The sequence below is a fragment of the Zingiber officinale genome, chromosome 11B, assembly GCF_018446385.1.
Source record: "Zingiber officinale cultivar Zhangliang chromosome 11B, Zo_v1.1, whole genome shotgun sequence".
Lineage (NCBI taxonomy): Eukaryota > Viridiplantae > Streptophyta > Magnoliopsida > Zingiberales > Zingiberaceae > Zingiber > Zingiber officinale.
In genome coordinates this window covers 59,262,674-59,334,762 of record NC_056007.1, presented here as the reverse complement: position 1 = coordinate 59,334,762, position 72,089 = coordinate 59,262,674, and the positions used below count along the sequence as shown (strand labels likewise).

At 39.9% G+C, this 72,089-nt stretch overlaps 1 protein-coding gene and 1 pseudogene across 1 annotated transcript; one reads left to right on the top strand and one right to left on the bottom strand.

Annotated features, from left to right (window-relative positions):
• Positions 1-5,678: 5,678 nt before the first annotated feature.
• Positions 5,679-7,074, bottom strand: LOC122034739. The gene is made up of 3 exons (XM_042594078.1): positions 6,479-7,074; positions 6,173-6,358; positions 5,679-6,086 (listed from the first exon to the last, which is right to left on the bottom strand). Exons 1-3 carry the CDS (start codon positions 7,010-7,012, stop codon positions 5,784-5,786), a joined length of 1,023 nt encoding a protein of 340 aa, XP_042450012.1. The 5' UTR covers positions 7,013-7,074; the 3' UTR covers positions 5,679-5,783.
• A 13,984-nt stretch (positions 7,075-21,058) lies between these two features.
• LOC122033947 lies at positions 21,059-68,473 on the top strand (annotated as a pseudogene).
• The last annotated feature ends 3,616 nt before the right edge of the window (positions 68,474-72,089 follow it).

Genomic DNA, 72,089 nt, shown 5'->3' with positions numbered 1-72,089 from the left:
AAGTTTAGTTCCTGCAACATCTATAGTGTCAAGTTATTGTGTGACCAAAGAAAGTAATTTTTGGGGCATTATTTCTATAGCACAAGTCCCTATACTCCCATCCACAACGTTATCATAAGAAAGACAAACTGCACTAAGATTAACATCAACAACAAGAGTAATAACATGGGTAGATACAACTGAATCTATTTCTTCAAGTGCTTTCTTCATGACTTTATTCACTTTGTTTTGAGTTGCAATAAAATTTTCACCTTGATTCGTAAGTTGTGAAACCTAATGCAATTATCGGTTGTATATCCTATTGTTTTACACATCTCACAATATAGCTATTATTGCAGCCAATCATTATAGTCGAGAAAAACAACCCATTTTCTCCACCTACTCTATATGTAGGGCCAATTAGTAGTAGATAATTATCAATCACATCTCATGTTGCACCACAGATCTCACAACAATAAGAAGAAAAATTCACAGCATCAGATTGAATGAACCATTCATTTTGAGCATCCATTTTGCTTATCAAAATAAGAAAAGAAAATGTGAAAAAAAAGAGAAGAAAACGAAGTCTAGATTAACCACATTGCTATCCAATTAATTATTGGTGCAATTGACCTTCAGAATTTTGATGTTTAACAATATATTTAATGGAGCTAGGTCAAGGTTGATCTAGTCTAGTGAGAAGTCTAGTCAGGTCAAGATTGACCAAATGACTGGCAAATAGTGAGTAATCTACCGAGTGACTGCAAGTGGTGAGTAATTTATCGAGTGAATGCAATGGTGAGTAGTCTACCGAGTGACTAGAAAACCCAAGCATGTCAAGATGACCTAATGCTTGACAAGAGAAAAATCTTAGGAGGAGGTAATCCTAGGTCTTGAAGGAGTGAATTCCAAGTAAAAGTTCTAGTAAGTTAAACTAGGACCTAGTGAGTGAAGTTAGGTGGTGAAAATCCTAGTGAGTGAAACCAAGCAATAAAAATCCTAGGGGGAGGTAACCCTAGGTAATGAGAATCCTTGGAGGAGTGAACTCCAAGCATGTATGACCGAATGGTTTCTGATCAACCGCGTGTGGTTGACTAGACCAGTAATTTTGGTAAACCAAAGTATAGTTTTACCAATACTATTTTACATTACTATTATTTGCTATTGTGCTAATTTAGTATTGTAGAAAAAGTCTTAGTGGATCAAGCGATCATACATTGAGCAGAGAAAGTCCAAACAGATCTAAAAGACTTGATGTTTGATAGGTGAGTGAGGTAAGTTCCTGGAGAGAGTACAGTAAGGTCGTGTCTTGGTAGAGACAAATCTTAGGAGTTGATCCAACCAAAGAAACCAATGGAGGTTTCTAATTTGAGATTAGGACAGTCAATGTTATATTATTCATGCATATATATATCTCTGTCTAACTTTTTTTTGCAGGAGTACTATTATTATTACTGTGGTAACTCTATTTTACAAATAAATTAAGGTTCTAGGTTGATCAAGGGTTCGGTCGACTCAATAGGAGGTTCAGTCAACCAATTATGCCAGAATGGAACAAATCACAATGAAGTGAACAAACTTGGTATCACAGAGTGATCAGTCAACTGATAAAGTTTAGAGAAATGATATTTGCCGTGATAACTCGCCGCGATACATATTCGCGACACTGTTGGCAGCCCTCGTGGCCACCTCCACCTCAGCGCTCTCTCTCCGCGACGTGAATGATCGGTCTGTGGACCGATCAGGAGGCAACGAGAATTATTGATCGGTCCACAGACCGATCCCCTATCCTTTCTCCCGAACGCTGAGGGAGACGAGCCTCGCTGAGGAAGAACAGTTGTTGCTTCAGCGAAGGCGAAGAAGGGGCTGCGACACTTTAGAAGAAGTTAGGGCAGGGGAGGGAGAAGAGAAAACGGCAGGGGAGGGTGCCGTTGCTGCTTCAGCGAGGGGGAAGAAGGGGCAAAACTTGTTCGAAGGAGTTGGGGCTCGGGAGGGTGCCGTTGCTGCTTCAGCGAGGGGGAAGAAGTGGCTGCAACGCTTTCGAAGGAGTTGGGGATGGGGAGGGTGCCGTTGCTGCTTCAGCGAGGAGGGAGAATGGGCTGCGGCGATTTCGAAGAAGTTAGGCCTGGGGAGGGAGAAGAGAAAACGGCAGGGGAGAGCTTGATAGGGCACGCGAGGAACAAGTTTTGGCCCGAGTGGATTTCATTCACGTCGCGGAGAGAGAGCGCTGAGGTGGAGGTGGCCACGAGGGCTGCCAACAGTTTCGCGGATATGTATCGCGGCGAGTTGTCGCGGCAAATATCATTCCTCTAAAGTTTATTAGTCGACCGAACCATATAAGGAAACAATAGACAATCAAATTGAATCATTGCGTGAATGGAAACTTAGAGGTTTGGTCGATTGATAAGCATGATCAGTTGATCGAACACCGAAAATCATGGTATTGCCTGGATCAAATTGGGGCAAACAAGGAAGAGAGCAGAGTTCAGTCAACCGATTGGAGGTTCAATCGACTAATAGGTTCAGTCGACCTAATGGTGTTTTAGTCGACCGAACAATGTCTATAAAAGAAGGCCTCGAGGTTCGAGCCAGAGACAACTTCTGCTTTTCAATTTTCTATTGGGCTCATTCACTACTCGTGCAAGCTACAATTACTACGATGTCAGTAGGCTTCCAACAACCTACTCTTCATCTTACATATGTTGTTGTCAGTATCTTTATTTTACTAGCACATTGTATTCATACTTGCACTATTTATCATTTAGTGAATTACCCAATTAAAGTGATCAAAGATCAAGCGCCTTGGAGTAGGAATGACTGGGCTCTGAACCAAGTAAAAAAAAGGAGACTTATCTTTTGTTTTTATCTGTTTTTGTTCCAATGCAAACTATACTTTGATTCATTTCTATTATGAAAAGAAAAAATTTTGAATGAACAAAATTCACCCTTCCCTCTCTCGTCTATCATGATCTAACACTAATATCAATTGCATAGTTCCCATTAATGGTGCCAAAAACTTCATGGGATAAATCTGTAAGTGCACGGAAATATTGTCAAGTAATAAAAAAATATCGATCCCATGAGTCCTGTGAATTAAGTACTAGTCAAAATTGTAAAATAGGTTATCTAGAGAATAAGGGGTTGTTGAGTTCTTAAACAAACTTAGGACAACTAAAAAGAGTTGAGAGAATTGAGAGAGAGAGAGAGAGTGGAAGAGCTAAGGATGAGAGAATTGAGGAAAAGGCAGAGAAGAGAGCTAAGTTAGGAAAGTAAGTGAAGGGGGAAATGATTCTAGGATTTAAATTTCATCCAAATAATTGTAAACCTTAATCTATGTTTGGTTTCCTACCCTCAATGGATATTTATGTAGGTAGACTAACATAGGGTATCCAATGTGAACTTTTAGAACTACACCGGTGTATCAATTTAAATTATCGCTACTTTCAGAATGGTCAAAAGTAGAGATCGCTTCCTAAGAGGACCCTGTCACGAGATTCCACAACCTCTAAATGACCACTCTCCTATTATGTGACAATGAATTAGGATTGATCCATTATGCTCTATGTTAGCCTAGGGTTCCTTGCGACATACTAATCTACCCTCGTAGCTGACTCTCTATGTCTCAGTTGTCTACGTGTCAAAAGATTGAGTTATTCTCTCAGTCTATCTTTGAATCCTAGTGGGATACATATCTCATACCTCTTGGCATCAAGATCATGTTTACATAGTAAATCCAGACTATAAACATGTATTTCTTCAAACAAGAAACATACAAACTCAATAAATTAGGCAGAATAGGGTTTGCATATCAAACAGGCTAATTCCTACTCCTAAAATTAAGATAACTACTACATTACAAGCGAATTACAAACCAAAGACACTAAAGAAGTATTCATATAATTCAAATAAGAGAATAGAGATAAAGAAATGCTTATGGAGAAGATTCCCGGTGTCTTCGGAATGATTCCTTGCTCCGGAGATGGACAGATTGTCGAAGTGGAAGAAGATGATTAATCTAGAGTTTCTCCAAGAGGGAAAAACCCTCTCCCAAGAAGGGGAATGAAGTCCCCAGGTCTAATCTGAGTCAAGCAAGGGTTTACTTCACCCTTTTATACCTCCCCCAAAGCTGTCCAAATTTACATATTTACATGACCACCAAAATAGATTTTTCACCCCTTAGACTTAGTTTTCTCAAGTTGGATCCTAAATCAAAGTTATATATCTTGAAATTATCTACATTTTGATCGGTGGTATGATGAATGGGTCAAACCGATCCAAAAGTTATGGTCATTCAAAGTTTGGTCAACAATTTGGGCCAGAAGCTAACATGACCCTTGTCTGCCAACACGAGCACCCGTGTTTATCTCTAGAAAATGGGTAAATTTGACACGGCCATGCCTAGCAACACAGGTGGCCATGGTGGAAGCTGTTTGGGGTCATTTTAGCACTATTATGCCCCTAATTTCTTCTGTATAAACACACTCGTGTCATGGGATATTATTGCATCGTATTCCATGCTTAAAACTTCATTTTGATGGTCGTTTTAATCCTTTTTATTTGTGAACGTTTCATATGTTTGGCTCAATAATGAAGCTCAATGATGAAGCATGGTTAGCCCTTGTTAAGCATTTTCTACTCTATTCTTTGTCTTTCTTGGCCGTAGGAGCACTCCCGTGTAATCGGACACGGCCAGAGCATGCTCCTTACTCCAACCTCACGTTTGATGCTCCATTTTAGCTCCAAATTCATATCTTATTAATAAAAACAATCAAAGAGTAGTTCTCCTAACTAAAAGAGTAAAAATAACGAAATCTAAAAATAAAAATAGGATGTGCGAATGTAAATTATGCTCATGAAATGCAACAAGATATATAATAAATGATGCTTCAATATATACATAATTTACACTAGTCAATCACGTAGCTAGAAAAGTCAACGGTCTTGTCAAGGTAGCAGTCAAAAGTCAAAAGTGATATTCTCCGACTCCTAACTTCCTAAACTCAACTCCCTGACTCCTAACTCACGACTCAAGTTCTGAGTACCCTCTGGCCAAACTAAAACGATCCTAATTTTCCATAATTAAAGCAACGAGTCATTATTCATCGAACGCATAGATAATGTGGTCGTTATTACAAGAAAGATAGAAAACACAGCTATTTACTCCAAAATAAATGGACAATAATTTATCATTTATTTCAAGAAAAAGTGGCAACAATCGCGGGGAGCGAGGGGGCATAAGGAGAACATTGTGGACAATCATGACCCTATAAAATATAGCCAACCTTCATGAGAAAAGGTACATGCGCACATGATGCATTAAATCCTAATTCTTCTACAACTTCTCCTTCTTCTCTAAGGAGTTACTTGAGCGTTAGAGTGACTATGTCGGGGAACCCCTGACTATCATTGTAACCTTTTCTTCTTGACGTGTTTTTCATCCTACTTCTTGAAAAAGGTTCGCAAGATTGCGTGGCGAGGTGATCGTAGTCAACCCCAGTATACAATCACCAACGAGTCAACCATCGGCATTCTTAGACAAGATCATCATTATTGGGTATTTTGAAAATGTATTTGAGCCATTTGAATAGAGGAAGATAACCCATGGTTAAAGGGTGATATTCTTGATTAAGGGTTGTTGAACTTTCAGTCGATCGGAATATTGATTCTTTTTTCCTTTCACTTTTTGATTTCATGCTCCATTTCTTATGAACATTAATTAATCATATTACTTCATACAAATTGGTGTATACATATAAACCAATGTCCTTGCATCTTCACAAAATTCATGAAACTAACACAAATCCTCAAGCATGAGAAGTAGAGATGAAGCAAGTGCTATTGTAGATCGTCCCGTTGCCGTGCTCATCATATGCACCATTTAGTAGGAGGCGGCACTCCGCGTGGTGCTGATAATTTGATCGAACCAGACCCAAAATCACCCGGTAGCTCGACCTCAACTTGACTCGAACCAGCAATGGCAAGCCTTCCCCGGACTCCAACATGTCCTGCATGCTCCGTCCTGCTCCGTACATTGGCTTGCTCTTGGTCCCCAAAAACAATACAGAGGTCGAGGATGAGCCACTCTCCGCGCACAATGTTCCATCACTCTGGAAGCATGTAGAAATTAAGAATTATAGATGTCATGCTGTCTGCGTCACAAAATCTATCAAACTAATATAGTTAATTAATCTACCTGAGAAGATGCGAATACGAGGCTCTCGAAAGCTATGTCCATGGTGTATGGTTGGATGTGCAACCTAAAGACTTTTGAGTGGTTTTCTACCACCACCTCCATGGAGCAGTTGCAGGTCAGGAGTTTAGTGACGACGCCGGTGCTGTCCAGGCCTTCCCTGAGGCTGAATTGCTTGATCGTTGCGATCTGTGATCATGCGATCGAGTAGTTTAGCTAGTTGTAGGATATATTTAAAATGAATCTATTGAGTGAATCTATATTATGAGAATTAACAAGATCTAGCTAGATTCGTTAATAATGTAAAACCTCTAGCGAGACGTTGGGTTGTGGGGGTTTAGTGGCCAAGAAGAAGACGAGGAAGGAGAAGGCCAAGCTGAGGGCGAGTCGCCACGCCACCTGAAATCCGAGGCAGCAGCAAGAGGAAGATGGGTCGAGGGAGAGGAAGCGCCACAATCCGCTGGAGTTCCTCCCGCCCTCGGTCCCTTCGTCGGCGTCGTCGTCGTTGACGCCGACGATCCGGAGGCGCTGCCGGCCTGCAGTCTTATTGGCGGCGCCCGCGGCCTTCTTGGGTTGGTGGTGGAGGAAAGACGCGGAGTTGTTGGACCCGCGGGAGGAGGAGTAGCGGGAGAGGGCGAAGCGGGAGTCGGCGACGGCGTCGGTGGCTCGGACGGCGTCGACGTCGTTGTCGTGCGCGCTAAAAGAGGGAGAGAGGTGGAAGGCGGAGGAGGAGGTGGCGGGGTGGGTGCTGCTGTTGGTGTGGGAGGCGGAGGAGGGGCTCTGCACGTAGTAGAGGACGCAGGGGGAGGCAGCCTGGAACAGGGCTTCTTGCTCTTCCGCCATGGTCGATCGATGTCATAGCTCGCTCGTTTGCGCGCTTAATTTAATGGCGCGAACGAAGGGCAGGCACGGGGGAGAAGTGGGTTGAGTGATTAATTAAATGGGGCCAATAACATGAGTAGCCATCATGGATTCATGCGATTTACGGGGAGGAGGAATGGAGGTTCTACATGAACACTTGAAGCACTTTTAAATAAAATAAATATTTTAATGGTTAGTTTTTAAGTGTGTGAATTAAGGCAAGATTATCTACCTTTCAGAATTAATCGATTGAATCTATACAATCAAATTATATATATATAAAAAATTGAGTTACTTGAGAATCATTAATGTTGGTAGACAAAGCATTGTTTAAAGAGCACGCGAGACAGAGAGGTGAGTAACTTAAAGCACAAGTCATGAGGAGGCAAATGAAGATGGCGTGAAATCATAACTCTCCTTCTTTTCTTTTCAACAAAAACTAGTGGAGTATTTGTTTTGTCCCTCGATTATGGTGCGGTGGTCACGTAATTTTTTAAATATTTACCGTCCGAATTTCAATTAGGAAAATCTGGGATATTAATTGACTTGGTGACCAATCTATGAGATGAATTAGTTGGACCCAAGACTCAAATACCTAAATTATCAAAAAAAAAAAAAAAAACCACACAAAAGCTAGTGGAGTAAATGAAAGCTACCACAATCAGTGCCTATATAGAAATCTAAGCAAGTGTACAACATAATCTAATATTTTTCACTGTGCAATATTGCAGTGATCAGTCTGACAGCAAAAAGACTGCTAGCACCATGGAAGAGAACCAGCTTTCAGCCTATTCCATTCAGCAGTGATTGCCTGATTGAGAGTTTGTTTTTCTTTTATGAAGTATGAGACTTTTGTGAATTTCCGCTGTTCTTTAAATAATGAGTTAATTGGTAAAAGGAACATCAGGTTTAGTAATAAAAATTGGTATTAAGAAGAATTAGATCCAGATCTCCTTTTTCCTCATGCTCAAGGACAATTTTTATAAATCTCAAGAGTTTACTTTTATGCTGGCACCAGATCTCTTTTGGCATGGCTTTCAATATGTCCTTCAAGTTCAATATCAATGGAAGCAGCTGGTAAGGAACTGAGGATTTAATTCACACTGTAAAAAAGTTTAAATAGAGCTTTTAAATATTTAAACAAGCTTAGAAAAACTTGGACAGTCAATTCCTCTTTATCTCCTTTAATAGCTAGATAGTTGAATTTTGTAATATATTACAGGAAAGTAAACAAATATAATAATAACAATAAATAAGGAAAAGGGCTATCTCCAACATTTTTTCCCATTTCTACGTTCTATGGCTATAGATTGGTTATACTAGTGTTTTGCATTAGCAAACTCACAACCATAATCTTCACTAAGATGTAATAAATTAATTTGATTGATATCATCTGGTTAATGATAGCAAGTTGTTCATATCCGATATATAGGTCTAACTTTTATGCTGAAGTGGAGATTATCCTCTACAAAATTATAAATATCTTGTATAAATATGAGAGATTATATAATTCTATACACAAGATTATTCATCATAATATTATTTGGAAAAAAACAATTCTACTTGGGAACAAAGAAAAAAAAACATATTATTATAAATTGACAAATTGATGCAAATCAAGTTTCAATGGATCATAATTTTTTATTCAGGTATTGATTATCGGGTGAAACTCATAACAAGTCAGTTTTGGATTAAAAAAAATATCATCTAAGGTCTTTTTGAAGGCTCTGGACATTTTTAAAATTTTTTTTAGTAATTTTTTATTTTAAGATTCAAGAGTAATTTTGTCTTTTGCTAGTTAGGATGGGTCTATTTAAATATATATTTAGTTATTTCAGACATTATCTTTTGTTATTGAATCAAACTCTTTTTCGGTAAAACTATAAATGATGATTTCTCTTCATTTATCGATTTCTCATGTTATTCTGCGAGAGTCAGAACATGATCTAAAAATTAAGGATCATGCAGTTTTCACAACTTTCAACAGTAAAGTCCTATCTTTCACGAGAGAGTTTTGGGCTTGAGGAGGTCCCTTCGAGTAGCGCCTTGTTGCTTTCCTCCAACTAATTCTTTTATCTTAAAATTTAGGAAAAATAAAATATAGAATATATATAGAGAGAGGAATAATATGTTGTCCATTTTATATTACACACTCCATGCACACTTAGTGTATTTTTTCACTCTTAAACCTCAAATACTATACCATAAACCTAAAACCCTAATACCTAAACTCTAAACAATCAAGCCTAAGCTTTAAAAAAAACTTACACTAGGTGTACACAGGGTGTGCAGCGTGAGATGGGCAGACGCGCATGAGCGCACACACACACACATTCACGTTTTGTTGCCCCCCTATTGCTACGTCAATTGCCTCCTCATGCACACAATGAAGGAGCAGATGGGGGCGCAACATAAAAGCCATATAGATATACACACACAATCCCCAGTTAGAAAGATCATAACTTCATATAACTTTAAGCATAGTTGATATAACTTTAAGCATAGTTGTTATATTAGATCATGGACCTTTAATCACTACCTATGTTAAATACGATAGGTAAATAGCAATTAAATAATTATGATTAATTAAGAAATTACCTCATATGATTTTTGAATATTTTTAGAAATTTTTTAAGATTTTAAATGAGCCCTTTTATAATTTATGGGGATAAACAAATAAGAGGAAAGCATGTTTTTGTGAAGCTATTTAAATGAGGAAACGTTAATATTTCTAAATGGATTTTATTTCCTTTTTCCTAAACCCTAAACCTCCACAGCAATCTCTCACTCTCGCATCCCCCTCTTGCTCTCATGACCTCGACGCGTCGTTAACGTCGCTGCTCTCTGCAGAAGACGTCGGTATCCTGAGTCCTAGTCCCCGTGCGCCATCGCCTCGATTGCCCCAACGTCGCTGCATTTATCCACGTGAAGTCGTAGGCAACGTCGCAATCGCTACCCTCGCATCGCCCCATTGCATCTTTAAAGTCGTCGCCGCCCAATCGTCCCAACGTCGTGCATCTCCACAGTATGGCCCTCTCCTCCTCTCCTCTTCGATGGGAGCTCACGACAGTGGTTTTGCCGCATGATCCAAGCCGACATCGCTGTTCGTGAGCAGCCAACACGATGTCGTCGTTACCCGATGCTGATCATCATCCTGGACAAGCAAGTTAAATTAAATTAAACTAAACTAAATTAAATTCAATTCAATTAAATTAAATAAATTAAAATTAAATTAAATTAAATTCAAATAAATTAAATTAAATTAACATAAAATTGTTGGACCTCATGGTTATTTTGATGTGATCAACCAAATTAGGTTAAGTCTTATTTAGTTTTGATCTCTGTATCTAAGTATGCAGGAGCTTAGGAGCGCAGGAAGTCGAGCGGAAGATGCAGCTAGCGAGAAGGATGGCACAGGAAGGGAGTCGATGGGCTCGGTGCGTTCGAAGGATGAAAGAGCTGCGGAAGAGTACTCCGGTGGACAAGAAGAACGTGTGCGACGTTCGAGGGACGAGAAGCCGGGATGAAAGCCTGCTCAAGAAGGCTAGAAATTGAGTTTGGATGAGTTCTATTTTGGTTGGCCACAACCCAAGTAATCAGAACTTTGAAAGCTGAAAAGAAGAAAAAAGAAGCCTGGAAAGATAGCTGGAGGCGCCCTCAATGGCATTGAGGGCGCCCTCAACAACTTTGGAGGCGCCCTCAATGCCCTTGGAGGTGCCTTCAACTGGGTCAACATGACCGTTTTGAATTTGGATAAAGTTTTATCCAATGCCTTGACTGGAGGCGCCCTCAACCCCTTTGGAGGCGCCCTCAAGACTCGAGATAGAGTTTCTAGGAGCTATATAAAGGCCCCTGAACTTAGGAAATATTCAATCAACTCAGTATTCAATTCCTAGCAATATCTGAGCTTCCTTAGTGTGTAAAAAGGCTTCTCTACCTACAGTGAAGGAGATTTCTAGTAGAGTTGTTCAACAGCCTTGGATTAATAATCACCTAGGTTGTAACCAAGTTAATTTCCTGAGTCTCTTATTTTCTATTTCTTTTATTTTTATTATTGTTGCTATTTTTAAAGTTGAAAGGACGAGGAGGGTAGTTTTCATTTGCAAGCAATTCACCCCTCCCCTCTTGTTGACCCCGTTGCACCTACAAGTGGTATTAGAGCTAGACCACCTCAGAAGGACTAACCGCCGTCTGAAGCAACAAAGATCAAGATGATGGCCGGAACAAGTAATCATCCCTCGAAATTTGACGGAGACTTTGTGACATGAAAGCGCCGAATGGAGGTATTCTTCAAAACAGATTTCGATATTTCATTAACTATGAAATATGGTTTTTCAACCCCAAAAGATAAGGAAGAATTCCAGTGGACGAAGAAGGAGCAAGCCGATTTCGTGGCTAACGGAAAGGCAGAATTTCATCTGCTCAGCGTCCTGCCGCCCCAGGAGGTAAGTCAGATCAGAAGCTACGACTCTGCCAAAGACCTCTGGGAAAAATTACTGGAGCTCCACGAAGGCACCTTAGAAGCGAAGTTAGCAAAGCGTCGACATCCTCCGGACTCAGCTAACAAATCTCCGGATGAACAATGGCGAAAAGGTGGTGCAACTCCAAGCGACAATTAAGGAGCTAATAACTCAACTGACCAATCTCGAAGAATCGGTAACGAACCAAGATTCTATCCGGTATGCGCTCAACACTTTCCCAAGAACTTCAGAATGAGCGTCCTTAGTAGATGCATACTACATCTCTAAGGACTTTGAGGTAAGTATGCTAGAAAATTTATTTTCTATATTTGAACTTCATGAATCTCGAATTACAAAACCTAAAGAGAAGCCAAATCGCAACGTTGCCCAACAAGCCGAGATGGACGATCCCTACTCTGAAGCGTCGATCGATAAAATTGAAGCGGCGCTATTGGTAAGGAAGTTAAATAAGTTTATTAAGACTAATAAATTTAGATCGCAATCGAGAAAGCATCAACGCAATAGAAGGACGATCCGATGCTACAACTGCAACGAAGAAGGGCAAATCAAGGATGACTGCCCAAAGTTGAAGAAAAGGGGCAGGGAGAAGTCCCAAAGACCGACGTCCTCTAAACGCAAGAGTCTGAAGGCTACATGGGATGAATCACCATCCTTCGAATCTGAAGTCGAATCCTTCTCGGGATTAGCACTGATGGCCAACCATCAAGTAGAAGAAGATGAGACTAGCTCAGAAATGAGCATAGATGAAGGGGGAGGATCAGAAAAAGAAAGCTACGATGAAGGGGGAGTTTCAAAGATAGAGATAAGTAAGGTACGTGCGCTAACACCTAAACAGTCTTTTCGCTTTATCAAAGTGCTTACTAAAGATTTAATTAAGTTAGAAAAGGAAAATGCTGAATTAAAATTAAATTTAGCAAAAGCATGTCCTCTACAATTATATAATAATTTAAAATTAGGAAATGAAAAATTAAAGATAGAAATTGATAAATTGAAAAATAACCATGTATGCTTGAATACATTTCAAAAATCAAAACTGAGAATTTATGGTAAATTAAATTGGTATATCAAACATCACCAAGGTTAACTTAGAAAAATACCTAAAGGATATGTACCTACTAAGTTTTTAACTAACACAGTAGGTAGGAACCTCTATTGGGTTCCAAAATCTTTACTATATTAAATTTTTAAGTTAGCGCTTTCAGCAAGAAAAATTAAACAGTTAATTTCTTTATGAGACTTTGTTTAAGAAAGTGGTTGTTGCTCCAATAACCAAAAAGGCCTAGTGCTTCGCCACTGCTTGGAAGCCAAAGTACTGAAATAAAATGTTTAATTAACTTACTGATAAAGCATGAAAATAAGAAATTAGATAATGCTTTAAAAAGTTTTTAAATAGTTTTTAGAAATTTCTCAAAATTGCCCAAGTTAGAATGTAACGACCCGGCTCCTCGGCCCCTTGGGCTGTAACGACCCGGCCCCTTAGGCGGCCACACTGGCGGCTCAACCTTGGTCCCTTGGGCGGCCACAATGACGGCCCGACCGGCGACCCCTTATGTCGTCAACTGACGACCCTCGGCCGTGTCATTACTCACAAGGACTTCCCACACCTGGGCAGTGGATTTTTTCCTTTCCCAGGATTCGAACTCTAGATCGCGCCCACACTAGCAGCCCAAGCTTGGTCCCTTGGGTAGCCACAATGGCGGCTCAACTGGCGACCCCTTATGTCGTCAACCGACGACCCTTCGGCCGTGCCGTTACTCACAAGGTCTTCCCATCCCTGGCCAGTGAATTTTTGCCTTTCCCAGGATTCGAACTCTAGATCTCCAAGTTAAATACTAGAGTTTATGAATCCTGGTAGCCAAGTGAGCGGATAAATTATCACACCCCAGAGGAGTCCCTGCCAGAGGAAATTCCGACAGCATCTCCCCTGTACGGGTGATAATCTGAACCATTTCTACAGACACAATATACCTCAACCACAAGCGGCTGGAATATACACACAACCACGCAGTTTAAATCCAGCCTACACGGCTGATACAATAAAAACACAACAACGCAATTATATGTAAAACTAACAGCCCACTCGGTTGTACCAGAATCAAACACAGCGAAAATACAATGGACAACACATACAAACTAAAAACTGCTAGCCGGCTAGACTTACACCACACAACAAAACAACACTCCAGAAACAAAACCAGAACACAAAGCTAAATACACTGATACATAAAACAAATAAAACATAAATGAAAACGGTAAGTCTTCTGATGTGACATGGGGACCGACAGACAGGATACTCCAAGCGACTCCATAAACAACCTGATACCTGAAAAAGATAGTGTCCACGGGGGTGAGTTCAACAACTCAACAGATACCTAGTTGACATATATAGTAAACTATAACAAATAGCAATAACTATGAAGTACAATCTCCTCGACAAAAGCTGGAAATGCACAATAGAAAAGGATGAAGAGAAATGTACTCACCATGACCTCCTATCAGAATAGTCAGGTCGTCAGACCGAGAGTGTCATAAATCCTGTATGCATGTCAATCATATGCATCCATCCAAATGAAGCAAATAAATGCAACAAACACAAGCAATAAATGCATCATGCATATGATGCCAATGTCATGGTCACCCCTGACGCCAGTCAGCCATCTCACACATGATGGTGAGAACGAGTGGGTAGGGCTGTGACAACCGTGCACTTTGCCATCACTGCTCCTGATAAGTGACCGAGTGGACGGGATGCTGTCGGAGTACACCTATCCTCCTACCCCAAATCATAAGTGGGGGAGCACAATGCTCTCATCTCCCGGTACACGATGACGGGGAGGGATCCCGACGTGCTACCACGCTGCAGTCACACTACCCATGAGCGTCCCAGCGGAGCACCACCGAGTAAAACTGACGTGCTACCACGCTGCGTCACTCTACCCATGAGCGGACCAGTGGAGCACCGATAGAGATGAAACTGGCGATATGCTCAACAATAATGGAGTCGACTATCGCACAGCATGCAATCATGCAAGATGGTGCATGACACTAAGCATAGAAAATATCCAGAACCTATCCATATATATATAATGAGTACCCTAAAACAAATTGACCAAAACAATGGTCAAGGTACACAGGTCAGATAAGGTATCAAAACCTAAGTCCTGAACATAATAAAAACATAGTTGTGTCACTACCCCTATAAGCATGTATAATCAGGTAGGTACTAACATGAAGTGTGTAACAAATAAACAAAATAAGCATGTAACAGATCGGGTAGTGACCAACCGAAACAGATAAGAAACATAATCATTGCTATTTGTTAAAAACACTACTATGCATATCAAATGACATAAAGGCAAAGTACCCGCCTCTAATAGAAAGGTCTAATCCGATCCAAATCTGATGTCGAGATGCTCGTCTCGCGTCAAAGTCTTGTGTTACCAATATAAATATATTTTATTTAGCTACAATTCTTATAAATAGCTAAATAAAATCTCTAACCCTAAATTAGGGCAAAACCCTAATCATATTACCATCATCCTTCCTATAAGAATTAATCTACACAAGGTCAACTAATCAGGCAGTCCATAACCTACCACAAAGATCCATTATCTAAATTCCACTAATTAGGAATCCTTACAGTAATATACCAAAATCTACATCTACATAAATGTTGTAGTTAAAAGGATCCTTACCTGACCTTCTTCTCCGGCGATGACAACAAACAACAGTGGTTGGAGCAAGCTACTGTCCACCAAACCATATACACTAAATTAGCAATCCCACACCCAACTAGGTACCCCAAATCAACCATTCCACATCCACTTACCTAATCAGTAGTCAGGACTAGTGATTACCTCAAAATTGGCCGCAAAGAAGGAATTTGCAACCGGATAATCTGTCCAACAACTCCCACAGGCGGTGGTGGAAGTCTAGGGCATAGACACGAGGGGAAAGGAAGAAGTAGGGACCTCGGCTAGCGACGGTTGCTCGGTGTCTGCAACCGGAAGAGGGTCGACGATGTCGGGTAGTAGCGGTGTCGCGATTGAAAGGCGATCAGCTCTAGGGTTCCTGGGGCCGGCGGTGTCTCGGGAGAGTGAGGGAGTCGTGGGTTGGCGGTGGCTAGGGCAGAGGAAGCCGCGGCGGCGTAGGTTGTGGCGACGACAGCAGCGCTAGGGCTCGGATGTCGGCGTCGTGTCGGCCAGAGGAGAGGAGGAGAGGCGAGTGAAAATCGGGTTCGGCCTTAAATCGCGAGGAAGGGGAAGAAACCGTCGCCGGTTAGGGCACGGGAGGAGATGGCGTCGATCGCGCGGGGGAAAGGGGAGAGTTTGGCGAAGACAAAGAAAAATAGAAAAAAAGAAAATAGATAAATAAATTCAACTTTTCCTCGCTGAAATTGGGTAGCATAAACAGGCTTTCCCGGGCCCCATATTTATCCCCGTGAGCTCGTACATACAAGCTTCGAAAAATTTCCAAAAATTTCAAACAATTCCCTTATTATTATTAACCATTTTTTGGTATTTTACATTCTCCCCCACTAATAAAAATTTGGTCCCCCAAATTTCGTTATCTGCCATCAGTAAATACTAACAACATGTAAAGAGTATAAATGCTGAACGGTAAATAAAATCACATACCTCAAGTGAAAAGATGGGGGTATCGAGCTCGGATAGTATCCTCGAGCTCCCAGATAGCCGGTCCAGAATCAGTACCAGAACCTCCTCATAAGTGACGTCAGGTTGAACAGGAGCTGAAATATCTGTCAGCACATGTGTCGGGTCGGGTACGTATCTCCTCAGCATAGATACGTGGAATACGTCGTGAATGCCTGCCAGGGACAGTGGTAGTGCCAGCCGATAAGCTACTGCTCCAATCCTCTCCAGGATCTGGAAAGGGCCAATGTACCGCAGAGCTAGCTTACCTTTGAGTCCAAATCTCTTCACCCCTTTCATGGGTGAAACTCGTAGAAATACATGGTCGCCAGTAGAGAACTCCAGGGGTCTGCGTCTCCGATCTGCATAACTCTTCTGGCAGTCCTGCGCCTCTGACATCTTCCGTCTGATAGTACGGACCAACTCTGTCTCATGCTGAGCTCTATGAGGTCCCAACAGCTAGGCCTCCCCAACCTCATCCCAGAGGGTGGGTGTCCGACAAGGCCTATCATACAACGCTTCAAACGGTGTCATCTGGATAGCCGAATGAAAGATGTTGTTGTAGGAGAACTCTACCAATGGCAAATGGTCCTCCCAACTGCCTCCAAAATCCAATACACATGACCTCAGCAAGTCCTCTAGAGTCTGAATGGTCTGCTCTGACTGTCCATCTATCTGCGGATGGAAAGCTGTACTGAAACGGAGCTGAGTACCCAAGGCCTGCTGCAGACTCTGCTAGAACCAAGACGTGAACCGGGGTCTCTATCTGAAATAATAGTCAAAGGGACACCATGTAATCTGATGATCTCCCGACAATACAGATCTGCCAATCGATCCAGGGAATCAGTCTTCTAGATCACTAAGAAGTGTGCGGATTTGGTTAATCGATCAACGATTACCCAAATCGCATCATGGCCTCGTCGTATCCTCGACAAACCCACCACAAAGTCCATGGTAATATGTTCCCATTTCCACTCAGGAATAGGAATCCGCTGAAGTAATCCGGCAGGTCTCTGATGCTCGGCCTTCACCTGTTGACAGACAAGACATCTTGCTACAAATTCCGCGATATCTTTCTTCATACCATTCCACCAGTAGGAACGTCTCAAATCTGGATACATGCGGGTCCCACCTGGATGGATCACAAATCGAGAGCGATGAGCCTCCTGAAGTAGCTCTTGTAAGACCGAGTGAGACTGAGGTACGCATAATCTGCCTCGGAAGTATATAATACCCTCCTCATCTCGTGTGAACTCGGTCTGTCGCCCGGAAGCTATCTGGCTGCCAATAAACTGCAAATGCTGATCACCGGCCTGGGCCTCTCGGATCCTCATCCTGATCGACGATTGAGCAACCATGGTAACCAAAATACCCTGCTCTGTCTGTCCCTGCTCCTGAAGGCCCAACTCGGAGAAACCCTGAACCAAGTCTGTAACTGAAACTCGGTGGCAAGCCAAAGTCCCTCTGGACTTCCTGTTGAGTGCATCGGCAACCACATTAGCTTTCCCCGGGTGATAGCTAATGGTACAATCATAATCCTTCAGGAACTCCATCCATCTCCTCTGTCGGAGATTAAGTTCCTTCTGGGTGAAAATATATTTGAGACTCTTATGATCTGTAAGAATCTCAAAGGTAATGTCATACATATGATGTCGTCAAATCTTCAAAGTAAAGATGATGGCAGCAAGCTCCAGATCATGTACTGGGTAGTTCTTCTCATGCTCCTTCAACTGTCGAGAAGCATAGGAGACTACCCTGCCGTGCTGCATCAGAACAGCGCCCAAACCCTGTAGAGAAGCATCGGTGTAGAGTACAAATCCATCCTCTCCAGCGGGCAAAACCAAGACTGGAGCAGACACTAATCTCCGCTTTAGCTCCTGGAATCTGGTCTCGCAGTCCTCAGTCCAAGTGAACTTCATGCCTTTTCTGGTCAGGCGTGTCAGTGGCATAGCAATACACGAGAAACCCTCGACGAACCGTCTGTAATATCCAGCTAGTCCCAGAAAACTACGGATCTCCTGAACTGACTTCAGCTACTTCCAAATGGTGACAGCCTCGATCTTCTGAGGGTCTACTGAAATACCTCTGCTCGAGACCACATGCCCCAGAAAACCGATTGAGGATAGCCAGAAAGCACACTTGCTGAACTTCGCGTATAGTTGATGTCGTCGAAGAGTCTCTAAGACCGTGCGAAGATGCTGCGCATGTTCCTCCTCGGAACACGAGTAGACCAATATGTCATCGATGAAAATGATAACAAACTAATCAAGATACTCTAATAAGACGTGGTTCATCAAATCCATAAACACTGCTGGAGCATTGGTAAGCCCAAATGGCATTACCAAAAGCTCATAATGACCGTATTTGGTACGGAATGCTATCTTCTGAATATCAGATTCTCTGACTCTCAGCTGATGATATCCAGACCACAGATCAAACTTAGAATACACTGATGTACCTCTGAGCTGATCAAACAAATCCTCGATCCGTGGTAAGGGGTACTTATTTCTGACGGTCACTGCATTCAGCTGTCTGTAGTCAATGCACAACCTCAGTGTACCATCCTTTTTCTTGACAAATAATACCGGAGAACCCATGGAGAAGCACTAGGGCGTATAAATCCCCTGTCCAAAAGCTCCTGGAGTTGAACCTTCAGTTCATTCAACTCTTTTGGTGTCATACAGTAAGGAGCTTTCGATGTCGGCACGGTTCCCGGAATCAACTCAATAGCAAACTCTACTTGCCTTCTGGGAGGCAAACCTGGTAGCTCCTCTGGAAATACATCCGGATACTCTCGGACTACTGGAACGTCGGAGAGTTGAGAACTACTGCCGTCTTCTGTATAAATCAAGGATAGCAGAAAACCCTGACAACCATGTGACAGTAGCTTTTAAGCCTGAATCGCTGAAATGATCGATATGCTGTCGTCTCTGATGCCAGTGAAATCCCACGAGGGTTAGTTCGGAGGCCGGAATGTGACCACCCTCGTCTGGCAATCAGCAGTGGCATGATATGCTGACAAACAGTCCATGCCAAGAATAATATCAAAGTCGAATATTTCTAATACTAAAAGATCTACCGTAAGTATCATGTTGCCAAAATCTAACGGGCAACCTCTGACCTCCTGAGTGACGTCCAAGGTATCACCGGACGGTAGAGAGAGAGTCAGTCGCTGCGGTCTGAAAGTGGATAATCTACCAATCTCCTGCATAAAGGTACGGGATATAAATGAATGCGAGCTACCAGTATCTATCAGCATATCAGCAGAAAATGCATAAATAGAAATCGTACCGCGAAAAATAGATCCATCGGCTCACTGCGCATCCTCTCTGGTCACCGCATTAATACGCCCAGTCTCTGGCGGAGGTGGAGGTGGTAGCACTAGTAGCGGTTGCTGCATCTGGGCAGGAGCCTACCACTGAGGTGGTGCTGGATACTGTGCCAGAGAAGCCTGAGAGGGCTGCGACTGATACTGTACCGATGGCTGCAATTGCGTCTGATACTGAATCAGAGGCTGAGGCTGCAACTGATACTGAGGTACTACGCCAGAACTCTGGGGTACTAATAGGGCACTGTGATGCTCCTGACCATGCATGCCATATGCAGCTGCTGCAGGGGAAGCTGTCCCCGGCTGACGATGTGAGGGTTGGAATCTCCGCCCTCCTCGTCGAGTCCCTGACTGACTGTGCTGTCCTCCATGAGTAGTGACTCCGGAGGCAATATGCTGAGTCTTCAGCGAACAATCTCGGCTCTGGTGCCCAAGCAGTTTGCAATAATAGCAAACTGACTGTCCCAGAGAGCAGGCTGAGGTAATGTGGTCTCTAGACCCACATCAGAAATACTAAATATCGCTGGCAGATTGTTTCCGGATCTACTGAGGAGACCGGAAACGTCTTGAGGATGATAGCCCTGACATCTGAGGCCGACCAGATGCCCCAAAGGTACCCTGTCCTGGCCGACTGCGACCAATCTGCTGTTGTGTAGCCTTTGTCAGCTGGATATGTCTTGATGTCCGCTCAGTCTGCTTCCTTTTCTTATCTGGATACACTCTTTGTGAGCTGACTCAATCATAAGAGCTCTGTCCAAAGTCTCCAGGTAAGACGAATTCCCAAAATCGGCAAGCTTTACTTGCAGGTGTCCATCCAATCCCTGAATAAACTGCTGCATACGGAAACTGTCTTCAGCAACCAGTTCTGGACAAAATTTGGCCAACCGATTGAACTCAGCATTGTACTCTGTCACTGATTGGTTGTTCTGTCGCAGACTCAGAAAATCTTGCCAGCGAGTCATCTGATAGGCCCGTGGAAAATAACGGCTCTCAAATGCCTCTCTGAATCTGACCCAAGTGATGTTCTGCTCGCCTATGACAGAACGCTGCGTAGCCCACTAGGTGTCGGCCTCATCCTGTAAGTGAAAAGTAGCCAACTCTGCTTTCTCCCACTCGGAGCAAGCTATGTAGAAAAATGTCCGCTCCATAGTCTCTAACCAGGGCTGGGCCACACTCAGATTAGTCTCTCCTCGGAAGAGTGTGAATCGACTCTTCATCGACATTGCCAATGCTGGGATCCGAGCTCGTGCCGCAACAATATATAGGAGGTGGGTAGGGACAGCTGCTGGAACTGGCGGAAACACTGGAGCTGGTGCTACAGGTGGGACCGATGCATAGACCGGGGGAGGTACTCCCGATGCTGCTGTATAAGCTGGAGCATATACCGCTGGTGGTACTGCGGGGTCAGCATAGGCGGCCGCGGCTGGATGTACGGTAGGTAGTGGCATCGGATGTGGAGCAACCGGTATCGCTGGTGCAGGTGCTGCTGGATACACTATAGGCACTGGGGGCACAGGTGCCGCTGGTGCCGGGTACATGGTAGGCCCATGTGGTGGTGGTGCCGGGTATGCCGCAGGCTCAATCGGAACATGTGTGGGGTATGCCGGTAGTACCCCTGATGGTACCGTAAATACGGTAGGGGTGGGTACAGCCGGTGCAGCCGAGGTAGGTACCCCTAAAGGAGCCATCGGAGTCTGAGAGCTCGACGGGCCCACAATATCCTGAGTCTGTCCCTGACTGACAGGCTCAACCTCAGTAGGCATTTCTGGCAAGTCCAGAGATTCCAAAGTCCCCGTACGTGGCCGTCCAACACCACGTCTCGCAGCTATACGTGTAGATCTCCTCATATCTATTAGTTATAACACAAATATCACTACAAGTATAAAAATTATAAAATTACCTTTATACCTATTTGTCGTCTGGAGATGTTCCGTCATTGTCGAGTCCCCATTTTACCTCAGAATTCAGTACGAGAAAACCAACGGAAATCCATACAAAAATCGAAAATAAATACCCAAGTTAACTAGCAAACTTGAGCTAACCCAAAAATCTAGAACACCAAAAGTAAGTATCGTAACCTGCTCTGATACCAATAAATTGATATCAGATAAATCTCGAAAATCCGTAACATGAAAAACAAACTAGTATCACCAACTTAGCTCTGATACCAAATAAATTATCAGGCCCCAGAGGAGTCCCTGCCAGAGGAAATTCTGACAGCATCTCCCTTGTACGGGTGATAATCTGAACCATTTCTACAGACACAGTATACCTCAGCCACAGGCGGCTAGAATATACACACAACCACGCAGTTTAAATGCAGCCTACACGGCTGATACAATAAAAACACAACCACGTAATTATATGTAAAACTAACAACCCACTCGGCTGTACTAGAGCCAAACACAACAGAAATATAATGGACAACACATACAAACTAAAAACGAAGACTGCTAGCCAGCTATGCTTACACCACACAACAAAACAAGACTCCAAAAACAAAACCAAAACACAAAGCTAAATACACTGATACATAAAACAAATAAAACATAAATGGAAATGGTAAGTCTTCTGATGTGACGTGGGGACCGGCAGGCAGGATACTCCAAGCGACTCCATAAATAATCTAGTACCTGAAAAAGATAGTGTCCACGGGGGTGAGTTCAACAACTCAGCAGATACCTAGTTGACATGTATAGTAAACTATAACAAATAGTAATAACTATGGAGTACAGTCTCCTCGACAAAAGCTGGAAATGCACAATAGAAAAGGCTGAAGAGAAATCTACTCACCATGGCCTCCATCAGAATAGTCAGGTCGTCAGACCGAGAGTGTCATAAATCCTGTATGCATGTCAATCATATGCATCCATCCAAATGCAGCAAACACAAGCAATAAATGCATCATGCATATGATGCCAATGTCATGGTCACCCCTGACGCCAGTCAGCCATCTCACATACGATGGTGAGACCGAGTGGGTAGGGCTGTGACAACCGTGCACTCTGCCATCACTGCTCCTGATAAGTGACCGAGTGGACGGGATGCTGTCGGAGTACATATATCCTCCTACCCCAAATCATAAGTGGGGGAGCACAATGCTCTCATCTCCCGGTACACGATGACGGGGAGGGATCCTGGCGTGCTACCACGCTGCAGTCACACTACCCATGAGCGTCCCAGCGGAGCACCACTGAGCAAAACTGATGTGCTACCACGCTGCATCATGCTACCCATGAGCGGACTAGCGGAGCACCGACAAAGATGAAACTGGCGATGTGCTCAACAATAATGGAGTCGACTATCGCACAACATGTAATCATGCGAGATGGTGCATGACACTAAGCATAGAAAATATCCAGAACCTATCCATATATATATAATGTGTACCTAAAACAAATTGAGCAAAACAATGGTCAAGGTACACAGGTCAGATAAGGTATCAAAACCTAAGTCCTGAACATAATAAAAACATGGTTGTGTCACTACCTCTATAAGCATGTATAATCAGGTAGGTACTAACATGAAGTGCGTAACAAATAAACAAAACAAGCATGTAACAGATCAGGTAGTGACCAACCGAAGCAGATAAGAAACATAATCATTGCTATTTGTTAAAAACATTACTATGCATATCAAATGACTTAAAGTCAAAGTACCCGCCTCCAATAGAAAGGTCCAATCCGATCCAAATCCGACGTAGAGATTGTTGGAGTGTATACTAAAAGCCTAAGCTTTTGTAAACATTTATTTTCAATAAAGAATCACATTTGGTTAAATTGTCTACATTTATTTATAGTTGTTCAATTAATTTATATTGTGGATAACATAGTATGTGGTGCCACATACAGAAGATGATGTTATCAATACCTTATAAATTATAAACAGTAGCTCATGACCAAAATGGAACGGAACAAACCATTGGAAGGTCATAGTGTAATTAGGAATTAGTTTATCTTGACTATATAATTACACTAGTACACTTAGAGTGTATTGAGTAGGACCATTTGAGGTCGTTTCTTTTATACTGACTTTATAAAGGAACAAATACCTCAGTTATTATGGAAGCATGTGCTCTTAATCCTAATATAATAACAAGCACATATATTTGATATTTATTTCTTTAATTTATCAATGGGTGAGATTTAGTTCGATGAATCAATAAGCCCGATAAGTTGGGAAATGATATCACTTATAGTATGTGTTGTTGATTATAGAAGGAAACTGTGTCCTAGTAATCTAGGTTGATAATGTCCCCAAGATGAGCTCATAAAGATTGTCATGTTAAACCCTGCAGGTGGACCTAGTCCGACATGACGATGAGGTTGAGTGGTACTATTCTTGGATGAAGATATTAATTAAATGAGTTGTCAGTAACTCACTTAATTAGTGGACATTTGACATCTTAAACATAGGGAGACTAACACACTCATAATAAGAAGGAGCCCATAAAATATAATTTGGGATTGATGCGGTAGTTCAATAATAGTTCTAGAGTGGAATGAATTATTATTGATAAAATTAAGTTGTGTGTTCGGGGCGAACACGGGAAGCTTAATTTTATCGGGAGACCAAAACCAATTCCTCCTCTCAGTCCCTATCGTAGCCTCTTATTTATAGAGTAATATACCCACCTATACCCACCTTCGTACCCATGATATAGGGGCCGACCAAGCTAGCTTGTGGTTCAAGCTAGGGCCGGCCAAGCCTTGGTTCATGGGTGGTTGGCCCTAGCTTGAACCCAAGCTTAGGTGGCCGGCCCCCATTAAATTAAAAAGAATTTTAATTTTTAATTTTTATTATGTGGAAGATATAATTTATTACAGAGAATTAAAATTAAAATATCTCTCTTTAAAGGATCTACAAAAGATTAAAAGAAAGAGATTAGATCTCTTTCCTTATTTGTAGATTGGAAAGATATTTTATTTTTTTTCTTTGAAAATTATTCACATGTTGAAAATTAAAATTATAGAAATTTCTTTTTATCAACCATGAAGGGATTTTAAAGGGAAATTTTATTTTTTTTTAAAAATTTTCCAAAGATAAATAAGGAAGTTTTAATTGTTGATTAAAAATTATCTTATTTGCTCTACATGAGGTGGCCGGCCATATACAATTAATTAGGAAATTTTATTTAATTTTTCTTAATTAATTGTTGTCAAGGAAAGTTAAGGAAATTTTATTATAAATAAATTTCCTTATTTGCCAAAGCCAAGGAATATAAAAGAAGGGGTTGGGGTGCCTTCATGGGTGACAACTTCTATTATTTTCTCCCTCTTTTCCTTGGTGTTGTGGCTGGCCATCCTCCCTCCCTCTCTTCCTCTTTGTGGTGGCCGAAATCTATCTCTTGCTTGGAGCTCTTATGGTGGCCGGATACTACTTGGAGAAGAAGAAGAAGAAGGAGAGAAAGCTTGCATCCCTTGGAGCTTGGTTGGTGGTTTTCTTCATCCTTGGTGAAGCTTTTGTTTTGGCCGAACCTAGCAAGGAGGAGAAGAAGGTGTGTTGGTGGTTTCTCATCTAGGAAGATCGTTGCCCACACAACGTCCGAGGTTAGAAGAGGAATACGGTGGAAGATCAAGAGGTCTTTCTAAAAGGTATAACTAGTAATTTTTCCTTTCCGCATCATACTAGTTATTTTTGGAAATAAATACCAAATACAAGAGGCTTACGATTCTAGTATTTCGAATATATTTTTCGATGTTGTGTTCTTTTGTTTTTTCTTTTCCTTGTGATTTGATTGTTCTTTTCGGTTAACCTAAAGTTATTTTAGGAAATTAAATATTAGCTTTCCTTAAAAGGTTTTGTCTAGTCGGTGATGGTTGTTCCCATATCCAAGAAGGCCATGTGCCTCGCCACGTCAGTACTAGGAACCAATTATGGAAATTAATATTTAATGGAATTAATAACTTAGGTGATTTGGATCAAACGTGTAAAGTTCCGCAGGAGATCCAAGTTAAAACCTAAAAGAACAAATAGATTAAGTTTTGGATCAAATGTGTTAAGTTCCGCAGGCGATCCAAAATTTAATTTAAAAGAACACATGGTAGCTAGGAAAATGTTCAGACCTTTGTACAAAATTTTGGTACAGTGGAACCTCTAGGTTTTCCGAGTAGCAACCAACAATTGGTATCAGAGCTAGGGTTTTGCCTCTGTTTATTTGGTATTAGTTTAATCATGCACATGTCATACATAATTTAGGCAGGAAAATAGTAGGATGTGCTAACTTTGTGGATGCAGGATCCAACTATTATGGCTTATAGTTTTCTTTATGTGTGTGATTGGACCCTTGGACATGTCAAGGGAAATTATATGTGTGTGCATGATTGTATTATAAAATACAGCAGGAGCTGTATTTAGTTTTTATTAGGATTTTATTTTTGATCTAGTTACATGTACATTCCTTTTATGGAATATAGGATCGATGGATGTAAATTTTTATTTATGTTCGATCTAGTTTACATGTACATTCCTTCGAGGAATATAGGATCGGAAAAATGTAAAATTCTATTTATGTCGCGGATCAAATCTTGCAAGGCGTGGAACCTTTTTGAGGACCAGAGGCGCAGCGGAACAAGGAGCAAGATGGATGCGACATCTAGACCTAGTGGCGGTGGCCAAATATTGCAGCAGCTTGGGATGACAACACACGGAGGATAACCATAGATAAAAGCCATAATAGTTGAAAATTAGATTTTCTATTTATTGCTTTTATATTGTGCTATGTGTGTATGTTAGTATACAGCTTTAGTAGGCTAGCATAGTTAAAATTCCTCATTTATAAATAACTAAGTGGGAGAGGGATTTTAAATAAATTCCACGGTCTCCATTACTGATTTGTAAGTGATGCAAACAAGCTTGCGCGTTGGCTCTGAGTGCCTTCCTCCATATCGGATGAGCTTGTTTGTGGATCACTAGAACAAACTTCCATTTTGGATGACTATAGGAAGTTAATTAAGAGCGTGTGATCTTCCCCATCGGAAGGGACACAATCTTATTAATGGACTTAGTGTCAAGTAATGGTATACACTTAGGCATGTTTAATAGTATCCTCCCCATCGGAGTCACTGCTATTATTCGTGTGACCAAAGGATACCAACTATTAATTTTATTTGTCAAAAAGTTAGGTTGACAAGATAATAAAATTAATGGGTTGAAACCCTCCTTTTACAAATATTGAATTTGTATACGTCCACACTCTCGTGGCATACAAAATTCACGGTGTTTCGAGATGTTGGTTAATTTAAAATAGTATTGTTTGAGGAATCAATATTATTCTAAATTTAGAGTTCTGACCAAAAGTTATTTGTGATTCTTAGGATGACTTTCAACCCACTGTCCATCATACTACAACAGAATAGATTTACTGGTCCTAATTATATAGATTGGAAAAGGAACCTGGACATTATTCTTACTGCTGAAAGCTATAAGTTTGTACTGACTGAACCTTGTCTTGATGCACCCACTGGTGAATCTACCCAAGAGGAGATTGAATATCATAAGAGATGGTTAAAGCCAGATGAGATGGCGCGGTGTTACATTTTGACTTCAATGTCAAATGTATTGCAACATTAGCATCAAGATTTACCAACAGCTTATGATATTATGAACAATCTCAAAGAACTCTTTGGTCATCAGGATCGGGCTTCTAGACAAGAAGCCATGAGAAAGATAATGACAGCCACCATGCAAGAGGGTACTCCTGTGAGGGATCATATCCTAAAGATGATGGCTTATCTGAACGAGATACAGATCCTTGGAGGAGAAATTGATGGGGAAACCCAGATCGATATGATCCTCCAAACACTACCTAGAAGTTTTGAGCAATTCTGCCTGAATTACAATATGAACAAAAGGGTATGTTCTTTGGCGGAACTACTGACAGAACTTCAGGCAGCAGAAGGTTTGTTTCATCACAATTCTCATATTCACTATGCTGAAAATGGTTCTACTTCTAAACCGAAAGGAAAGAAGAAGAAGAAACAAGTTGGTTCAGTAAAGAAAGTGAATAAATCTCAGAGTACAGGACCTAAAGCTGGAATGAAGAAGCCGAAGGGCAAGTGCTTCATCTGCAAGCAGTCAGGGCATTGGAAGGCGGACTGTCCTCGTAGGAATCAGAACAACAAAGGTATATCTCATGCTCTAGTTGTTGAAACATGTTTAGCGGTGTTATCTACCAGCACCTGGTGTGTAGATACGGGAGCCACTGATCATGTCTACAATTCCTTGCAGGGGTTCCAGGAAACACCCGACGACTAACTGAAGGAGAGATTACCGTCTACATGGGCAATGCTATTAAGGTGGCGGCTGTTGCAGTAGGAAACGTCTACTTATCTTTTAATAGAAATAGGAATTTGGTTTTAAGAAATTATCTTTATGTACCCAGTTTTAGAAAGAATTTAATTTCAGTTTCTAAACTATTTTTGGATGGATATTCAGTTTCTTTTAGTAATGATGTAATTATTAAGAGAAATAAAGTGATTATCTGTTCTGGTGCATTAGTAGGCAATTTGTATACTTTAAATCCAATTTCTCCCACAAAGCAAAACAAGGAAATTTATAACTCATCTTCTAACTCTAATAAGAGAAAAGAACCTTCGAAAATGAACCAAGCATATCTTTGGCATCTAAGGCTTGGTCATATTAACTTAAGTAGGATTCAGAGGCTTATGGCCGATGGACTTTTGGGTTCATTAGAGTTGGAAAATTTTCCAACTTGTGAATCTTGCTTAGAAGGTAAAATGACCAAGAGGCCTTTTAAGGCCAAGGGGTATAGAGCCAAAGAAGTGTTAGAATTGGTTCACTCTGATTTATGTGGTCCTATGTCTATCCAGGCAAGAGGAGGTTTTGAATATTTTATCTCTTTCATAGACGATTATTCAAGATACGGATATATTTACCTAATGCGCCGCAAGTCTGAGTGCTTTGATAAGTTCAAAGAGTACAAGGCTGATGTGGAGAAACGACTAGGTAAAAGTATCAAGACACTACGGTCTGATTGTGGTGGCGAATACCTCTTAGGAGAGTTTAGGAATTACTTATCAGAGGCCGGGATTCAATCCCAACTGTGTGCACCTGGTACACCTCAACAGAATGGTGTGGCAGAACGAAGGAATAGGACTCTTATGGAGATGGTTAGATTGATGATGAGTTATTCGGAATTACCAAATTCGTTTTGGGGATACGCTCTGGAAATAGCAGTGTACATTCTGAACTTAGTACCTTCTAAATCAGTTTCTTCTACTCCCACAGAATTTTGGAATGGGCAAAAGCCCAGTCTAAGACATATTCGGATTTGGGGTAGTCCAGCATATGTGCTGAAACCAGATGCTGATAAGTTAGAATCTCGTACAGAAGTTCGCGTGTTTGTGGGGTATCCCAAAGGAACGAAAGGTGGTTTATTTTATAGTCCTAAAGACCAGAAGGTCATTGTTAGCACCAATGCCCAGTTTTTAGAAGAAGACTATATAATGGATCACAAGTCCAGTAGCAAAGTTGTTTTAGAAGAACTTAGAGAGGACACGTCTACTTCAGTACCAACAGTACAAGATGAAGTACCACAAGAGACTGCAACACGTGTCACACATGATACACAACCACAGACTGTGCCCCGTCGTAGTGGGAGGGTTGTAAGGCAGCCTGAAAGATTCATGTTTTTGGGAGAGTCTTCGGACTTGATCCTGGGTAAACATGAACCTGATCCCCGAACATATGACGAAGCACTCCAAGATATAGATGCAGCATCTTGGCAAAAGACAATGAATTCTGAAATAGAGTCTATGTACTCTAATAAGGTCTGGGAGCTCGTAGAACCACCTGATGGTGTAAAAGCCGTTGGATGCAAGTGGATCTACAAAAGGAAAAGAGGGACAGACGGGAAGGTAGAAACCTTCAAAGCTAAGCTTGTTGCGAAAGGGTACACTCAGAAAGAGGGAATCAATTATGAGGAGACCTTTTCACCGGTAGCCATGCTTAAGTCTATCCGAATACTCTTATCCATTGCTGCTCATATGGATTATGAGTTTTGGCAAATGGATGTTAAGACAGCTTTCCTTAATGGAAGTCTTGAAGAGAACATCCATATGAAGCAACCAGAAGGATACATTGAAAAAGGCAAAGAGCATCTAGTGTGCAAGCTCAATCGGTCCATTTATGGACTGAAGCAAGCTTCAAGGTCTTGGAACATCCGGTTTAATGAAGTAATCCAGTCATATGGATTTATTCAGTGTCTGGATGAGTCTTGTGTATACAAGAAGTGTAACGGAAACGCGGTGGTATTTCTTGTACTATACATAGATGATATTTTGTTAATTGGCAACAATGTCAAGGTATTATCAGACGTAAGGGTATGGTTGTCCAAACAATTTGATATGAAGGACTTAGGAGATTGTGCACACATTCTTAGGATCAAAGTTATAAGGGATCGTAAGAAAAGAATGTTGTGTCTGTCCCAAGCTTCATATATAGATACTATCCTTGCTCGTTTTAGCATGCAGGATTCCAAGAAAGGTTTCTTACCTTTTAGGCATGGAGTAGCTCTATCTAAAGAGATGTCTCCGAAGACATCAAAGGAGATAGAGGACATGAAAGCAGTTCCTTATGCCTCGGCTGTAGGAAGCTTAATGTATGCAATGCTATGTACGAGACCTGATATCTGTTTTGCCGTGGGCATGGTTAGCAGATATCAGAGTAACCCTGGACAAGGACATTGGACTACGGTAAAGCATATATTAAAGTACCTGATAAGGACTAGAGATTATATGCTAGTTTACCAAGCAGATGATTTGCTCCCTGTGGGATACACGGATTCAGATTTCCAATCAGATAGGGACAACAGTAAGTCTACATCAAGCTATGTGTTTACTTTAGGAGGTGGAGCCATTGCATGGAGGAGTGTTAAGCAGAAATGCGTTTCGGACTCAACCATGGAAGCTGAGTATGTAGCAGCCTCTGAGGCAGCTAAAGAAGCAGTATGGCTCAGGAATTTTCTAATGGACTTAGATGTGATTCCTGGTTTTCCCAAAATCATCACAATTTATTGTAATAATAGTGGTGCAGTTGCAAACTCGAAGGAACCACTAGTCCATAAGGCAAGTAAACATATAGAGCGCAAGTACCACCTGATACGAGATATCGTCAAGCGAGAAGAAGTTGTCATCGCCAAGATTGCATCAGCAGATAACCTGGCAGATATGCTCCTTTCACTAAGGCCCTTCCAACTAAAGCTTTCGATCGGCATGTGGAGGGAATGGGAATCAGATGTATGGCAGAAGATATGGCAGCTTAGTCGTTAGTATAAGTGGGAGATTGTTGGAGTGTATACTAAAAGCCTAAGCTTTTGTAAACATTTATTTTGAATAAAGAATCACATTTGGTTAAATTGTCTACATTTATTTGTAGTTGTTCAATTAATTTATATTGTGGATAACATAGTATGTGGTGCCATATACAGAAGATGATGTTATCAATACCTTATAAATTATAAACAGTAGCTCATGACCAAAATGGAACGGAACAAACCATTGGAAGGTCATAGTGTAATTAGGAATTAGTTTATCTTGACTATATAATTACACTAGTACACTTAGAGTGTATTGAGTAGGACCATTTGAGGTCGTTTCTTTTATACTGACTTTATAAAGGAACAAATACCTCAGTTATTATGGAAGCATGTGCTCTTAATCCTAATATAATAACAAGCACATATATTTGATATTTATTTCTTTAATTTATCAATGGGTGAGATTTAGTTCGATGAATCAATAAGCCCGATAAGTTGGGAAATGATATCACTTATAGTATGTGTTGTTGATTATAGAAGGAAACTGTGTCCTAGTAATCTAGGTTGATAATGTCCCCAAGATGAGCTCATAAAGATTGTCATGTTAAACCCTGCAGGTGGACTTAGTCCGACATGACGATGAGGTTGAGTGGTACTATTCTTGGATGAAGATATTAATTAAATGAGTTGTCAGTAACTCACTTAATTAGTGGACATTTGACATCTTAAACACAGGGAGACTAACACACTCATAATAAGAAGGAGTCCAAAAAATGTAATTTGAGATTGGTGCGGTAGTTCAATAATAGTTCTATAGTGGAATGAATTATTATTGATAAAATTAAGTTGTGTGTTCGGGGCGAACACGGGAAGCTTAATTTTATCGGAAGACCAAAACCAATTCCTCCTCTCGGTCCCTATCGTAGCCTCTTATTTATAGAGTAATATACCCACCTATACCCACCTTCGTACCCATGATATAGGGGTCGGCCAAGCTAGCTTGTGGTTCAAGCTAGGGCCGGCCAAGCCTTGGTTCATGGGTGGCCGGCCCTAGCTTGAACCCAAGCTTAGGTGACCGGCCCCCATTAAATTAAAAAGAATTTTAATTTTTAATTTTTATTATGTGGAAGATATAATTTATTACAGAGAATTAAAATTAAAATATCTCTCTTTAAAGGATCTACAAAAGATTAAAAGAAAGAGATTAGATCTCTTTCCTTATTTGTAGATTGGAAAGATATTTTATTTTTTTTCTTTGAAAATTATTCACATGTTGAAAATTAAAATTATAGAAATTTCTTTTTATCAACCATGAAGGGATTTTAAAGGGAAATTTTATTTTTTTTAAAATTTCCAAAGACAAATAAGGAAGTTTTAATTGTTGATTAAAAATTATCTTATTTGCTCTACATGAGGTGGCCGGCCATATACAATTAATTAGGAAATTTTATTTAATTTTTCTTAATTAATTGTTGTCAAGGAAAGTTAATGAAATTTTATTATAAATAAATTTCCTTATTTGCCAAACCAAGGAATATAAAAGAAGGGGTTGGGGTGCCTTCATGGGTGACAACTTCTATTATTTTCTCCCTCTTTTCCTTGGTGTTGTGGCCGGCCATCCTCCCTCCCTCTCTTCCTCTTTGTGGTGGCCGAAATCTATCTCTTGCTTGGAGCTCTTGTGGTGGCCGGATAATACTTGGAGAAGAAGAAGAAGAAGGAGAGAAAGCTTGCATCCCTTGGAGCTTGGTTGGTGGTTTTCTTTATCCTTGGTGAAGCTTTTGTTTTGGCCGAACCTAGCAAGGAGGAGAAGAAGGTGTGTTGGTGGTTTCTCATCTCGGAAGATCGTTGCCGACACAACGCCCGAGGTTAGAAGAGGAATACGGTAGAAGATCAAGAGGTCTTTCTAAAAGGTATAACTAGTAATTTTTCCTTTCCGCATCATACTAGTTATTTTTGGAAATAAATACCAAATACAAGAGGCTTACGATTCTAGTATTTCGAATATGTTTTTCGATGTTGTGTTCTTTTGTTTTTTCTTTTCCTTGTGATTTGATTGTTCTTTTCGGTTAACCTAAAGTTATTTTAGGAAATTAAATATTAGCTTTCCTTAAAAGGTTTTGTCTAGTCGGTGGTGGTTGTTCCCATATCCAAGAAGGCCATGTGCCTCACCATGTCAGTACTGGGAACCAATTATGGAAATTAATATTTAATGGAATTAATAACTTAGGTGATTTGGATCAAATGTGTAAAGTTTCGCAGGAGATCCAAGTCAAAATCTAAAAGAACAAATAGATTTAGTTTTGGATCAAACGTGTTAAGTTCCGCAGGCGATCCAAAATTTAATTTAAAAGAAAACATGGTAGCTAGGAAAAGGTTCAGACCTTTGTACAAAATTTTTGTACAGTGGAACCTCTAGGTTTTCTGAGTAGCAACCAACAGAGATGCTCGTCTCACGTCAAAGTCCTGTGTTACCAATATAAATATATTTTATTTAGCGACAATTCTTATAAATAGCTAAATAAAATTTCTAACCCTAAATTAGGGCAAAACCCTAATCATATTACCATCATCCTTCCTATAAGAATTAATCTACACATGGTCAACTAATCAAGCAGTCCATAAGCTACCACAAAGATCCATTATCTAAATTCCACTAATTAGGAATCCTTACAATAATATACCAAAATCTACATCTACATCAGTGTTGTAGTTAAAAGGATCCTTACCTGACCTTCTTCTCCGACGATGACAGCAAATAATAGTGGCTGGAGCAAGCTGTTGTCCACCAAACCATATAAACTAAATTAGCAATCCCACACCCAACTAGGTACCCCAAATCAACCATTCCACATCCACTTACCTAAATCAGTAGTCAGGACTGGTGATTACCTCAAACTTGGCCGCAAAGAAGGAATTTGCAACCGGATAATCTGTCCAGCAACTCCCTCAGGCGGTGGTGGAAGTCTAGGGCACAGACACGAGGGGAAAGGAAGAAGTAGGGACCTCGGCTGGTGACGGTTGCTCGGTGTCCGCAGCCGGACGAGGGTCGACGATGTCGGGCTGTAGCGGTGTCGCGATTGAAAGGTGATCGACTCTAGGGTTCCTGGGGCCGGCGGTGTCTCGGGAGAGTGAGGGAGTCGCGGGGTGGCCGGGGCTAGGGCAGAGGAAGCCGCGGCAGCGTAGGTTGTGGCGATGATAGCGGCGCTAGGGCTCGGATGTCGACGAATTGGGGGTCGGCGTTGCGTCGGCCAGAGGAGAGGCGAGTGAAAATCGGGTTCGTGTTAGTTAGAGCCCTAGAGCCAATCATTTGATGATTGTATTATGGACTTATTGTATCATATTCTTATATAAATAAAGGCATTTGGTTTTTGGTTATTATACTTACTTGTATTGGTGCCAAATAAACTAAGTATAATAACGTCCTTGAGTAGAAGATTCTCACATATATCAATCGGTTAGTTGAACCGATAGTGAGATGATATAGGGAACACTACTTTTAATCATTCCTAATCAAGTATTAACATTCAGGGACAATGTTAATTCAATAAGACTAGCATGTAGGTCAACTCGATGACTAGATCTCACAAGTCATGGATATAGAGATATCAAGTTGACACATGGGTATACATTAGAGAATGTATACTGAATGACCCGCCATGAGAAAGTATCATGGATCATTATATGAGTGTCATATACTTTCTCATGTGGCTATTAGTATGACTACTAGTCCTTAGACCTGAAGTCACCATGGTTCCCTACATAAGGAGTTATGTACTTTGGTTTCGTCAAACGTCACCCGTAACTGGGTGGACTATAAAGGCGATTACTGGGTATGTAACAAATTATGTGGAGGGATGTGAGTGATGTAGATGGGATCTATCCCTCCTATATGACGGGAGAGACATCGATATTCTTGATAGAGTGAGACTACGAAGTGCATGGCCATGCCCAAATGAGCCAATATGAGATATTGAGCTCATTTGATTTAGTGAGTCTACTTGGAGTTCAAGATTTAGATTGGTCAGAGGATAACACGGTCTATGCCTCACATTGATCAATCTAGATGTCTAGGATAGAAGGACACTTGTCATATATTGTGAGGAGTCACAATTAGTAGTCACAAGGTGATGTTGGATCTCAACATTCTTATACTTGGGTAGTAATGATGTGTTGCTAGATACCGCTCATTACTTATGCTCCTAAATGGGTTTAGGGGCATTGCCAACGTTACAAGAACCTATAGGGTCACACACTAAGGACAATTAGATGGATATTAGGTTTATATGATGAACCAAGAGGATTAGATTCATTTGATGAATCAAATTGGATTAAGAGTAATCCTAATTGGGTTAATTGAGTTGGACTCAAGTTGATTCATGTGTTCAATGAGTCTAATTTAGATTATGACTCATTGAATCAATTTAATTAAATGAATTAAATTCATTATATTAAATTGGCTTGAATTAAATGGTTGGATTAGATCAACCATGAGAGAGATTAAGTCAAGTTTGACTTGACTTGAGAGGAAGAGGAAGAGTCAAGTTTGACTTGACTTTATGCCACATCATTTGTGACTTGGCATTAAGTGGCCAATGATGAGGTGCCACATCATCATGTTTAGCACATGTGTGTGCCACCTCATGGAGGTTACAAATCTCTTTAATGGCCACACTTAATGCAAAATGGGGGTTACACTTTTGTGAAAGTGGTCGGCCACTTTTGTGAAGGGAATGAATTCATTTTTCATTCAAGTGTCGTTTACATCTTCTTCTTCCTCAAGCTCTCTCCTAAAGCTCTCCCTCTCCTCTCTTGGCCGAACACTATCTAGGTGCTAGCACACCTATTGTTTGGTCTTCTCCACCTAATTAGTTCGTGTGGATACTTCTAGAGAGTTGTCTACTTTGACAACTTGAGATCCGACATCTCCTTGGACGAGCGGGACACGAAAAAGGGCACGCATCGAAGGTATAAAAGGTTTCCTCTTTGTAAATCTAGTGTAGATCTAGATTAGAAACTCATACTCGTATTTTTTTGTTTTGTTTCTACTTCGCACGGATCCGGTGGCTTGGGGCTTCGGGGTTTTCGCGACGCGAAAAAGCGGTTTTCGCGGCCCGAAAAACCCAACAGTGGTATCAGAGCCACGTGCGAAGCTTGTACGAGTTTAGTTTTTGTTTTTATGACAAAAATTTAGTACTGTAACATTCTGTAAATTTTTTATTTTTAGAGTTTTTATGGGTATTTTTCTCGTAGAAGCGAAGCACAAGTGTTACGACACTTGTAGGCTTCGACTACCGAGAAGATTTTTCCGACACGGCAAGGTTTTGCCCCAAAACTTTTTGGGACAGCGGACTAAGGCACTGTAGGATTGCTAAGGAACCCTTGCAATGGTTAGATCGCGGGTAGGGGCGCTGCCCCTGGCCCCGCAAGGGGATTCGTTCCGCGATTGCGCCCGAAAACCGCTAAACGGGACCGTCGGGAAATTTTACTCGTAAAAATTGTAAAAACTAGTATTAAAATTATAGAAAATTATGGAAATTACATAATTTAGAATTATGTATAATTTGTAATAGTCATGGCCCAAAAAGACCCAATCTGATTGGATTTGTGTTGCAATTCATATTACGGCCTGCGCGCCGTCATTTGTGTTGTGCGTGTTGTACATTTGATTCGCGACCTGCACGTCGTGCCTTTCTCTATTTTGTATTCTTGTTGAAATTAGTTTAGACTCGAATGTAACTCGAGTTTCAAAATTGTAATGTACAAAATTGGAGCTGTGGAAGGTCCACACGAGACGGAGTTACGAGGAGGGCGCGAGCAACACAAGGTGGTCAAAGGGAGGAGCTTGAGAAGCTGTTGACCCTAGGTTGACCATCCGATCTTCTCATTGGCTTGAGAAGATCGTAGTAGGGCCATGACTAATCACAAATAAATTTAATTAATTGCTTGTGTATATATGATGCATGATTAAGTAATTAATTAGTGCCTAACGATTAGATTAGATCTAAGTCGTGCACATGATGCACCCCTCGATTAGATTAGATCTATCGCATATTTGATACACATCGACGATTAGATTAGATCTAAATCACATCAACTCTAATGCCTACCGTGCCGTGATACCTATCACTACCTCGATCACATGTGTTGTTGAATCTGCCAAAGTAGAGCAACACATATTATCTTGGTAGGGTACGGAGGGATAATCTTGGTCCCGCTTATCAACGCATGGGCGAGTACAAACTCAATTAGATTGAGTATTCCTAGTTAACTCGGTTGGATCGAATACAACTATAGGCATACTTCCAATGGTTGGAAAGATAGGACATAAATCACATTTTTATTAATTCTTGGGCGTATTAGCCAAAGCTAACTCAAGTTTTAATATAACTACGGATAATGATCCTATAAACAAGAGTTGCATAGAGATGTAATTGGTAAATCGTTACCTACCAATCATACTAAGTCTTGGGTGTATTAGCCAAAGCTAACTCAAGAATTATAGAATTCAGTGGGAGCATCATTTAGTTAAAGGCCTAATTAAATGATTTAAAAGAATATGATATTTATTTTCTGCATTTTTCTATTGTAGATAACCATGACGTCGAATACGAACACTTTCTCCCTGCGATCTGTTTTTGAGAAGGATAAGCTCAACGGAGTAAATTTCCTAGACTGGTACAGGAACTTGAGAATAGTTCTCACCCAGGAACGTAAATTGTACGTTCTGGAGCAGCCCATTCCGGAGGCTCCTCCTGCCAATGCCCTGCGAGCTGACAAAGATGCTTACAAGAAGCATCAAGATGACGCATTAGATGTGTCCTGTCTAATGCTCGCGACCATGAACTCTGAGCTTCAGAAGCAACACGAGTAGATGGGTGCTTACGATATGGTTGAACATCTTCGTCAACTATATCAAGGACAAGCGAGGCATGAGAGATTTGAGATCTCAAGGGCACTGTTTCAGTGCAAGATGTCAGATGAGGCTCCCGTAGGCCCATATGTACTCAAAATGATTGGGTACATAGAAAACCTACAGAGGTTGGGATTCCCGCTTGGCCAAGAGCTGGCCACTGACCTGATCTTGCAATCCTTGCCGGATAGCTATAGTCAGTTCATTCTAAACTACAATATGAACGAAATTGACAAGCCACTGCCCGAGCTGCTTAGCATGTTAAGAACTACTGAGCTGAACCTTAAGAAGGTAAAGCCCCACTCTGTTCTGATGGTTCAGAAACACAAGGGCAAGGGCAAGGCCAAAGGTAAAGGAAAGTCCCAAGCCAAGGGTAAAGGCAAGGCACTGAAGCCTAAAGGAGGGGTCGCCAAGGATGCTACCTGCTTCCACTGCGGTTAGACTGGGCACTGGAAGAGGAACTGCAAGGTGTACCTGGAAGATCTTAAGAAGAAGCGAAGTGAGACTTCCACTTCAGGTATATATGTTATAGAAGTCAATCTATCTATTTCTTCATCATGGGTATTAGATACCGGATGTGCATCTCACATTTGTACTAATGTGCAGGCGCTGAGAAATAGCAGGGCATTGGCGAAGGGCGAGGTGGACCTACGCGTAGGCAATGGAGCACGGGTTGCTGCTGTTGCTGTAGGGACTTATTTTCTATCTCTGCCCTCTGGGCTTGTACTAGAATTGGATGATTGTTGTTATGTGCCTGTATTAACTAAGAACATAATTTCAGTTTCTTGTTTAGACAAGAAAGGTTTCTCTTTTATAATTAAGGACAAATGTTATTCTGTTTATTTAAAAGATATGTTCTATTGTAGTGCACCTCTGATGAACGGACTCTACATTCTAGACTTTGAAAGCCCTATCTATAACATAAATATCAAGAGGTTCAAGTCAAATGACTTGAATCAAACCTATCTCTGGCACTGTCGCTTAGGTCATATAAATGACAAGCGCTTATCCCAGCTCCATAAGGATGGTTTGCTGGACTCATTTGATTTTGAATCTTATGAGACGTGCGAGTCATGCCTACTAGGAAAGATGATCAAGACTCCCTTTAGTGGGCACAGCGAAAGAGCGACTGATTTGTTAGGACTTATACATAGTGATGTATGTGGTCCTTTCAATGTCGCTGCTAGAGGCGGTTATGGGTACTTCATCACATTTACTGATGACTTCAGTAGATATGGTTATGTGTACTTGATGACACATAAGTCAGAATCCTTTGAAAAGTTCAAAGAATTCAAGAATAAAGTACAGAACCAGCTTGGCAAGAGTATTAAGATACTTCGATCAGATCGAGGTGGAGAATACCTTAGCCATGAGTTTCGTGACTATCTAGCTGAGTGTGAGATTCTATCCCAACTTACTTCTCCTGGAACACCACAGTGGAATGGTGTATCCGAAAGGAGGAATCGTACCCTATTAGATATGGTACGATCTATGATGAGTCACACAGATATTCCGACATACCTTTGGGGCTATGCTCTAGACACGGCAGCTTTTATACTCAACCGAGTTCCATCCAAGGCCGTGATAAAGACACCATATAGGATATGAACTGGGAGAGATGCCAGTTGTCTTTCATGAGGATTTGGGGTTGTGAGACTTACGTTCGACGTCAAGTCTCAGACAAGTTAGGACCCAAATCTAACAAGTGCTACTTTATTGGATATCCCAAGGAAACTAAGGGATATTACTTCTACATTCCCAGTCAGCACAAGGTAGTTGTGGCAAAGACTGGGGTCTTTCTAGAAAGGGACTTTGTTTCTAGAAAGACTAGTGGGAGCACGTTCAATCTTGAAGAAGTTCAAGATGCGAACAATAGCACTGAAGCCTCGATGGAAGTTGAACTGGAACCACAAAGTGTTGTGGATGATGTTGTTCCACAAGGAGTTGAGGAACAACAACCAGTTCAAGTAGACATACCTTTTCGCAACATACTCGAGGATGTGTACATGACACAACCTGAAGGTTTTGTAGATCCACAACATACTAGCAGAGTATGCAAGCTGCATAGGTCCATTTATGGACTAAAGCAAGCTTCTCGGAGCTGGAATCTTCGATTCGATGATGCAATCAAATAGTTTGGTTTCATCAAGAACGAAGATGAGCCTTGTGTCTACAAGAAGGTTGTAGGGGATATAGTTGTCTTTCTCATATTGTATGTGGATGACATACTACTCATTGGGAAGGATATCTCTTTGCTTCAGTCTGTCAAGACCTGGCTAGGGAGTTGCTTCTCAATGAAGGACTTAGGTGAGGCATCCTGCATTCTAGGGATACAGATCTATAGAGATAGATCTAAGAGATTGCTTGGCCTAAGTCAGAGTACATACATTGACAAGGTACTCCTTCGGTTTGCCATGTAGAACTCCAAGAAGGGATTTCTGCCGATGTCACATGGCGTGAGTCTTTCGAAGACTCAAGGTCCCTCTTCTAGGGAGGAGAGAGACCGCATGGATCAGATCCCTTATGCCTCAGCCATAGGATCTATCATGTACGCCATGTTATGTACTCGACCTGATGTCTCGTATGCTTTGAGCATGACGAGCAGAAACCAGTCAGATCCAGGTGAAAGTCACTGGATAGCGGTCAAGAATATTCTTAAGTACTTAAGAAGGACTAAAGAATATTTCTTGATATATGGAGGCAATGATGAGCTAGCTGTAAATGGTTACAATGATGCCAGCTTCCAGACCGATCAAGATGACTATCGATCGCAGTCAGGGTTCGTATTTAGCATAAATGTTGGTGCTATGAGCTGGAAGAGTTCGAAGCAGGACACAGTAGCTGATTCTACGATAGAGGCCGAGTACATTGCTGCATCAGAGGCAGCAAAGGAGGCAGTTTGGATCCGTAAGTTCATCACTGAACTTGGGGTGGTTCCCAGTATCGCTGACCCTATTGGGCTCTATTGTGACAACAATGGAGCTATAGCACAGGCGAAGGAACCTCGCTCACACCAGCGGACCAAACACATACTACGACGCTTCCATCTCATTCGAGAGATTATCGAGAGAGGAGATGTGAAGATTTGCAGAGTACCTACAGAGGCTAACATCGCAGATCCCTTGACCAAGGCTTTGGCACAGAGGAAGCATGATGGTCACACTAGGTCATTGGGGCTTAGAGCCTACACTGATTGGCACTAGTGCTAGTGGGAGATTGTTAGTTAGTGCCCTAGAGTCAATCATTTGATGATTGTATTATGGACTTTTGTATCATATTCTTATATAAATAAAGGCATTTGGTTTTTGGTTATTATACTTACTTGTATTGGTGCCAAATAAACTAAGTATAATAACGTCCTTGAGTAGAAGGTTCTCACCTATATCAATCGGTTAGTTGAACCGATAGTGAGATGATATAGGGAACACTACTCTTAATCATTCCTAGTCGAGTATTAACATTCAGGGACAATGTTAATGCAATAAGACTAACATGTAGGTCAACTCGATGACTTGATCTCACAAGTCATGGATATAGAGATATCAAGTTGACACATGGGTATACATTAGAGAATGTATACTGAATGACCCGCCATGAGAAAGTATCATGGATCATTATATGAGTGTCATATACTTTCTCATGTGGCTATTAGTATGACTACTAGTCCTTAGACCTGAAGTCACCATGGTTCCCTACATAAGGAGTTATGTACTTTGGTTTCGTCAAACGTCACCCGTAACTGGGTGGACTATAAAGGCGATTACTGGGTATGTAACAAATTATGTGGAGGGATGTGAGTGATGTAGATAAGATCTATCCCTCTTATATGACGGGAGATACATCGATATTCTTGATAGAGTGAGACCACGAAGTGCATGACCATGCCCAAATGAGTCAATATGAGATATTGAGCTCATTTGATTTAGTGAGTCTACTTGGAGTTCAAGATTTAGATTGGTCAGAGGATGACACGGTCTATGCCTCACATTGATCAATCTAGATGTCTAGGATAGAAGGACACTTGTCATATATTGTGAGGAGTCACAATTAGTAGTCACAAGGTGGTGTTAGATCTCAACATTCTTGTAACTTGGGTAGTAATGATGTGTTGCTAGATACCGCTCATTACTTATGCTCCTAAATGAGTTTAGGAGCATTGCCAACGTTACAAGAACCTATAGGGTCACACACTAAGGACAATTAGATGGAGATTAGGTTCATATGATGAACTAAGAGGATTAGATTCATTTGATGAATCAAATTGGATTAAGAGTAATCCTAATTGGGCTAATTGAGTTGGACTCAAGTTGATTCATGTGTTCAATGAGTCTAATTTAGATTATGACTCATTGAATCAATTTAATTAAATGAATTAGATTCATTATATTAAATTGGCTTGAATTAAATGGTTGGATTAAATCAACCATGAGAGAGATTAAGTCAAGTTTGACTTGACTTGAGAGGAAGAGGAAGAGTCAAGTTTGACTTGACTTTATGCCACATCATTTGTAACTTGGCATTAAGTGGCCAATGTTGAGGTGCCACATCATCATGTTTAGCACATGTGTGTGCCACCTCATGGAGGTTACAAATCTCTTTAATGGCCACACTTAATGCAAAATAGGGGTTACACTTTTGTGAAAGTGGCCGACCACTTTTATGAAGGGAATGAATTCATTTTTCATTCAAGTGTCATTTACATCTTCTTCTTTCTCAAGCTCTCTCCTAAAGCTCTCCCTCTCCTTTCTTGGCTGAACACTATCTAGGTGCTAGCACACCTATTGTTTGGTCTTCTCCACCTAATTAGTTTGTGTGGATACTTCTAGAGAGTTGTCTACTTTGACAACTTGAGATCCGGCATCTCCTTGAACGAGCGGGATACGAAAAAGGGCACGCATCGAAGGTATAAAAGGTTTCCTCTTTGTAAATATAGTGTAGATCTAGATTAGAAACTTGTACTCGTATTTTTTGTTTTATTTCTACTTCGCACGGATCTGGTGGCTTGGGGCTTCGGGGTTTCCGCGACGCGAAAAAGCGGTTTTCGCGGCCCAAAAAACCCAACAGTGGTATCAGAGCCACGTGCGAAGCTTGTACGAGTTTAGTTTTTGTTTTTATGAAAAAAATTTAGTACTGTAACATTCTGTAAATTTCTGATTTTTAGAGTTTTTATGGGTATTTTTCTCGTAGAAGCGAAGCACAAGTGTTACGACACTTGTAGGCTTCGACTACCGAGAAGATTTTTCCGACATGGCAAGGTTTTGCCCCAAAACTTTTTGGGACAGCGGACTAAGGCGCTGTAGGATCGCTAAGGAACCCTCGCAATGGTTAGATCGCGGGTAGGGGCGCTGCCCCTGGCCCCGCAAGGGGATTCGTTCCGCGATTGCGCCCGAAAACCGCTAAACGGGACCGCCGGAAAATTTTACTCGTAAAAATTGTAAAAATTAGTATTAAAATTACAGAAAATTATGGAAATTACATAATTTAGAATTATGTATAATTTGTGATAGTCATGGCCCCAAAAGACCCAATCTGATTGGATTTGTGTTGTAATTCATATTACGGCCTGCGCGCCGTCATTTATGTTGTGCGTGTTGTACATTTGATTCGCGACCTGCGCGTCGTGCATTTCTCTATTTTGTATTCTTGTTGTAAATTAGTTTAGACTCGAATGTAACTCGAGTTTCAAAATTGTAATGTACAAAATTGGAGCCGTGGAAGGTCCACACTAGGCGGCCCAACTGGCGGCCCGTTGGGCGGCCCAACTGGCGGCCCCTTGGGCGGCCCAACTGGTGACCCCTTATGTCGTCGAACGACGACCATCGGCCGTGCCGTTATTCACTAGGTCTTCCCACCCCTGGCCAGTGGATTTTTGCCTTCCCCAAGATTCGAACTCTAGACCTTCAGGCTAAGTACTAGAGTTTATGAATCCTGGTAGCCAAGTGAGCGCCGCTCACTTGGCTACCACGAGCGCCGCTCACTTGGCTAGCATGATTCATAAATCTTTTATTGTAATGACCCAGCCCCTCGGCCCCTTGGGCGGCCCAATTGGCGACCCATTTGGCGGCCCCTTGGCGGTCCCTTGGGCAGCTCAACTGGCGGCCCAACTGGCGACCCCTTATTTCGTCGACCGACGACCCTCGACCGTGTCGTTACTGACTAGGTCTTCTCACCCCTAGCTAGTGGATTTTTGCCTTTCCTAGGATTAGAACTCTAGACCTCCAGGTTAAGTACTAGAGTTTATGAATCCTGGTAGCCAAGTGAGCGCCTGGAGGTCACTTAGCCTAGAGGTCTAGAGTTCGAATCCTGGGGAAGGTAAAAATTCACTGACCAAGGGTGGGAAGTCCTAGTGAGTAACGGCACGACCGAGGGTCGTCGGTCGACGACATAAGACGTTGCCAAATGGGCCGCCAGTTGGGCCACCCAAGGGGCCGGCTCGTTACATAGAATTTTCTTTTACTTAAAAATTCTCTTGCTTGACATTTTTGTTATGATTCTCAAAAATAATTTTTGTTTGCAAAAACTTAAAAAATTCCTCAAAAATACTTTATTAAACTTAGAATTTTTTTTAAAAAAATAATGTTCAATTAACTTGAAAAATGTTTTTCAAACTTGACCATTTGTACCTATTCTTTTTTATGTGATCAAAGAGGGAGAGATATGTATAAGCTTAGGGGGATTTAATATATTTTTTACTTAACATTGCAAACTCTATTATTGCAATCTTTGTCACGCCTCGGAGGAGTCCCTGTTCGAAGAAATTTCGGTAGCATCTCCCCTGTACGGCGGACAATCTGAAACTTTACTACATCCCCATATACCTCAGCCACATGCGGCTGGAATAATAACAATATTAATAAGCAAACAAGCACACCATCCACGCAGTTTATATCAATTTTCAGCCTCTGGCTGACACAACCACGCAGTTTAGTAGTAAACAAACAGAACAGAAATACGATGAGTCGAAAACAACCCTACTCCACTACACCCATAAAGCACAAATCCGACGATAAGATCCACTTACCTCTTCTGCCGTCTAGGCAGGTATGCAGTAAAACATATCGAATAAAAATCCATCGACAAGTTCAATCCATACAGGATCCAAAGTATTCAAAATATAACAAGTTCAAAACATAGTATAGTACATAAAGCCAAAAGATAAATAAACAGCCTCGTGGCTGCAGGGGACTAGCAACTGGAACTCTCTCCTGACAGCATCAACCTGAAATAGCAACGGAGGAGGGTGTGAGTCCAACACTCAGCAGGTACAACTGATATGCATAATAAAGAACATAACAACTAGCACTAATCATGCGTACAATCTCCTGACACAAGAAAGGTAAATGCAACTGAGGAATGCACGAGAAAAGCTGTACTAACCCGAACCAAGGTATAAGGGTAACAGGGTCGTCCGACCGAGGGTATCATAATCCTATATGCATGTCAAACATATGCATCCATATAAATGTAGCAAGTAAATGCAACAAACACAAGCAATAAATGCATCATGCATATGATGCCAATGACATGGTCACCCCTGATGCCAGTCAGCCATCTCACACACAATGGTGAGTCCGAGTGGGTAGAGCTGTGACAACCGTGCACTCTGACATCACTGCCCCTGATGAGTGACCGAGTGGACGGGCTGCTATGTACACACATACTCCTAACCTAAATCATACATGGCTATAAACCTGTGGTTGGTTTGTACACCATGTCAGGGTATGGGCATTGCGCGTCATGTTTTTTAGTTTTTATGTGCTCTTACACGTAGCTTTTTTTTTCCAATCTGTTTGCTACACACTCTACACATAAACCGGAAATGGAGCCAACAGGCGGGAACTGCATGGCTCACGAAAGAGTCATGTCACCGGTTCTAAAGCAAACAAACAGATCACCTGTCTGATATACCACTAACCCATGAGTGTGGTGTGTACAGATACATGTAACTGGCGATGTGCTCAACAATAATGGAGCAGACAATCGCACAGCATGCAATCATGCAAGATGATGCATGACACTAAACATGACAATATCATGAACAGCATAACAATAACCATATAAATAAATACAAAGTGTGTACCACAGGACAATGTATCAAATGGAAGGTACACCGATCAGATAGGGAATCAAATAAACCCTAGGTCCTGAACATAACGTATAATATGGTTGTGTCACTACCTCTAAAGCCTATATGATCAGGTAAATAATAACATGCAGTGCATAATAAGTAAACAAGCAAACATGTATCAGATCATGTAGTGACCAACCGAAACAAATGGAAAACACAATCATTGCTATATGTTAAACACATTATTATGCATATCAAAAGACATAAGTCAAAGTACCCGCCTCCAATCGAAAATGTCCAATCCGATAATCGAGATACTCGTCGAGATACCGTCTCAAATCAAAGTCCTGTAATAGCCACATTTAATTTAGCTACATATTTATCACATAGCTAAAGAAATTCCTTATTTACCAAAACCCTAATTCGTTTCACTATACTATTTGATTTAGGTCTAAACCTAAATCAACTTGAACTCTTCCAAATACAAACCTAATACCAAAACAAATTTATACACCTTTCCTTCAAATCAGTACACACTACAACAAAAGAAACAATTACACTTCACCTTACCTCAATTCTCACAGCCCCCTATTGATGCTGGAAATTTGTTGCCTAAGTCACAATGAAGTTGCTACCGGGAACCCTGTGGCTTCTGTGGCAGCAACACAAAGAAACTTTCCAAGCATCAGAATAGCAAGCACCAGGAACTAGGGCATGATGGCAAATCAAAAGAGAAAGGTGATTGAGGTTGGCTTACCCTCGAATCAGCAGTTCCTTCTTCGACGACTGGTTCCAGCGGGTGTTGAATACTGGCTAGGGCTACACTGGCGATAACAATAAGAAGAACTGAGGAAGCAGGGCTTGGTTGCCAACGCTAGGGTAGAGGGGAAATTGACCGGCGTTAGGGCTCGGCCTTCCTCTCTACTGGTCAGAGGCGATCAAGAATCCGGCGATAGTACCAGTGCATGGGTGCTGGCAGTGGACCGGCAGTGGCACGACAGCAACGCTAGGGCACAAGGTCGGCGCCAGTGCTCGGGTGTCACCGAAAAGAAGGCGTCGACGGAAGATCTAGGGCACGGGGCGGCTCGGGAAGGAGGTTAAGGTGAGGTCGGCGTCGGCGCACAGCTCCAAAGAGGGAAAGGGCCGCGGCACTGCGGTGGTCGGTGCTGGGGACTGCGGGGAGGCTAAGCTCGGCGCTGCTCGGCGTCGGGAGAAGGAGAGGGATCGGGAGGCAGAGGAGGGAAGGTCGGCACTGCTCGGCGTCGGCGGAGATGCTAGGGCAGAGAGGGACGGCTCAAGTAGGAGGAGGAGAAATGGCGCGATCGGGAGAAGAGCTCGGTGAGGAAAGGGAAGAAAAATGAAGAAGATCGGCTCGGCTTTAAATCGTGAGACAAAAGAAAAATGGGAACCGCCGCGGCGCCGGGTAGGGCTCGCGAGAGCAGGCGCGGGCGAAGAGAAGGAAACGGCGAGAGAAAGAAAAGAAAACAGAAAGGAAAAGTAAAAAGAAAATAAAACTTTTCCTCATTAAAACAGGGTAGTCTAAACAGGCTTTCCCGGGCCCCGTTTTTATCCCCGTTAACTCGTCCATACGAGCTCCGAAAAATTCCCAAAAATTTTCCAAAAATTTTCCAAAAATTCCAGAAAATTTCCTTATTATTATTCGTCATTTTTCGGTATTTTACAATCTTTTTTCTAAAAATGTTAGTTCTTGTCTGTTTTTTTTCCTAACTTGAACTTGGGTTGATGCACATCAAAAAGGGGGAGATTGTTGGATCCCGTGATTATTTTGATGTGATCAACCAAGTTAGGTTAGGTCCTGTTTGGTTTTGATCCCTGTGTTTAATTGTGTAGGAGCTTAGGAGCGCAAGAAGTCGAGCGGAAGACGCGGCTAGCGAGAAGGACGACACAGGAAGGGAGCCGACGGGCTCGGTGTGTCCGAAGGACGAAAAAGCTGCGGAAGTGTACTCCGGTGGACGAGAAGAACGTGCACGACGTTCGAGGGATGAGAAGCCGAGATGAATGTCTGCTTGAGAAGAAGGACGGAAATTGGGTTCGGATGAGCCCTATTTCGATTGGCTGCAATCACCCAACTAATCATAACTTCAGAAGCTCAAAAGAAAAAGAAAGAAGCCTGGAAAGATAGCTGGAGGTGCCCTCAACAATCGTTGGAGGCACCTCCAACATCAAGCTGATGAAGGCGCCCTCAATGGCATTGAGGGCGCCCTCAACAACTTTGGAGGCGCCCTCAATGCCCTTGGAGGTGCCTTCAACCGGGTCAACATGATCGTTTCGAATCTGGATAAAGTTTTATCCAATGCCTTGACTGGAGGCGCCCTTAACCCCTTTAGAGGCGCCCTTAAGACTCGAGATAGAGTTCCCAGGAGCTATTTAATGGCCCATGAACCTAGGAATTATTCAATCAACTCGGTATTCAATTCCTAGCAACATCTGAGCTTCCTTAGTGTATAAAAAGGCTTCTCCGCCTACAATGAAGGAGATTTTTGGTAGAGCTGTTCAACAACCTTGGATTAATAACCACCTAGGTTGTAACCAAATTAATTTCCTAAGTCTCTTATTTTCTGTTTATTTTATTTTTATTATTGTTGCTATTTTTAAAGTTGAAAGCACGAGGAGAGTAGTTTTCATTTGCAGGTAATTCACCCCTCCTCTCTTGCCGGCCCCGCTGCACTTACAAAAATGACTTAAATTAAAATTAAATTAAACTAAACTAAATTAAAATAAATTAAAATAAATTAAAATAAAATAAATAAAATAAAATAAAATAAAATAAATAAAATAAAAATTACTTAAATTAAATTAAATTAAATTCAAATAAATTAAATTAAAATTAAAATTAGATTAAATTAAATTAAATTAAACTAAACTTAATTAAATTATATTAATCTAAATTAAATTATATTAAACTAAATTAAATTAAAATTAAATAAATTAAATTAAATTAACATAAAATTTCATAAACTAAACTAAAATTAAATTAAATTAAATTAAACTAAATTAAATTAAATTAACATAAAATTAAATTAAACTAATCTAAATTTAAATTAAATTAAAACTCAAATTAAAAAAATAAACTTAAGAACTTACTTAAACCTAACTTAAAAATTAAAACTCAAATTTAAAATTTAATTAGACTTAACTTAAAAAATCAAACTTTAATTAAACTTAAATTTTTTTCTTTAAATTAAACTTAAACTTAAAAGCAAAATAGATCAACCAACTACTTAGCCTTTTCTCCTATCCTTTGTAAGAATCTAAATAGATTATGGACAGCAGTTGCTCCCGACACATGACCGGAGATCAAATTATGTTCACAAAATTGACCTTCAAAAGATTAAGAACAGTTGTTTTTGGAAACAACGGCAAGCTAAAGGTAATTGGAATAGGTAATATTGAACTAAAATCTAATTTCATTATTTATAAAGTACTACTGATTGAAAACTTCAAATTTAATTTACTTAGTGTTAGTCAATTATGTGATTCAGAGTATAAGGTTAGATTTACATCCACTGAATGCTTACTTAAACATATAACATATCCCACAATAAAATTAAAAGGATTTAGGGATAAAAATATTTACACAATTAACCTAGCAAGCTCCTCACTTAAGTGTCACTTGACACAAAAGAAGGAAATCTGGCTATCACATAGAAGACTGTCCTACACCAACTTTAGAAATCTCACCAAACTAAATGACTTAGTTAGAGGACTACCAAAACTACCTAACTTAGACTCAACAATTTGTAATGCATGTTAACAAGGGAAACAAATCAAATTAACTCACAAACCAACTAATCAAATCCAAACCAATTCAATGCTTGAATTATTACACTTAAATTTATTTGACTCACATGAAATAAAATCTATAAATGGAAATTTATATTATTTAGTAATAATTGATAATTACTTAATATTTACTTGGATAAAATTCTAAAAAAAATAAGGATGAAACTTATGAAATATTTAGTAATTTGTGTAAATAAATTAAAAATGAAAAGACTTAAAAATCAAAAGAATTAGGAGTGATAATGGTGGGGAATTTAAAAACCATAGGTTTACTAAATTATGCTTGGAAAATAGATATCATCAAGGATTTTCTTGTCTTAACACACCTCAACAAAATGAAGTAGTCAAAAGGAAAAATAGAACTCTCCAAGAAGCCACTAGGATAATGTTTAATGAATATCAACTACCAAAATATTTCTAGGAAGAAGCTGTTAGTACAACTTACTACGTACAAAATAGAACAACAATTAACAAAAAACTAAATGAAAATCCATTTGAACTTTATTATGATAAATTACCTAGCATAAAAACTTTAAGGTGTTTGGATGTCCTGTTTGCATATTAAACATAAGAGAATATTTAGGAAATTTTACCTCAAAAGTATAAAATAGAATCTGTTGGTACATGGAGCATCAAATGATTGAACCTGTGTTTTGATAATGTCAAAGGGTTCAAAGTTAAGGTTACTTGTTATCTAACAAGTGTGAATGAGCTTATAGGAAAGTCCTAAGTATTCTTAGGTAAATATCCTAGTGGATTCTAGGCTGGTGGGAAATCCTAGGGGGAGGTAACCCTAGGTCCTAGGGGGTAGTAACCCAAGATTATGGAAAGTCCTAGCTATAATTAGACAACAAAGTCCTAGTTCGGGGAACTGGATGAAGTCTTGGTGGGTCGAGGACTTTAGGCAAAATCCTAGAGTTGAGGACCTTACGTGAAAATCCTGGGGGTCATGAACTAGGTGGAAGTTTGGACTGGTCGTGAAGCAGACATTCAACATGAAGTCTTGAAGTCTCGAACGTTAAGCAAAAGTCCAGACGGTCTGGAGGATAGATCTGGCAAAAGGTAATTTCTCCTGAGAGGAGTAGGTGAGGATGCGTTCCCTGAAGAGGGAACAGTAGGCGTCGGTCTGATATAAAGTTTTTATGAAATTTAAAGTCAGAATCAGACCGTCAGAGGCTGTCATGCCCCGGAGGAGTCCTTGCCAGACAAAAATCCGACAGCATCTCCCCTGTACGGGTAACAATCTGAAGCAATAAATACACATATAACATCTATATAACCATCAGCCCACACGGTTGGAACATACATAAAATAGAAACAACATAACCACACAGTTTAATATACTCAGCCTACCCGGCTGGACAAAAATGAAATAAACACAACCACACAGTTAAATCACAACCCACACGGTTAGAAATAAGCGCAGCGGAAAAACGAAGAGAAAAACCCTCAATCCACAATCAAAGTTTACTAGCCGATTAGGCTTACACAACCACAAGGGCACGGAAGCAAAACACCACGAATCAAACTCCAAACACGAACTAATTCATACAATACCAAAATCGCTGTATACTAAAAATACAAGTAAAGCGTAAATAAAATCGATATAACGTAGGACCCAGGACTGGTAGCCGACATCTCTCCAAGCATCCATGACTCATCTACCTGCTACCTGGCGAAAGAAAAATCATTTTGAGGGTGGTGAGTATTGGAACTCAGCGGGTAAAGGGAAAGATAGTGCATGAACATAACATATAAATAGAGAATAAGCCAACAGTATACAGTCTCACAAAGGGGATAACAGATACTAAAATAAAATCGTAGATATATGCTCATACCTGAAACCATATCCTAGACTAGCAATAGAAGGTCAGAAGTAGTACTAATATGCTACGGTACCGCTCATGACTACAGAGGTAATATGCAAGGTATATAAACATTTTCAATAAATAAACCAAAGTCTAAACACCCACAACGAGTGTATATCTCAAACATAAGAAAGCATATCATCATAAGAAACAACAGTAGTATAAACTAGCTACCAAGCATAAGCTCATAACAGCAGCATAAATAAACAATACTAACAGCAGATATAATAACAACGTATGCACGGATGGTCACCCCGTCCACCTCTCTGCACCATGACCCCTGTATGGTCGAGAGGCCGGATCGATGACAACTGTACCACCCAAAAGTCGTCGCCACTCTCGAGTGACCAGATAGACAGGTGCTAAGTAGCTATCTAGCTACCAAGCAAAGGGGATCCCTGCTGCTCACAACTCCAGCTACCACTACCCATGAGTGGCCGAGTGTGCGGCGCGACCCGACGGCTCACTCCCCCATAAGGAAGAAGTGGTTGCCAGCATGCATGCAATGACATGATACGTACAATGCAGTGATCATCATATAAACATAAGCTAAAATCAGGTATAAGGTATGCTACATGAAGCCAGCATGCTAAATACGGTACATAAGTAAACAACAAACAAAACATACAAGGTTGGTATATAGTATCTGCTAAATATCATTGATAGCAATAAGAGACTGTATGAATATAAAAATGAATATCTCAAAGGTTTTGAGTGGAAGTATCAAGCATAGGAAAAATTACGAGTGGAGTCAAGCTAAAAATAATTTTTTTATCCAAAATAGTTCATGCACCAAGGTGAAAGTACTAAAAGAAACAAAGCAAGAAGTACCCACCTTTATACGTAGATCGCTTCAAGTAGTCTCACGTCGAGATGCTCGTCCCGAACCCAAGTCCTGTGATCACAATATGTATTTAGCTAATTACATATATAGAAAATAGCTAAATAAAATCCCCAACCTATTTAGGAAAATCCTAATCGAAATAATTAACCTAATTTATTAATCCAATTAGGTCTAACCCAATCCACCATTTCTTCACTTCAATCCCACTCATGAGTTAATCAATTTAATCATGGTCATCTTCTAAGATCAATACACACCTAATTCATCCACAACCTCCAGATCTAGCAGAAATAAAATAGGATCAAACCATCATTCAGAAACAAAATCAATATCAACAAACTTTTGCCTACCGACTCTGTCCCAGAAAAATCTAGTGCCAAAAGAAAACAAGAACACCACAAAAGAAGGCTAGAGCATCACGACAGAAGATCCAATCACAACTAAATCCATAAATTGGCATCACCAACAAGCAATTAGACTCCTAACAACCTAATCATCACTTCACAGATCCCATAATTGAAACTACACAATGTAGAAGGATAATGGCAGGAATGATACTTTGCATACCTCAGGTCAACAAGCTGCACTTACTAAAGCTTGGTGTCCACAACTTCCTCTCCAACCGGAATCCACCTCCACGAAACCTAGCGACAAACGAAGGAGAAAATCGCTAAGGGACTCGGTATTAGGGCACGACAGCCAGTGATGGAGAGGCGTCGCGTTGGCTGTTGGCTCGTTGCAATCTACGATGGGGCGGCATTTCTGATGCTAGCGTGAGAAGGTGAGGCCGATGACATCCAAGGGTGCTCGTGTGAGGGAGAAAGTGTCGCGGCTTTGGTGCTCGCGTGAGGAGAAGAGGCTAGGGGATGAAGGGATCGGCGTCAGCAGCAGTTGGCGTGGCATCGGGCCTCGGTGGTCGGCGGCAAAGCAAGGTCGGGAGAGAACCGTCGACTACGGTTGCGGGGATAAGCAAGAGGGAGAGGGAAGGAGGGCTCGGCGGCGTGATCTCGCGCTGAGATCATAAGGTAATTTGGTGAGGAAATCACGCAAGAGAGAGGGCTCGAGGAAGGGAGATCGGCGGGTTTGGGAGCTAGGGCACACGAATAATTTTATAGCTTAGGAATTCATGAATTAAACCCTAGATTCATTCCTCAATCAATTTCCACCTTCGGGTATTCCAAACAGGCTTTTTCTCGAGCCCATAAGTGCATCCCCTCTAAATACGTCCTACGAGCTCCGATTAAATCCCAGAAAATTTCTAAAAATTCTGTTAAGGTCATTTGTCCAATAACCTTTATTATTTAATATTATTTGAGTACCATATTTTACAGAGGCTATCAAATTGATATTATATATATTGTTTATTGTTGGGACTAACTTTATTTTGCAGAAAATGAAGTGGTTGGAAAAGTTGGTCCGAGCGCCCGGAGGAGATCCAAGTGCGTAGAGCTAGTTTGGGTGCTTGGGATACCTTGGCGAGTAGTAGCTTGGGCGAGGGATAGGCACCCTTGTTGTTCGAGCTCGGTGCCCTCGCAGTTCGGGCGCCCGAAGCTGGTCCAGGCACCCGGAATGCCAAACTTTATCTTGTCGCCAAGTTGGATCACGATGATTGGACAAGCCTACGCCATGATCCAAGCGCTCGAAAGGGATCCAAGTAGCAACAACAGCCTATTAAAGAAGCATTCGAGCGACACCTCAAATACAACATTCTAATCTGTTAGGACCCACGCGATCGACAAGAGGAGAAGGGTGAATTACTTGTAAATTATAAATGGACCTTTCTCGATCTTTCAAACAAGATTAGTAGAACAATTAACTTAAAGTAGTGTAATAACTAATAAAATAAAGAGGCACAGAAAGTTACTTGATTACAGCCTAGGTGGTTATTAATCCAAGGTAAAATAAAGCACAAAAAGTCTCCTTTGGTGAAGGAGGAGAAGCCTCTTACACTCATTGAATGTTCAAAAAGTTACTAAAAAATGAATACTTGAGTTGTTGTCTATTTCCTAGGTCCAGGGGTCTTTTTATAGCCCCTGAAAAAGCTTATCCGAGGCTGGAAGGTGCCTCTAACAAGGTGGAAGGCGCCTCCAGTGAGGCAAGTGAAGATAAGGTCTTATCTTTGCTAACGGTTGCATTTTGCCCAGTCTAAGGGGCCTTCAAAGGGTTGAAGGCACCTTCCATCGGTGGTTGAAGGCACCTTCAATAGGTTTAAAGGCACCTTCCCACAGAAAGGCATGAAGGCGCCTTCAGCCACATTGAGGGCGCCTCTAGTAGCTCCGCAGCTCCCCCTTTGGCTCTTCCGCTGCTCCAATCGCCTAGGTGATTCCACCATCTGGAATTGGGCTCACTTGGACCCATCTTCCGGCCTTCTCCTAGAGCAGATTTCCTCCCTAGCTTCTCATCCGTCGAACATCGTGCACGTCTTTCTTGTCCACCGATGTACTCTTCTGCAGCACCTCGTCCCTCGGATGCACCGAGATCGTCGGCTCTCTCCCGTGCCGTCCTTCTCGCTAACTACGTCTTCCACTTGACTTTTTGTGTTCCTAAGTTCCAGTACACTTAGACACAAGGATCAAACACAACAGGACCTAACTGAACTTGTTGACCACATCAAAACTACCCCGAGGATCTAATAATCTCCCCTTTTTGATGTGCATCAACCCAAGTTCAAGTTAGGGTTAAAAATAATATAACTTATGTGAAGAAGAAAAAAAATAATATAACTTATGTAAAGAAGTTGCAATTAGAATAAAATATTATAATGAATTATGCAATAAAATTCATAATTTAAATTAGCAAAAATTCTTACTCCCCCCTAACTTGTACTTATTTCTCCCCCCTTTGATCACATTAAAAAATATGATACTTTTAAATAACTTGAAAGTCACTCCAAAACAAAGTCTAAGGGAAAATGAATTTTGAAAACTTCTGAAAATTTTAATAGGAGTTGAATAGACATATATAAAGGAGATATAAAATTTTACACAAAGGAGTTAACTTAGGCAGAAAATAAATTCCAAAAAAACTTTAATTTTAAAAACTACCTTTTTGAGTAATTAACAAATATTTTTAGATTAGCCAAAAAATAGTTAGTCTATTAAATATTAATTTCAATAATTAGCTTTCAAGTTGTGGCGAGGTACTAAGCCTTCTTGGATATTGGAATAACAACAATTTTTAGACAAAGCCTTTTAATAAAATTAAATATTTCATTTTCTTTCTGTAAATTGTAACTTTTAAAAAAGTTTAATTTATTCTAAGCATAATTTCGAAATCCAATATATGTTACTTCTACTAGATTGATTAAGTATCTTTTAGGAACATATTTTGATGATAACTTTCTAATTTGACCCTTATGGTATCTAAAATACCAATTGAGTCCATGATAATTTCTATAATTTGAGCATGCAGAATTTTTAATTTTTAATTTTTATATTTGTTCCTTTAAATTTGTATTTTTAATTTATCAAGCTCCTTTATTAAGCAAGATTTAACTAAATTTCTTTTTATTTTTAAATTTTCCTTTTTCAAATTTTCCTTTTTGGTTTTTAATTTGCACATTAATTTAGTCATAGATTTAATGCCAAAATAAACTTGATCAGGAGTTAAGAAGCATACCTCACTTACAGTGTTAGATCTGAAGCTTGATTCTCCCCCTACTTCAGTGCATTCGTCTGATGTCGCTCCCCCTTCATCGATGTTGACTTCTGAGGAGCTTTGTTCTTTGTGACTAGCCATTGATGCTAGTCCAGCATATGCTTTTATTTCAGACTCAGATGACGAGCTTTCATCCTAAGTGGCCTTGAGTTCTTGTGCTTGTTTTGCTTGGGGCCTTTGCCTTTTTCCTTTTTGAGCTTTGGGCAGTCCTCCTTTATTTGTCCTTCTTTTTGACACTGGTAGCTTCAAACCTCCCTTTTATTTCTTTGATTTTTTCTATTCTATAATTCTTTAAATTTATTAGACTTATTTTTTAAAAAATTTTCCTACCATGTACGCTTCTTGGTCTCCTTCCAGATCTGAGTCTGACTAGGGTTCGTCCTTCTTGGTGGTTCTTAGTGCCAGATTTTGACTGGACTCTATAGTTGTACCTACACATCGAGTCTCATGTAATTTTAAAGTTGAAAATAATTCCTCTAAGGTACTTACCTCCTGGTCCTTCAAGATATAGTATGTGTCTACGATCGAAGTCCATTCAGAGATTCTAGGAAAGGTGTTTAGTGCATAACGTACCAAGTCCTGATTGGTTACCGTTTCATCGAGGTTGCCCAGTCTGGTGATCAGCTCCTTGATCTTCGTGTGCAGTTTGACTACCTTTTTACCTTTTTCTAGACGGATGTTTGTCAGTTTGTTCCGAAGAATGTCTCGTCGTGCAAGTTTCACTTTGAATGTTCTTTCGTGGAGTTCCAGGAACTTCTCCCAAAGGTCTTTTATCGATGTGTAGCTTCCGATATGATTTACTTCTTGAGGCAGTAATACACTTAAAAGATGATATTCTACTCTGCTGTTGGCTATGAAATCGCTTTGCTCCTTTTTCATCTAGAGGTACTCTTCTTTCTCCATGCCTTGTTGATCTTTTGTAACTGCAAAATCATACTTAATTATTAAAAAAAAATTCAAAGTCAGTTTTTAAGAATACCTCTATTGGGTGTTTCCAATGTGTGAACTCCCCCTTGAACTTTGGTGGGATGAGGCTTGGTTCGGCCATTGATTTTGCTTCAGTCAGCGATTAGTCTTTCTAAAGCGTCCTCGCTTTGATACCACTTGTTAAGACTCGTGCCGCCGGCAAGAGGTGAGGGGTGAATTGTAACGGCCAACAATTTCATATGAATTTCTTTTAAGAATAAGAGAAAATAGAACCAAAAAGAAAAGAGAAAGAAAAAAAAAAGAAGAGTGGTCAAGGCTTGAACCTTGAACCTCTTAACAAGTGGCAAGTTTTAAGTAGTATGAGATAACCAATAGGCCAAGAGAAAGTATTGGTAGGAAGGAAAGGGAAATTGTAGTTAATGGTAGGGATGGTGAAGGGACACCTTTTAGAAGAAAAGTTTATCTTTTCTTTCTCCTCTTCATTTAGCATGAAGAGTTCATTTTCCCTTCTCCCTTCATTTAGAATAAATAAAGGGAAGAATGAAAAGGTGTTTTCCCTTCTCCCTTTCATGAAGAATAAATAGAAGAAAAGGAAAGAAAAACTATTCTTTTCCTTCTTCCTCCTTCTCCTTCCATCACCGAAAATCCAAGCTCCTCCTTCTCCCATTGCCGAATTCAAGTTAAGGGTTTTCTCCCTGAGAAAACTTCACAAAGGGAGGTCCTTAAAACACACTTCTTCTTGCAAGAAAAAAAGAATAAGGAAAAGGGAATTCTAGAAGCGAAAAGGGTCTTCTTCTTCTTCTTCACCAAGGGTATTCTCTTAGTAAACCAAGCAAGAGGATGTAAGTATCTCCCTCACCTGCAGTACAAGTAACTTTCGAGGTTTTTATGTTCTAAAATTTCAAAAAAAAAATGTAGAACCATGCTCTTAGGGTTTCAGCCAAGAAGGAATAAAATAGATTTAAGAAAGTTTTAAAACCTAAACTATGCTTGTTTATGATTCCTTATGGTATGTGATCCACTATATTATGTTGGTTAAGGTTTTCATGTTTTAAAGTTGTTAAGAACCTAGAACCATGCTCTTAGGGTTTCAGCCAAGAAGGAATAAAATAGATTTAAGAAAGTTTTAAAACCTAAACTATGCTTGTTTATGATTCCTTATGGTATGTGATCCACTATATTATGTTGGTTAAGGTTTTCATGTTTTAAAGTTGCTAAAAATCTAGAACCATGCTCTTAGGTTTCGGCCAAGAAGGAATAAAATAGATTTAAGAAAGTTTTAAAACCTAAACTATGCTTGTTTATGATTCCCTATGGTATGTGATCCACTATATTATGTTGGTTAAGGTTTTCATGTTTTAAAGTTGCTAAAAACCTAGAACCATGCTCTTAGGTTTCAGCCAAGAAGGAATAAAATAGATTTAAGAAAGTTTTAAAACCTAAACTATGCTTGGTTATGATTCCTTATGGTATGTGATCCACTATATTATGTTGGTTAAGGTTTTCATGTTTTAAAGTTGCTAAAAACCTAGAACCATGCTCTTAGGTTTCGGCCAAGAAGGAATAAAATGGATTTAAGGAAGTTTTAAAACCTAAACTATGCTTGTTTATGATTCCTTATGGTATGTGATCTACTATATTATGTTAGTTAAGGTTTTCATGTTTTAAAGTTGCTAAAAACCTAGAACCATGCTCTTAGGGTTCGGCCAAGAAGGAATAAAATGGGTTTGAGAAAGTTTTAAAACCAAAACTATGCTTGCTTATGATTTCTTATGATTTCTTATGGTATGTGATCCACTATATTATGTTAGTTAAGGTTTTCATGTTTTAAAGTTGCTAAAAAAAAAACCTAGAACCATGCTCTTAGGTGTTCGGCCAAGAAGGAATAAAAAGGACTTGAGAAAGTTTTAAAACCTAACTATGCTTGCTTATGATTCCTCATGGTGTGTAATCCATTATATGATGTTAGTGTAAAGTTTCCATGCTTTATGTTGCTTAACACCTAGGATGACACCTCTTGTAAGTTTCGGCCAACCAAGGAAAAATAGGGTGAGAAGTCGTTTTATGTTGCTAAAGGTCTCCCATGTTAGGATGAGTACCATGTGATGCTAGTATGATACTTACCTTGTTTTAATAGTGCTTAAAACCTAAGGCCATACCTTGTAAGTTTCGGCCAAGAAGAAAGGAAGGGACTTAGGGAAGTTTAATTCCAACTAAACTTGCTTATGTTTTCTCCCATGTTATGCTATGTATGATGTGATGCTAGTATGATGCTTTCCTTGGTTAAAGTTGCTTAAAATTTAAGATCATGTCCATGCAAGTTTCAGCCAAGCTATGAATTAAGATTTATGGAAAGTTTAAAACCCTAACTATGCATGATAATGACTCTCTATGTTATGCTATGTGATATGTGAACGTTATGTCACCATGATATGCTTCATTATATGACAAGAACATGATATGCTTCATGATATGACAAAAACATGATATGCTTCATGATATGACAAGAACATGATATGCTTCAGTATATGACAAGAACATGATATGCTTCAGTATATGACAAGAACATGATATGCTTCATGATATGACAAGAACATGATATGCTTCATGATATGACAAGAACATGCTATGTTTCATGATATGACAAGAACATGATATACTATTTTACTTTTGTATTGGCTTGTACCGGACCTTAAGAATGGTCCATGGGATGGGCTCCTAAGTTGCCTCTAGGTCGATGGTCAAGGAAACGGGCCTAGTTCCAAGTAGGTTCGAGATTAGCTACCTTGGATTTATTTAGGATGCGCGCAATTCATGTATGTGGTACAATGTCAAGCCCTCATGTTGAGATTTATGTTTAAGTACCTATATGATATATGTTTTCAAAAGTACATCTTGCATATGCTTGTTTCATGCTATATGATTAGGATATATGTTTTCAAAAAAACATCTTGCATATGCTTGTCTCATGCTACATGATTATTATGCTTCATGAAAATACTCTTGTGTGATATGTCTATGATGCCTAAATGAACATGCTACTACCTTATGCTTATGCTTGTTTGATTAGATGAACATGTCATTACTTTATATCAACTTCACGATGTATGTTTTTGTGAGTAGGAAAGGATCTTACTAAGTCTATGTGCTTATAGTTTTATTTTTCCTTGTACTGTAGAAAAGGGTAAAGCATGGTTAAACTAAAGAGAACAGCAGGAGGGGCAAAGGATGTGTGTGGCAGTGGCATGGTGGAAGCGATCTGTTTTGTGTTTCAGGACTTATATATGTTTTAAGTTTTTGCTTGTGAACTATTTTCTTCTTGCTACTTTTGATGATATTAGCTTGAACTTGTTGGATGTTTTATACTTAAGGTGAACTATACTTACTCTTGCTTCCATGATACCTCGAAATGCTAAGTACTTGTTTATTTAGAGAATTGTTAGTGATCATGAACTCTAGAGAGCAGTATACATGTTTAGTGTTCTCTTAGTTTAGTACGCTTTATGCTTTAGTTAGACAAGCATGTATCATATTTTCAAGTAATAGATAGTAAATAAATTTTTATATACATGAATGCTAGCATGTTCATATGAATAAGTTTTAAGTTTTAATAAAAAGAATTTTTCTACTGCAATGATTTCATATGCATGTATGTATGTTCGCGTAGCACCACCCTTGCTATCAGTAGGGGAAGGGCGGGCGTTACATGAATTGCCTGTAAATTACAAATGGACCTTTCTTGATCTTTCAAACAAGATTAGTAGAACAATTAACTTAAAGTAGTTTAACAACTAATAAAATAAAGAGGCACAAAAAGTTACTTGATTACAACATAAGTGGTTGTTAATCCAAGGCAAAATAAAGCACAAAAAGATCTCCTTCGGTGATGTAGAGAAACCTCTTACACTCATTGAAAGCTCAGAAAGTTATTAGAAAATGAATACTTGAGTTGTTGTCCATTTCCTAGGTCTAGAGGTCTTTTTATAGCCCCTAGAAAATCTTATCCAAAGCTAGAAGGTGCCTCCAACAAGGTGGAAGGCATCTCCAGCGAGGCAAGAGAAGATAAGGTCTTATCTTCGCCAATGGTTGAATTTTGTTAAGTCTAAGGCGCCTTCAAAGGGTTGAAGATGGCTTTCATGGGTGGTTGAAGGTGTCTTCAATAGGGTTGAAGGCACTTTCCCACAGAAAGGCATGGAGGTGCCTTCAACCACATTGAGGGAGACTCCAGTAGCTCTGCAGCTCCTCCTTTGGCTCTTCCACTGCTCCAATCGCCTGGGTGATTCCGTCCATCTGGAATTGGGCTCACTCAGACCTATCTTCCGGCCTTCTCCTTGAGCAGGCTTCCTCCTAAGCTGTTCATCCCTTGAACATCGTGCACGTCCTTCTAGTCCATTGGTGTACTCTTCTGCAGCACCTCGTCCCTCGGATGCATCGAGCCCGTCGGCTCTCTCTCGTGTCATCCTTCTCATTAGCTATGTCTTCCACTCGACTTCTTGTGTTCCTAAGCTTCTGCACACTTAGACACAAGGATTAAATACAATAGGACCTAACTGAACTTGGTTGACCACATCAAAACTAATCATCTTTCTCTCTTGGGTGCTGCTCAGAAAATGCTTCTAGGATGCCCAAATGCTTCTCCGATGATCGAAGGCTTAATTCTTCAAATCTGTAGATCATCAGTATATTTTATTTCAGTTCTTAAAAAATTTGTAAATCTTTACTTGTATTATTTTGAACTGATAGTGATTACCCAACAAAAGCACTCTCACGTGCAGGCCTTAGAGTAGGAGTCACAACAGGCTCCGAACCAAGTAAATCTTGGTATTTGCGATTGTTTATTGTATCTTTATTTATGTTGGCTTTACTCCTGCTGATTATTTTTAAACGAACGTGAAAGTCACGTCCGCTATTCACCCCCCTAGCATAATGATCCTACCAAATCTTTATGGGTTATTCCCTAAACAATAGAGAATATAAAATTTACAATAAAAACAATTCTAAGAATTGAGGAAACAACCAATGTAAAATTCAATAAAACTACCAAAGAATCTGACTCAACTCAATATCAACCAATTGATTTCATTAGAGCTAACACTAATCTAGGGGGAGCAAATAAAAATCCAATAAATGAATATGAAGATGAACAAAATCAATCATAAGAAAATGAACAAACACAAACAGAGTCTAGAACAATAAGAGTAAGTTCAGATCACTCAATTGATCACATAATAGGTGATCCTGAACAAAGGGTTCAAACTAGATCCTCATTTAGAAACCTAAGTCAAATATCTCTAATTTCTAAAATCAAATCCAAAATAGTAGAAGAATCCCTACTTGACCTAGACTGAATGATAGCCATGCAGGAAGAACTAGCACAGTTTAATAGAAATGAAGTTTGAGATTTAGTACCATTACCTGATAATAAAAAAAGTAATAGAATTAAAATGGGTATTCATAAACAAATTAAGTGAAAATGAAAAAATTGTTAGAAGCAAGGCTAGACTAGTAGCTAAAGGGTTTAGTCAAGTAGAGAGACTTGATTATGATGAAACATATGCTCCAGTGGCCAGACATGAGTATATTATAATACTATTGAGCTATGTAGCCCATAAAGGATTTAAGGTTTATCAAATGGATGTTAAATCTACCTTTTTAAATGGGCTAATAAAGGAAGAGGTCTATGTTGGTCAACCACCTCGGTTTGAAAGCCTAGATCATCCTGATCATATCTTTAAACTAAAGAAAGTCTTGTATGGTCTTAAACAAGCACCTAGGGCCTATATAGAAGGTTAACCTCCTATCTAATTTCCAAAGGGTTCACCCAAGGTTAAATTGATCCAACTCTATTTGTAAAATCACTCAAACATGACATCTTCATAGCTTAAGTATATGAAGATGACATAATTTTTAGTTTAACCAACTCAGAATTTTTGCAAGAATTCATAACTTTAATGGAACAAGAATTTGAAATAAGCCTAGTAGGTAAACTGGCCTAGTCCTTAGGATTACAAATTAAACAAACTAATGAAGAAAATTATATTTACCAACAAAAATATATCAAAAAATTACATAAAAAAATTTGGAATGGAAATACCAAAGAAATAAAAACTCCAATGGCAACTAACACAAACTTAGATAATGATCCAAATGGAAAATCAGTAGATCTAAAATATTATAGGAGTGTCATAGGCAGCCTTTTATACTTAACTGTAAGTTGACCTGATATTTTATTTGTAGTTAGTATATGTGCTAGATACCAAATGTGTGATAAGGAATCCCACTTAACTAATGTAAAAAGAAGTTTTAGATATCTGAAAGGCACACCAAATGTAGGAATTTGGTACCCTAGGACACCTAATTTTGAACTAATAGGTTAATCTGACTCAGATTATGCTACTTGTAAACTAGATCATAAAAGTGCAAGTGGTGGATTTCAATTACTAGGACCATCACTTGTCAGCTGGTTTAGTAGAAAATAACTCTGTGTTGCTTTATCTACTACTGAAGCCGAGTACATAGCAATAGGTGAGTGTGTAATATAACTGTTATGGATGATGCACACATTAAAAGACTTTAACCTAGAATATAAAAATATAAAAATCCATATTGATAACATTAGCTCAATTAACTTAACTAAAAATCTAGTGCATCATTTAAGAACCAAACATATTAAAATTAAACATCACTTTATTAGATATCACATCACCAAAGGAGATATTGAACTCAACTATATTGAGTCAAAATCAAATCTGGCTGATATCTTTACTAAACCACTACTAGAATCTGACTTCAGTAATCTACAAAGAAAATTGGGAATGTGTTGGATCGAGATGCACTAGAGGGGGGGGGGGGGGGGGAATAGCGCTCGTAGCTTTCACTTTTCGTATTCGAAATGATCAAGTAAATGCAGCGGAAACTTAAATAAAACACACACAGAGAAGACGCCAAGATTTACTTAGTTCGGAGCATAGGGCGACTCCTACTCTAAGGCTCACGCTCGTTGAGCGTTTACTTTGGGTAAAAACTATAATTTCAAGAAATAGTACAATCAGGTATTACAATTTAAATGCACTAAAAAATTATACCGACAACAAGAATTTGACATTCGCAGCTCTGGGGTCGTCGAGGTCGTGTTATGGCTCAGCTAGAGCGTCTCGTTAGTAGTAAATAGTTGTACGATCGCTTAGAACTTGATATCTTCAGCTGCTAGTCGAGACCTCCTGATAAAGGCTGTTGAGGGTGCCTTCAAGACCCTTGAGGGAGCCTCCATCACCGGCAAATTTGCAGCGAGGATGAGCTTTGACTCCTTTGTAGCTTATCCTCCTAAAGGCGCCTCCATCTCCCTTGAGGGCGCCTCAAATGTTGTCCGAGGTGCCTCAGCACTCCTTGAGGGTGCCTCCAGCTTTGCTGCGTGCACTCTTCAGCCTTTGCACCCAAGGCGCCTCCAAGCTCCATGGAGGTCGTCTCAGGTACTGTTCATCCAAGGCAAAGCTTGCTTCATTGTCCCTGCAAGATATGTTAGTTCCAAAAATATCCTTCAACACAAAGTTAGCACATAATAATGAATATAAAAAGATGTTTGACAGTCATCGGATTGTCTGGTTCTGACTTCGGATTTTCGACCGGAAATCCTAGGTCGAACCGACACCTACTGTTCTCTCAGCGGGAAACGTGTCCTCGCCTACTCCACTCAGAAGAGTATACTTGTCGCCAGTCCGGTCCTCCAGACCGACTGGACTTTTGCTCAGCGCCCGAGTCTTCAGGTTTTTCCGCTGGACATCCGCTCCATGACCCACCCAGACTTTCACCTGGTTCGCGACACCAGGACTTCTCACCTAGAGTCCCCGACTCTAGGACTTTTGCCCGAAGACCTCGACTTGCCAAGTCTTTTCGCCTACGGTTACCACCCCCTAGGATTTTCCACCTGCCTAACCGTAGCTAGGATTTTTGCCTAAGATACCTTAGGACTTTTCTTGCAAACTCATTCAACCATATTAGATAACAAATAACCTTAACTTTGAATCCTTTGCCATTATTAAAACTAGGGTTCGATCGTTGGATGCTTCCCACACCAACAATCTTCCCCTTTTTGATTATAGCAATAAAAATTCAAAGTTAAGTAAAAATAATGCTATAAAGAATTTTCAAGAACAAATGCAAGCATAACTGAAAATAACAATATAGGCATAAATGCAAGCATAACTGAAAATAACAATACATGCATAACTGCGTGCATAAATGAATTTAAATGCAAAGCTCCCCCTTAATAAAAGCTAAAAGCTTTAAGTGAAAAACTCCCATTTAATTAAAGCTCTTCTTTTTAAAATTTTCATATACTCTTCCTCTTTGCCATATATAAAAAAAATCAGCAAAAATAAGGTACAATAGACAAGTTGAGAAGTTGAGCATAGACCTTAGTTTAAGAATATAGCTTAAAAAGTACATAGCTGATAACTATTTTAGCTTTTTAGAAGGTTTTGATAAAACTTAGCTTTTAAATTTTTAAACATAGATTTAAAAATTTAGTCTTAGAAAAACTTAGTTTTTAGAAGAAATTTTCTTGTAGACTTTTTAACTAAAAAAACTTTATCAAAGGTTAAGTAGGGAGCTTAAATTCAAACTTAGCTTTAGAAAAAAATTTCTTAAAAAAATGTTATGCTCAAAAACTAAGTTTGAAAAGTAGCTAAGGGAAATTTTTTGACTTTGAAAAGTAACTTAGCTAACTTTGAAAAGAAAAATACTTAGCTTAACTTTGAAAAGAAAAATACTTAGCTTAAATAGTATCAATTTATGTAACTTTAGCTAAGTCTATTTCTACTTGAAACCAAAGAGAGTAAAGACAATTTTGCTAAAGAAAAATTTAGTTTTCTTTTCCTAAAGTCCAAACATGAGTAATTAAAACTAAATTTCCTTATCTAAATGTCTATCCATTAGCTACTAGCTATTTGCCAAAAAAAGACAATAGCTCTCACTTGGTTAGTCAAGTTAAGTCAGTGATCCAGTTAGATTTGACTAAGACAGGATAACTTAGCTTAATTAATGTAAATTTGATATTTATTGCCTACACTTATGTCAATGCATAAACATAAGCATTCTTAAGTCCAGGCAGTAATCCTATGCATCTCACACTATTCTATGAGTTTTCAAACACAAGCAAGTCAGACCTAGTGTGCTTGTGAGATGCTCTGATTGAAATAGGGGTACATGATTTATAGGGGGAAAATTCCTAGGCTAAATCCAAATTTTTCAAAACTAATTAAAATTGGAATTTAAAAAAATATTTTTCCTAGAATTTTTTAAAGACAAACTGAGTTAATAACATAGTTTAAAAAAATAGAATAATAAAGGTAAATTCTATTCTAGTAAGCACAAGATCAAACAAATCAAAAGAGAGTTATCTACACAAGGAGTAAGTATAAGTGCAATAGATACCATGCATGTCCAAAATATGATCAACTAGGAGGATTGTTAGCTGGAGGAGGTGATAGAGGTCGCTCGGGTGCATGTAGTACTCGAAGAATCTCCTCTCGGAGAGAAGTGAATCCGGAGGTCATCTCAGCCCGTAGTGTATCACTCTTTTTTGAAATAGGTGGGTGGCAGCACAGAATGTGTCCTATCATTTCTCCTTGTCAACAAATTTTGCAAGCAGTAGAAATTTTATCAAGTTCATTAAGAATGCCAATGCTAATCAACAAAGGAGGTAGCTAAGATAGTGGATGTACTGTGATCTAGGTAGTAGAAATTTCAGCAAGTTCTTTTTTGAATGTCCTGGATCTAGGCGGTAGAAATTTCAGCAAGTTCTTTTTTGAATGTCCTGGATCTAGGCGGTAGAAATTTCAGCAAGTTCCCTTGTTTTTAATGTCCTGCATTATTTTCTTTATGAATTTTATCATTTCTCATCATACATGTTTCTTTAAGGAATATTACTTCTCTTCTGGTGATAGGTGGCTAAGATAGTGGATCTTCTAAAAGCCAAAGGAGGAAAAGTCACCAGGGAATCTGGTCCTGTAAAAGGTGGCAAAAGTCTCATTGCCTTTATTGAAGATTCTTATGGTTATAAATTTGAGCTAATTGAAAGGGGCCCAACTCCAGAGCCCTTGTGCCAAGTAATGCTTCGTGTTGGAGATCTTGAACGTTCAATAGAGTTCTATGAGAAGGTTTTTTTTTCTCTATTAAATTTTGTGGTCATTTCTACTTCATTTTACTTTTTCTGTGTTCCTTTGTGGATGCTGTACATTCATTTTTTTGTCCATTAATTTGTTGGTTTTCTTCAAGCATTGGAATGGAGCTTCTTCACAAACAAGATAATCCTGAGTATAAAGTAATCATATTACTCCTATATATCTATTGAAAATTATCTGACAATATTCTCCTAGTTGTATTTTCTTTGGTTTTCTTGGATTTCTCTAGTTTAGCGCAAATTTAAGTAAATGTCCATCCTAAGATTGGTGGATGCCAACCAAGGCCTCAGAACTACTTGGTTCCTTTCTTTTTTCATGTTTACGGGATCACGAGTGTGAGCTTTGGCCATTAGTTTTCCTTTTTGAATTTGCAGTATTATGTTGTATGGGCTAGTCTACAATTTAGCTTACCTGTCCATGTGTTGAGAGCAGCCTTGTTAGAGATCATGTATAATATCTTGCAACTTTTTATTGAAATTGCTCTATGCAGAAAGCTTAACCACTTCTAGTAACTATGCCGGTGTTATTTTCCTTAAAACAAATTCAAGATTGCAAACTTAGGCATATTGTTACCCATCTACAAGTTCTTTTTCAGTACACCATAGCAATTATAGGATATGGCCCTGAAGACAAGAATGATGTGCTGGAACTAACCTACAACTGTGGTATTAAGGAATATGAACAACGGAATTCCTATGCATAGGTGCCTAGCAACAAAACATTTTTTTAGGTGATGTATGTTACTTTATTTTTCTCTTTTGTATATTTGTTATTCTTTAACTAAATTGCATTTACAATGGATTTGAGATTTTGTTTTTAATTTTAAAGATTGCAATTGGCACATATGATGTCTATAAAATGGCTGATGCTATAAAACTACATGGAGGAAGGATCATCTACGAGCTAGGTCTTTTGCCCAGTATCAATACCAAGATTACTGCCTGTTTGAATCTAGATAGATGGAAAAGTGTATGTATTGTGTTGAACCTCTCTCAACATCTTGATTTATTTCATTTCAACATTCTTGTGGTTCTCAAATACGATGTTATTAGTGCTAGTTTGTTCAAAGTTTATATGCTAACTTGATATATTTGTTGATATGACAAGTGATACGGATATAGGTGAATGACCCAGGAGAAATTAAGATGGGAAGGAAGGGTAATTTTATCTTTTTACTATTTAGGGCTTTAAGGATGGGGGAGGTACTGTTGCAACGGGGGCTGCCTAATTCGTGTCTTCTCCGCCGCCTCACACAGTGGGTCTTCGGTGGGGGAGGTGACCACCACATCTACGCACACGGACGTCGCTTACGCCGCCACTGTTGCCCACCCTTGCACACACGCCGCGGCTCCTCTATCTCCCTTACTCTGGCCTTCTCCATGCTGACGCCGTCGAGGAGCACCGTCACTGCCTCCTGCAAACCGACATCACCTCATGTTAGTTAGAGCCGTAGAGCCAATCATATGATGATTGTTGTATGGACTCGATGTATCATATTCCTATATATTTATAAAGACATTTCTTTATGGTTATTATACTTACTTGTATTGATACCAAATAAAAAAGTATAATAGCGTCCTTGAGTAGAAGGTTCTTATCTATATCAATCGATTGGTTGAATCGATAGTGAGATGATATAGAGAACACTACTCTTAATTATTCCTAGTCAAGTATTAACATTCAGGGACAATGTTAATGCGCTGAGACTAGCATGTAGGTCAACTCGATGACTTGATCTCACAAGTCATGGATATAGAGATATCAAGTTGACACATGGGTATGCATTGGAGAATGTATACTGAATGACCCGCCATGAGAAAGTATCATGGATCGTTATATGAGTGTCATATACTTTCTCATGTGACTATTAGTATGACTATCAGTCCTTGGATCTAAAGTCACCATGGTTCCCTACATAAGGAGTTGCATACTTTGGCTTCGTCAAACGTCACCTGTAACTGGGTGGACTATAAAAGCGATTACTGGGTATGTAACAAATTATGCGGAGGGATGTGAGTGATGTAGATGAGATCTATCCCTCTTACATGATGGGAGTGACATCATGATTCTTGATAGAGTCAGACCACTAAGTGTATGGTCATGCCCAAATGAGTCAATATGAGATATTGAGCTCATTTGATTAGAGTGAGTTTACTTGGAGTTCAAGATATAGATTGATTAGAGGATGACACGGTCTATGCCTCAATTGATCGATCTAGATGGCAAGGATAGAAGGACATTGTCACATATTGTGAGAGTCACAATTAGTAGTTACAAAGGTTATGTTGGATCTCAACATTCTTGTAACTTGGGTAGCAATGATGTATTGCTAGATGCCGCTCATTGCTTATGTTTCTAAATAGGTTTAGAAACTTTGTCAACGTTGCAAGAACCTATTGGCTCACACACAAAGAACAAGTGGATGGAGATTAGGTTCATATGATGAACCAATTGGATTAGGTTCACGTGATGCACCAAAGGTTGGATTAGGATTAATTCAAGTTAGACTTATTGAGTTAGACTCAATTAGATTCAATTGTTGAATGAGTCTAATTTAAAGTTGATTCATTGAGTCAATTTATATTAATGAATTGAGATTCATTAAATTGAAATTGACTTGAATCAAAGGTTGGATTTAACTCAACAAGGAAGAGAAGTGGTCAATTTTGACTTGACCAAATGGGAAGTTGAAACATCAAGTTTGACTTGACCAAATGCCACTTGATGAAGGTTGACTCATTCTACATGGCATGACTAACCAATACATCCTTGCCACATCATCTCCACATCATCAAGGGAGAGCAAGAGGCATGGAATGCCAAGAGCCAAAGACCCTTGGCATTCCATGTGTGGCCGGCCAAAATGAATAAGAGGTTCATTGGCATTGATTTGGGTGTGATGAATGTTTTCTTCCTCCTTAGCTCTTTCTTGTTCTCAATCTTCTCTTGTCCGAGAGTTCCAAGCAAGAAAGGTGAAGGTGAGTGAGTTTAATTAGTAAGTGAAAGTCACATAGAGGGCTTTAGAGAAGTGTATGAGATTTATTCTCTCTTCTTCTTTTCTCTTTTCTTTTTCCAATCCCATCCGAGAGCCCTTGGGAGTGCTAGCACACTTGTGGTGCTCTTTTCTCCATTTAGAGTGGTTTGAGAATCACTACTTGTTCGTGTGGATACTACTAGAGGTGTGTACGCTTGAACACACTTGAGATCCGAAGGACCTTGGACGAGCGGGATTTGCGAAGGGCTTCACTTCAAAGGTTTACTCCTTATCATGTAGATCTAAAGGATATCTGGAGTAGAAAACTATGTAGATGAAATTTTTGTCTTCGCACGGATCCAGTGGCTAAGAACTTCGGGGTTTTCGCAATGCAAAAAACGGTTTTTACGGCCCGAATTCCTAACAGTGGTATCAAAGCCACGTGCGAAGCATGTACAAGTTTGTATTTTATTTTTATAAAAATATTTCAGATCTGTAAGTTTCTGTAAGTTTGCTATTTTTATAGATTTTGTGAGTATTTTTCTCGTAGAAGCGAAGCAACAAGTGCTTGGACACTTGTAGACCTTGACTACCGAGAAAAATCTTCCGAAACGTCAATATCTTGCCCAAATTGTTTTGGGACAGCGGCTTAAGGCACTGTTAGATCAAGATGGGATACTCGCGATATTTATTTTGTGAGTAGGGGTGCTGCCCCTAACCCCGCAAGGGGCATTGTCCCGCGATCGCGCCCGAAAACCGCTAAAAGGGACCGCCGGGAAGATGTGACTCATAAAATTCATAAAAATAGTAGTAAAATTATAGAAATTTATATAAAATACATAATTTAGAATTATGTGTGATGTTGTGATGGTCATGGTCCAAAAATCCCAATATGATTGGTTAAAATGTGTTGTAATTCATAATATGGCCTGCGCGCCATTTTTTTGTTGTGCGTGTTGTATTGATATGCGACCTGCGCGTCATACCTTCTTTTTATATTCCTGTTGTAATTAGATTTAGACTCGAATGTAACTCGAGTTTCATATTTGTAATGTACAAAATGAACCGGTGGAAGGTCCACTCATGAAGGAGTTACGAGGAGGGTGCGATCAACACATGGCGGTCAAAAGAGGCGCTTGAAGAAGCTGTTTACCTTAGGTTGACCGTCCGATCTTTTCATTGGCTTGAAAAGATCGTAGTAAGGCCATGACCTCATCACAAATTATTTGCTTGTGTGTATGTGATGCATGCTAGTGTAGGGTAATTAGTGCCTTGATGCGTATATGATACACATTAACGATTAGATTAGATCTTAATCAAGTCAACTCGAGATGCCTACCAAGTTTTGATACCCATCACTACCTCGATCATTTGTTGTTGTTGAATCTGCCAAAGCAGAGCAATACATATTATCTTGGTAGGGTGCGAAGGGACAATCTGGGTCCCGCCTATCAAAGCTTGGGTGAGTACAAATTCAATTAGATTGAGTATAACTAGTTAACTCAATTTGATCCGATATAACTATAGGCATATTCCAACGGTTGGGAAGATAGGATAAAGATCACATTTATACTAAATCTTGGGCGATTTAGCCAAAGCTAACTCAAGGTTTTTATAAATGAGGATTTTGATCCTATAAACAAGAGTTGCATAGAGATGTAATTGATTAATTCATTATCTACAGATCATACTAAGTCTTGGGCGATTTAGCCAAAGCTAACTCAAGTCATAGTATGATGTGGATCTTGTCCCATGAAAATTATAGCGAATTGGTATGAATCTAGTAGTGTGGTTTAACCACATCCATGACTTGATCCATGACTTGACAAGGACAAACTCAATGGAGCTAATTTCCTGGACTGGTACAGGAATCTGAGAATCGTTCTTACACAAGAAAGAAAACTGTACGTCCTGGAGCAGCCCATTCCGGAGGCACCTCCTGCCACAGCCATGCGAGCTGACCGAGATGCTTATAAGAATCATCAAGATGATGCATTAGATGTGTCATGCCTCATGCTCGCAACCATGAACTCTGAGCTCCAGAAGCAACACGAGTTGATGACTACTTATGATATGGTTGAATATCTT

Coding starts and splice junctions, on each gene's coding strand:
- LOC122034739 (XM_042594078.1), bottom strand. CDS start 7,012: ATGGCGGAAGAGCAAGAAGCCCTGTTCCAGGCTGCCTCCCCCTGCGTC. Junction 6,359..6,478: donor AACCCAACGTCTCGCTAGAG/GTTTTACATTAT, acceptor GCATGATCACAG/ATCGCAACGATCAAGCAATT. Junction 6,087..6,172: donor TCGTATTCGCATCTTCTCAG/GTAGATTAATTA, acceptor ACATGCTTCCAG/AGTGATGGAACATTGTGCGC.